The following is a 71,593-nucleotide window of genomic DNA, read 5'->3' as shown; positions in this document are numbered from 1 at the left end:
CCACATCAGCAGCAGGGAGGGAGCAGCAAGAGTAAGCTAGCTAGTGAACACAATGAACCTCAAGATCACCTGCAGTGACGCTCCTCCTCCAGCAAGGCCCCACCTCCCGAAGGCCCCACAGCTCTCCTGCTTTGCCACCAGCTGGGGACCAACAATTCAAAACACATGAGGTTATGGGAGACATTTTACATTCAAACCACCACAACCCTCATTTTTGTATTGTGAAACAGGAGTGTCTATGCTGTGCCAAGACAGCAGGTCGATGAGTTATAGCAAAGCAGGGAAAACTCTGCTTTGGGTTTCAGGTAGCGTCTAATGACATTCTCACCTTTTGGGTTGGTGGATATTATGGATCGGCTAAGTTGATATTATTAACTATTAGCAGTCCAGCCTTCAGTGCCAGACTCAGGCTGCTGAGGCATCCAGCTCTGTGGACTATTGGGTTCTCAGCCTCTCCAGTGTGCAGACAGCCATCATTGGATGACCCAGTCCTGCTCATGAAAACTGTTCTAGTGGATTCCTAATTATGATATGTATGCGTGTGTGCATGTAAGCATGTATGTATGCATATCATAGATATCCTGTCAGTTCTATTTCTCTAGGACCCCTGCCTAATTTATGTAAAAAATTTTCATTGTGCCTATGATCTTCAATCCTCTGGATTGGTGGCTAAATAAACAAAAGACACCAAAAGAATTAAATGTCAAAGTTAACTACAGTTTTTGGCTTCCTCAGTCAAAGACATTCCTGTTAGTTCCTCTAAATCTGAGAAGTTTATGGAAAACAATGAATAAATAAAATAAAAATAAAATAATAAAATAAAATAAAAAAGGGACAGAGGACTGTATGAACCTAAATAAAGGTATTATGTACAATGGACTTTAAAAAAAATGGTATGTGGGCTGGAAAGATGGCTTAGCAGTTAAGTGCTTGCCTGTGAAGCCTAAGGACCCTGGTTAGAGGCTCAGTTCCCCAGGACCCATGTTAGCCAGATGCACAAGGGGGTGCACGCGTCTGGAGTTCATTTGCAGTGGCTGAAGACCCTGGCATACCCATTCTCTCTCTCTCTCTCCCTCTCTCTATCTGCCTCTTTCTCTCTCTGTCTGTCGTTCTCAAATAAATAAATAAAAATAAACAAAACTTTTTTAAATGGTATGTGAAAATTCTGACATGGGGTTGGAGAGATGGCTTGGTGGTTAGGGTGCTTTCCTTCAAAGCCTGAGGACCCAGGTTCAATTCCCCAGTACCCATGTAAGCCAGATGCACATGGTGGCACATGCATCTCGGCTTTGTTTGCAGTGGCCAGGGGCCCTGGATTGTTTATTCTCTCTCTCCCTCCTCCTCTTCCTCCCTCCCTCCCTCCCTCTCTCTCTCTCTCTCTCTCTCTCTCTCTCTCAGCTCTCATGAAGAACTAAATGAATGACAACCAGATGGTTCCATCGGTGGAGAAGGTGCCATACTGAAGACTATCCAGCCTTGGTGAGAAGAACATTTTGGTATTGCCTGCCACCTCCTGTGTCCCAGCATTTTAGGAGATATACCCTTTGATTAGTATTTCCCGCCTCAAATGTGTGCCAAATTTTGAGAGCACATTCCTGCTGACTTCAGAAAAGCTGAGTGACATACACCTTTGACCATCAGTCATTAAGTACCTGCCTACTTGAGGACAGTGGAGCTCAAAGCTAAAGTTCTTCTGTTCTTTTAATAACTCTCACTCTCTTCTTGGCATATTTTCCTAAATGGTAGAAATAATGCTGACCTTGGTTTTAGAGAAACTACAGATGAATGATATTGTCTTCACATTAAGCATGGCTTTTAAAATATTTATTTGAACGTGTGTTGAGGGGTGGGGGGGCTCACTAGGGTCTCTTATTGCTGCAAGTGAACACTGGATACAGCAACATCCTTAGAATCCGATTTATCACAAGTCTGGTCTCTTGCTTCTACTTGTCACAAACAATATTTGGTATCTGGGGAAGGGGAGAGGAGACAAATTTGTTAGAAAGAAATTTAAAATGATATGACATTGCTATCTGATTCCTTCTGTTATGTGACTATCCATTTACTTTCCACACTAGAAGCTGGAAAAATTGCCAAGATAATAGGACAAATCAAATTACTATCCCAAAACAAGAATTATAATGAGTTAAATATTGAAAAGAAATCTTTCCTAGAAATAGAACTAGCTATCCCACCTGAATTTGTATCAATGAAATCTAATTGGTCACAAGAAAAACTGAAATTGGAAGATTATAAATTATATCAAATAAAATATACTACAAATATATCTATAAACAAATACATATATATAAAATATACATATATATGTATTTTATATTATTTAGGTTATATCATATTAATTATATTAATAATTAGTGCATTATTAATATAATAGTATATATTATATATTAAGATATTTATATTTTATATGTATTTACATATATGTACTATAAATATATATTTATATTATATATTATATAATATTATATATATTTATATTATATTATATTATATATATTTGTGTGTGTGTGTATATATATATATGTATATATATATATATATATACATATATATATATACACAAATATATATAGTACAAATAACTGTAGACACAGGGGAGACACACAGTCAGTCTGGATAGGGTTTGGTTGGTCAGGATGGAAGCTTCCTTCATTTGCTGCCATCACTTCTTTGGGTTATGCTGTGTTGGTCATTTAACTTTAGTTGTAATATGACTCCATGTCACATGTCAATGTAATGTCAGATACAGAAGGTGGAAAATCCTTGATGACTTTACCAACTGTTTCTTTTTTTTTTAAATTATTTATTTATTTATTTGAGAGCAACAGACACAGAGAGAAAGACAGATAGAGAGAGGGAGAGAGAATGGGCGTGCCCGGGCTTCCAGCCTCTGCAAACAAACTCCAGTCATGTGCGCCCCCTTGTGCATCTGGCTAATGTGGGACCTGGGGAACCGAGCCTCGAACCGGGGTCCTTAGGCTTCACAGGCAAGCTCTTAACCGCTAAGCCATCTCTCCAGCCCTACCAACTGTTTCTTTCACCTGAAGACTGCTCTTCTGCTGGCTCAGTCTCATCATTGTCAGATGACCACTTGGCCTCCCATGAACAACATGGGATGCTTGGCCACTGGGGGAACTGTGAACAAAAGTTCCCAGCAAAAGCCACATCCATGTTAAAGATTTTACAAGGCTGATTGACTGACTAGAACTTTGTGACTATAGGGAGCAGGAACATTTCAGATCAGAACCAAATTACCTTTGGCTATCTTTAGTTCCCTTCAAAGCCATTCATTGGCAACCTCTGAATCTTACCTAACGTCCTTCAACCATCAGAATATATTGACATCACACCAGCCCCAGATCTAAGAATGTCATCAGGTAACATCTAGAACTTGTAGTAGCCCTTTCCCTGCTCTGATAGTCCCACCAGTATATTTGGTGAATACCTTTTCTGTCTTCTGTGGCTATAAAAATGTCATGTGATGACTTCCAGATCAGAATATATTATTTGGGTCAACCTGAGCATTCCTGGACCATAGTCATCCATGCTTGGTTTAGAATAAACAACCCATTGTTTCCTTGAAAATAAATAAATAATGTGGTAAATAAAAATTTGGCATAGGGCTGGAGAGATAGCTCAGCGTTTAAGGTGCTTGTCTGCAAAGTCTAACGGACCCAGGCTCGATAGCCCACTACCCATGTAGAACCAAATGCACAAGGTGGCGCATATCCCTAGAGTTTGTTTGCAGTGGCTAGGGGCTCTAACGTGCCATTCTTCCTCTCTCTGACTCTCTCTATGTGTGCAAACAAATAAATAAGTAAAGTATATAGAAGAGTTGGCATAATTTCAATAAAGCAAAACATTAAAAAGATAACAAGAGGATACAGTAAATACTTATACTAATAGATTTATAAATTTAGATGCAAATAAAAGCATTCTTAGAGAACTTTGAATTATAAAATGCAATGCAAAAAAAAAAAAACATAGAAATTCTGCATAGTCTTAGAAATCTTAAATAAAACTGAAGCAGTAGTACTAAATCTTATCACTCAGAGGAAAAAAAATGGATAGAAGAGACAGACAGTGTTAGAGACAAGTTCTACCATGCTTTCAAGAAGAGATTATCTCAGTTGTGTCCAAAATAACTAAAAGGAAAACAACACTCTAGTCTCCTTGATTCATTCCCTGGGGCTGGTACAACTCTAATACACAAGCCAGACTGAGTCATACAATTAACAAAAACTACAGGCCTATTTTGCTTAGGCATGCTTATGCAGAAATAGTAAATAAAATATAATCAAACAAATGTTAAGAGTTTTTTTTTAAGACAATGCATCACTGACTAAATTAGGTAGTTTAGTAGAAAATAGCAAGATGTGTTTGCAGAGATGGCTTAGACGCTAAGTGTGCTTCCTATGCCAGCATGAAGGCCCAGGAGGACCTGAGACAGCCAGAGTTGCAATCTCCAGATCCCTCATAAACACCTGGTTGTGTGTGGCCATGTGTGCCTGTAACCCAGTCCTGGCACAAGCTCTGGAATTAGTATATAGACTCAACTTAGTACATAGGCTCTAAACAAAGACTGGGGGCTGAAGAGATGACTCAGTGGTTAAGATGCTTGCCTGCAAAGCCGAATGACCCGGGTTTGATTTCTCCGCACCCACCTAAAGCTGGCTTCACAAAGTGGCACATACATCTGGAATTCATTTGCAATGGCTGGAGGCCCTGACATGCCCATTCTTCCTCTCTCTCTCTTTCTTTTCTCTTCTCTTCCCTTCCCTTCCCTTCCCTTCCCTTCCCTTCCCTTCCCTTCCCTTCCCTTCCCTTCCCTTCCCTTCCCTTCCCTTCCCTTCCCTTCCCTTCCCTTCCCTTCCCTTCCCTTCCCTTCCCTTCCCTTCCCTTCCCTTCCCTTCCCTTCCCTTCCCTTCCCTTCTCTTCTCTATCTGTCTATCTTTGTCTCTGCTTGCAAATAAATGTGTTTTTTTTTTTTTGAGGTAAGCTTAACAGACTGGCCTTTTATTTTTCATGAGACAGCGAGAGAATATTGGAGACTACAATTAAACTCCAGACGCCTGTGCCCCCTTGTGCGCATGTGCGACCTTGCATGCTTGGGACACTGCATCTGGCTTGCCTGAGATCTGGAGAGTTGAACATGGCTCCCCAGGCTTCGCAGGCAAGTGCTTTAGCCATTTCTCCAGCCCAAATAAATACATAATTAAAAAAAAAAATACTGGGTGGAAGGTAGATGGGACCAGACACCAACATTTTACTCCAGTCACTTTAGGTGAATGTCCCCTGCTACAGACGAAGATATGGAGCACCCCCCCACACACACATGCATAAATACATACAACCAAAAAGAAAAAAAACAAACAAACAACGTCATCTCTTATAAAAAGGAAAGAGCAAAATGTCATTTACCCATTAAATGCTTTCAAAAATAAAAATAATAGGATCATTCTAATCATTAGAATGTGTTCTATTAAACTCACCAGCCACTCATAATTTAATTTAGAAAAATCTCACAATAAAATGGAGTTAGAAAAGAACTAATCCAGACTGACAAAAAGCATCTACAAAAATATCTATCATATACAGCAACCTTCTTCTCTGTTCTTCCTTCTCCCCTTGCTGTGGTGTTGAGGACCAACCTTTAGGTCTCACGCATGCCTACTACTGAACCACTTACCTGCCAAACGCTATCCTAAATGGGAAAACAGTGGCAGTGATACCTTCCTTAAAGTAATAATAAAGAGAATATTATCAACACTTCTATCCATCTTTGCCACAGTTACATAAGAAGAAAAAGGAAAGTTTAATACAGGAGAAAAAGCTGTCATTGTTTGTAAACATTGTGATTGTTGACAAACATACATAGAAAACTCAAAAGGAGCTATAAATTAGCAGAAGTACTAAGTAAGAGCGAACTAGCTCATCTAAGATCAACATATAAAAGTCAATTTCACTTCATATGCCAGTAATAAAGAAATCATAATTGAAAAGACACGGTTTATAATGGTGCTGAGAACAAATCTAACAAGTGACATGGTACACCATATACAGTTTACTGTAACTGGCATTGGAAGACATTGGCAAGGTCTAAATAAAGAAGGAGGGGTGAAGAGATGGCTCAGTGGTTAAGGTGCTTGCTTTCAAAGCCTGACAGCCTGGGTTTGATTCCCCAGTAGCCACATAAGTTCACAGCAGCAAGAGGCCCTGGCACTTCCATTCTCTTTCTCCCCCCCCTCTCTCTCCTTGCAAATAAATAAAAAGTACAAAAAGGAGATGTATACTAAGCTTAAAACTTGGAAGAACTCGGAAAAGGTGTCTGCTTACCCAAAGAGACGTCTTGATTCATGCAATTCCACTCAAACTCTCATCAAGGAAATTTCTGCTTTTGATTAAGATAGACTGATTTGTTCAGACTAAGCTTCCTGCAAAAGACATCTGGGCAAAATCTGGCATATATATTTTTTTTCTTTTTAATTTTTTTATTGAAAACTTCTATACTTACAGACAATAAACCCCTCCCTCCACTCCCTCATTTTTCCCTTCACAACTCTGCTCTCCGTCATATTCCCTCCCTCTCTACGTTAGTCTCTTTTATTTTGATGTCATCATCTTTTTCTCCTATTATGAGGGTCTTGTGAAGGTATTGCTAGGCACTGCGAGGTCATGAATATTGAGGCCAATTTCTGTCTGGACAGTTGTATTGTAAGGAGTGGTACCCTTCCTTTGGCTCTTTCATTCTTTCCGCCACCTCTTCTACAATGGACCCTGAGCCTTGGAGGCTGTGAGATGTTTCAGTGCTGAGCACTCCTCTATCACTTCTTCTCAGCAGTATGTTGTCTTTCGGGTCATCCCAGTGGTCACCGCCATCTGAAAAGAGAAGCATCTCTAACCAAAAGTGAGAGTAGCATTGACATATGAATATGAACATTAAGTATAGTGCTTTCAGGGCAGTTTGGTGAGAATAATATATGTATTTAGCCAGACAAGAGCAGGCTTTAAAAAAATTATTTATTTGAGAGAAAGAGGAAGAGATATAGGGAGAGAGAGAGAGAGAGAGAGAGAGAGAGAGGGAGAGAATAGGCACGCCAGGGCCTCCAGCCACTGCAAACGAACTCCAGATGCGTGCACCCCCTTGTGCATCTGGCTTTGCAGGCAAATGCCTTAACTGCTAAGCCATCCCTCCAGCCCTTGCTCATCATTTTTTGTCAGTATGTGTGTACTTCATGTGTAGCCCAAGACCCAGTTTATACCTTCTTTGGGGTCCAGAGAAGCCAAAAGGGTTTCCACCCCTTACCTAGAAGATTCCTGGAGAGTCACTGGGCTTCCGCTCACACTGGAAGCTGGAAGAAGCCGGAGGATGGGATCAGTGAAGAGAGGAGGCGGAGGCAGCAACAAGAAGATAGATGCCTTGTTCGCACTAAGAGGAGATGGCAGGCATGAAGTCCTGCTGTGTGCGGGGGACTTTTTATTTACATCTGGAGCACCGTCCACTCTGGAAGCATCTTCTCTCCTCCTTAATCCTTCCTGGAATACCGTCCCTCACTCTCCCTGCAGCTCTTGGTTAATTCTGGATCCTTGCGAGTTGACAATCAAGATCAGCTCTCACACAAGAGGCCAAATTTTACAAACACATTGAAATGTATGCCCATTAAAATAAAATTCAAGTGGGAATAAAATTTTTCTTACTGCTAGGGCAGTGTGCTTTCTGATATGGAAAGACTTCAAACCAAGAGGAAAATCCTCTTTAAAAACACAACAAAAACAAAACACCTAGTAATATCAGACTTGAATATTTTGTTAGTCTTTTTAAACAACCTGTTTTTGCTATGTTAAGGTCTTGTTTTTTGTTCTCTTTCATTGATAATTGTTTTTTTTCTTCAGTGTTTTCCTTTCTACCTTGAGGGCAGTTTGGTTCTTTTTCTACCTTTAAATTTAGGGTTTTTTTTTTTTTTTTCACTTTTAAGATTGGGTCTCACTATGTTGTTAAAGCTGGCCTGAATCTAACTGTGCTTCCCAGGTTGTTCATGAACTCCTGATCATGCTGCATCAGACTCTCGAGTTCTGGGATTATAGGTGTGGGCTACCATGTCCAACTTCTTTTCTCATCTTCAAAATTCCATTTAGCTAATCAAATTTTCATCTTTCTCTTTTTTTCTGATGTAAGTATTTGAAGGTATTATTTGTCCATAATCACTTTTGATATATCTCATAGGTATGTAAGCATAAAGCATCTTTAGATTATCTAAGGGCTGGAGAGATTGCTTAGTGGTTAAGGTGCTTGCCTGTAAAGCCTAAGGACCCATGTTTGACTCTCCAGGTCCCATGTAAGCTAGACACACAGGTTGTGCATGTGTCATGAGTTCAGTTGCAGTGGCTGGAGGCCCTGGCATGCCAATTCTCTGTCTCATAAAAGATAATTTAAGGGGCCAGAGAGATGGCTTAGAGGTTAAGCGCTTACCCGTGAAGCCTAAGGACCCCAGTTCTAAGCTCAATTCCCCAGGAGCCACTTAAGTCAGATGCACAAGTTGGTGCATGCATCTGGAGTTCATTTGCAGTGGCTGGAGGCCCTAACATGCCCATTCTCTCTCTCTCTCTCTCTCTCTCTCTCTCTCTCTCTCTGCCTCTTTTGCTCTCTCACTCTCAAACAAATAAAGATTAAAAATTTTAAAAAAAGATAATTAAAATTTTTTTAATTAAAAAAGAATTATTATCCAAGTGTTTAAGTTTGTATGATCTCTTCTTTAACCCAGGAGCTTTTAAAAGCTCATATTATTTATTTGCATGTGTATGTGTATATATGGTGTGTATATGTACTTGCTCATAGGTATGTGGTCACTTGTGTGTTTATGAATACTTGTACATGTGTGTGTGTATGCATGTGAAGGCCACAGTTAGACATTGGCTATCTTCCTCGGTTGCTCTCTGCTTTTGTGCCTCTTTGAGACAAGGTTTATCACTGAACTGATTTGGTTAGACTAGCTAGCCAGTGAGCCCTAGCGATTCTCTATCTCTTGCCCAGACTCGGGATTCTAGGAGTGTGCCATGGTGACAGGCATTTTGTGTATGTTCTGGAGATTTGAACTCAGGTCCTCATGCTTGCATGGAAATCACCCACTGAGCCATCTCCTCAGCCCAGTTCATCAGTTTTAGAATTACGTGTTTCTTCTATCCTAGAGTCTTCATATCCAGTCTCTGTTTAACTGGTTCTTTGCTGCATCCTGTGTAATCTTCCCTCCTTCCACTTTTACATGTATATAAGAACTCCTTATTTTATTTTTATTTTCCTTGTATTTCTTCAGTAATTTTTTTTGTCTATTTTTATTTATTTATTTGAGAGTGACAGAGAGAGAAAGAGGTAGTTAGAGAGAGAAAGAGAATGGGCACGCCAGGGCCTCCAGCTACTGCAGACGAACTCCAGACACGTGCGCCCCCTTGTGCATCTGGCTAACATGGGTCCTGGGGAATGGAGCCTCAAACTGGGGTCCTTAGGCTTCACAGGCAAGCACTTAACTGCTAAACCATCTCTTTAGCCCTTCAGTAATGTTTTTAATGACATTAAACGTATCATTTTAGCAGCTTCTCTGGTTTACCTATTATTGGAGGCCTTTTTTTTTTTTTTTTTTGAAGTAGGGTCTCACCCTCGTCCAGGTTGACCTGGAATTCACTATGTAATCTCAGGGTGGCCTTGAACTCACAGTAATCCTCCTACCTCTGCCTCCTGAGTGCTGGGATTAAAGGCATGTGCCACCACGCCTGGCTTATTGGAAGCCTTTTTGATATTAGCTGTCTTCCTACTTACTTTCCTTGCTGTTTTCCCATGTGTACCATTTCCCCGGTTGCTTGTGTTTCTTGTGGGGTGCTCCTCCACAATGGAGGGTCGCCCGCCCCTCCCCCACCCAGCCGAGCGTGTTTGATGCGTTCAAGGTGAAAAGTGCTACTGTACGTGATTCTTTGCATCTTAATATATCAGGACAGTTTGGCCTTTTAAAATTACTGGCTTTGAGTTACTACTGTATATAGAAGTTGTGCAAATCCAGGCTTCTCATCTGCACACAATGTGTTTGTGGTCCTGATTTCGTATGTGTGCTTTTCCCTTCATTCAGTCCTGTGGGTGGGGGGTGGTGGAAAAGCTTTCTTTCTCCTTCCTCTGGGCTTATGGGAAGAGCTCTCCTATCCTTTTTCTCAGGAACAGGGTACCTCTGGAGACTCCTGGTTTTGTGCAGAAAAACTGAGTGGCTCTTTAACCCTCCACGGTCTCTCATGTCCTCTCAACTTGTAGTGATGGTATACCAGATGGCCCCGCCGGGTCTGCGTCTGCTCTGACCCACCCGCAGCTTGCACTTGCCGCTGTGCTGTGGCCATGTGGGACATGAACATTTGCTTTGTGTTTTCTGAACTCCTTTATATAGTTTAAAGAATTTCAATTATATGTATCTGTAGGTGGAAGGGACCCAACTGCAATAACTAGCCTGCCGTATCACTGCCCGTTAGATAGACACAGACTCTGGACAGAATTCTGGGCTCATCGACACAAGGGACAGACGTAAGAAGAGAACTCCTAAAAGAGTACAAGGAGTACGTGGTATGAGAGGAATGCAACAGCTGGTTTAGAAAGGTCCTTCTAATGTGAGGCTAGCTATTCCCAGTGTTTGGCCTCTCCTTCATACTCAGGAAGCCTTTCTAAAAGAATATTTCACTGTGGAAGAAGGAGCAGAAAGAGTGTAAGAGCCACAGGGTGGGAAGGAGTATCCTGAGGCACTGAGCCTCTGCACAGTGACTGACTGATGCATTTATCACCCCAGTAATCCCACTGAGCATGGCCTTCAGTGCAATAGGGGAGAAGAAGAGGGGTGTAAGAGGATAACATGAGGGGAATGGGACCAACACACAATTTGTTTATACATTAAAGTGCATAATTAATAATTTTTTTAAAATTTATTTATTTGAGAGCGACAGACACAGAGAGAAAGACAGATAGAGGGAGAGAGAGGGAATGGGCGTGCCAGGGCTTCCAGCCTCTGCAAACGAATTCCAGATGCGTGCGCCCCTTGTGCATCTGGCTAACGTGGGACCTGGGGAACTGAGCCTCGAACCGGGGTCCTTAGGCTTCTCAGGCAAGTGCTTAACCGCTAAGCCATCTCTCCAGCCCAATAATTTTTTTAAAAAAGGAAAATCCAGAGATACAAAATCAGGAAGAAGGATGGGCTGAATATACAAAGGGAACAGCAGCCACTGGTGGAGAGCTGTTCAGGAGTAATGTGGAAAGTTCTTGCTGTTCTTGTGCACTTGGGAAGGATTTTTCCCTGCATTCTTTCCTGACTATCAATATCGGCCCCCATGGGAAAGGAGGCATAATTTGATAGGCAGGGGTTGGGTTCCCTTTCTTGCTGTGTGGTCCACCTATTGGGTTATTTGGGGTCCACCAATATGATAGATAAAATGTATTAGTCACTTTGCTTTCAGCTCTTTTGCCTTTTTATTCAATCCAGAACCCCAATCTGTGAGATGGTGCCACCTGAGTTAAGTCTTCCCACTTCAGCGATCCCAATCTAGATAATCCCTCACAAACACGTCCAGAGGTTCATTTCCTAGGTGATTCTAGATCCTGTGTCAAGTTGACAACCAGAGACTAATCAGGTATGAGAGCTAGCCCACATTCCTTTGATCTTCCTCTCCTCCCCACATTATTGTTAGTCATTAACTTCTGAGTCATGCCTTCCCACATCACAGCTTGCAAACCCACCCACTTCAGAGTTCTTTGTGGGCTCTGGTTGGAAAGGCTTTGGGCTCCCATTTGCAAGAATCCTGATTCCAGCGCTGCAGCTTGTGGCGCTGTTGAGAACGTCTCACGGCTTAGACTGTATCTAAGACTGTGGGTTGTGCAGAGCTAAAGGACCTGTGTTTCTATGCATGCATGTGCTTGCAAAACAGGAATGTGAGGTCTTGGTATTGTTTCTTCCCTGCTTATCCCCAGGATCCATGGCAAGTTAGGAATACAATCAGGTATCTCACCCCTGACTCTTGGGGTTTCGCCTTTGCTTCAGGCTGCCTATGCATATTTGGGTGGGCTTTGGAGAAGCTGCCCATCTCTGCACAGTGTTCCTGTCAGCCAAACCACAGATATCACTCAAAACCACTTGTTCCTCCCTCCAATCCTACAGTGGCTGGCCATTTACTAGTAGGGACTTAATTTCTTCCTGCCCTACGTTTAGACATGGGGTTTCACCATGTTGCCTCTGTTGGCTTCAAACCCCTGGCTTCACGAGCTCCTCCAGCCTCAGCCTCCTGAGTAGCTGGGACTACAGGTGTGTACCACCAGGTCCATTTTTCTGTGTATTTTAGACACCCACCAGTGCTGCTGGCAGAGCCCAGACACAGGCTGTTGAATTGTTGACCCGGCTCACATAATTTACAACATTGTATTTTATAGCACTTATCAGTAGGAACAATGGCCAGCATCATCTTTCTTGGCATTACGTTTTATTGAAGACAGACTTAACAGTCTTTAAATATCTTGAATAGAATGTTTTTCATATACAGTTCTTTAACCATACATATATTTCTTTAAAGCACGGAACTATAAATTAAAATGTACATATTGCCATAAATCTAGAGCTATTTTATAAAAATAGAACTCAAATATTAACTTCATATATTTTGGCAATTTAGCAGTATTGTAAGGTGGCCACACTTATGCATCACTGTTTCAAGACAACGGTCTCATCTCCCATCTCTCTGGGGCCATGTGGAACATTCCCAGGGTCCCCATAGAGAAGCCCATGGCCATGGCTCAGTGTTGCCTTTGCATAAAGACAGGGTGCACTTATCTGCTCTTAGAGGGGGGAGACCAGCTCCCAGCCCCCCTCCAGAAGGAAGGAGGCTTTCCCTCCAGCAAAGGATCTGTCGCTCACGGTTCTTGAAGCCCTCATAGTGCACATTTTGACAACTGAAAAAACACAGTGAATTCCCTTTTCTGATGCTCAGAGAATGGCAGGTATGAGCTTGGTTCTCTAAGATCAGTGGTAAATAGTTTAAAAGAAAAACACACACACACACAAAGAGTGCCTGCTGGATGGTGTTACCCACAGAGGCACAACACTGCCCACCTGTCATGAAAGGCCCCCAACCTCACTGCATTGCCCAAGCACTCAGTTCCTTCCACTGTCAAATGAAGGCAATTTTGCTTACTGTGTTTTCTGTCTGAATATCTGGATGTGACTGTCTTACCTCAAGGAAGTCTACTCTGGCAGGTGACCTGAAAAATGCACTTGGGGGTGCAGGTCACCGTAATTTAAACAAACTTAGACTTCACAAGTACACGAGTATATGGAGGGACAGTGAGTGTTGGCAGGACCACACGGCTCAGCGGTGGTTCGCGAAATGCTGGGATCAGATGTTTTAATTCTGCAAACAAAGTCCCTGATCCTAGCCAAGCAAAAACGGGCAATGATTGGAGCTGGCCTCTGCCTTTGTGACTTATCTAGGCACATAACATGTAATGGGGTGACTTGGGCTTTCAAGGGGCAAAAAAAAAAAAAAAACCCATTACCTGCACCTGTTGGTGCTGCTGGGAAGTCGACACAAAGGTTAAGCCTATGAGGACTCCAAGGGAAGTACTTACTGGGGATCCCCTGCTCGCCCAGGATGCCTCAGAACTGGCCTGGTCTAGTTTTCAGTTGCAAAGGCCAGAGGGTACCTTGAGAGGAGCCTTTGTGTGTGATGCCTCTGTGCCCAGCCTGTGGTTTGAGCCCCGAGGACGGGGGAGTGACGGATAGTTGGGGTGGGGCGTGGCGTCAGGGTGGGCTCAAGAGCTGGCACCTAGTGGCAGGAGTCAAGATTAGAAGCCCTGCTCGGACCCCTGGCCTTGGCATCTGTTGCCAACGGCGTGCCCTCAGTAGGTTGCGGTACAGAGCAGAGGTCTCTCATGTCAACGAGACTCGCTGCCACGGCATCGGCGAACCCCGCGGAAGAGGTCTCCGGGCAGCTGTGAAAGCTGGAGATGCAGAACAGGATGGTCTCGGGCTGGGGGTTGTAGCAGGCGCCGTACCCGTTGGGGACCACAGGACCATAACAGCAGAACATCTCCATGGTTGTGGGCACCTGCACGAGAGGACCGGTCAGCGGCGGCTCGTTCTGAAACGCAAGCCGCGAACCTGCCAGAAAGTAGGGCGTTCCAACATCCCAGTGCCCCTCTGGGTATTTGTCCTCCTGTCTGTTTTCCACCCTGGGAGTCTGACTGAATTTAACCAGATCAACTGATTGCTTCAGCATGAATGGACATGGACAGAGTCACGGAAACAGGCGCTTCGAAGTGAAGATTCTGCAAGGAGCGGGACCCTGGCCTGCTCCCCCGGGGCACAGTCTGCTCTCCCAGGGTGACCTGGTGCCGGGGGGCTCGGCCTGAGCCTCTCCTTCATCTGGGGGCCATTTGAAGCACTGTGGCAATCAGGATAATTTACTAAATGGCACCCTGGTGGCACCCAACTGTTAGATGGCTTCCCACAGAGAGTCATTTATGGACCTGAGGAAATCTGGCCCATCTTCTCTGTTGATTTTTTTCCCCCCCCTAGATCCTTAATTACCATCAGTACTGCTAGCTGGTTAGATTTTCTCCCCACAGCCCGGCCATGCACAATTACCCAGCACCAGGCATTTCAAAGGCTGCCGTCACCTGGACCTGAGAGGCACCTCGGCTGTTTTGAGTTCAGGGGGCTAAGATTTTGTGAACCAGACCCCAAACCAACAAATATATTTCTAAGAGGGTTCCAGTGATAAACGCGGCTTTCCAGTTAACCCACATCCCAAACTCCTTTCATTAGCCAGTTCTAGGGGGTAAACTGGGAGGGTTGTCAGGCCACGGAAGGGGCTGGTTTTAACGGCACAGGTTTCTGAGGCTGTGTTCCGGGCCCTGTTGAAGTAACAGTGACCATTTTAATGGGGCAGAACAGGCCATTAGTCTTGCTAATAGAGTCGCTGCATTGTCAGATAAATTTGCCGTGCAATAGCCGGAGGCCATAAAGCCATTCCAGAGCACTTTCTCCCGCGGATGGTTTCCTGAAGAATTTATGCTGTTGTGTTCTGTTCTCATTTTTCCATATCTGCAAGCTCACGGCTGTAATGACAAAATTAAACTACTGAGTGGACGTCTATCCTCCAACGCAGCAGTCCCCTTTCACTGCCCACGTCTGGCCGTTCGCAGACAAGGTGGTGTTCCAGTAAGTTGATGAGGCAGGTATTCCCTTCCTCACCAGTAGCTAGCGGGCTCTTAACACAGTGCACCCACCTACAGCTGCAGGTAGGAGATGCTGAGCTGACAATTAATCTGCCATGATGCCAAAATGGTTGGGCCAGGCCATCATGGGCCCCCAGCCAGGCCTGTTGGGATGCAGAGCCTACAGTCCCCAAGGTGCAACTTCATCCTGCAGGCAGCAGATTGCAGGGCAGTATTATACCATACAGTGGATAGAGCCTGGGGATGTGTTTGTTCCCAGCCTGTCCACCTGGGCTATGGGAGTCTGCGATCACTCCCATTTAGAAGTTGGGAAACCATCAGTGTCCTGCGTATTTAGGTCATCCTGCCAAAGGGGACACAGTTCTTAAGAAGTTCTTAAGAACCATCGGGTGATGGGGTGGAGAGAAGGTAGCTGATGGAGAGAGAGAGATGGAGTTGGATAAGAAGAGTCACTTCAAAGGTCGATGGCACAGTAGGAAAGCTATAGTTGACAGCAGTGACTAGCATGTTTCAAAATAGGATTCCGAATGCTCCCAACACATGATGCCTGGCTGAGAGAAAGAGCTATGTCGAGCACACTGATCTGAACATTTTCCCACCACGTGCAGGTACTTCCTTACCCCCCCCCCCGAACCCACAAGTATTTACAATTACTTTGTATCAATTGAAAAGATAGGTGTGTTTTAGGAAGAGAAAGATGGGGAGGTAATATGATGAAGAATGGAATTTCAAAGGGGAAAGGGGGGGAGGTATTACCATGGGATATTTTTTATAATTATGGAGAATGTCAATAAAAATTGTGAAAATAAAAAAATATATAAATAAATAAATAAGAGAAAGAAGGGGGCCAGAGAACTGAGTCAGTCAGTAAAGTTCTTGATATACAAACATAAAGACCTATAGATCTGGATTCCTAACACCCACACCCACACAAAAAGAAGCTGAGCATGGTGGCATGCACCTGTAGTCCCAGTGCTAGGGCAAAGGCAGACTGGTGTCACGGGGGTATGTGGCCATGCCCAACTGTTTGGTGGGTGTTGGGGAATCAAGCGAGGACCATGACCTCAGCCTCTCACTGAGCTCCCACGTATACTACGAGGCCTCCTGGGCCTCGGCCACATACGCACACAGAGGCCGTACCTGGCTGGTGGAGAGGATGAAGTGGTTGCTCATCAGGTACGTTTCATCCGTGAACATCTCAGGAAGCTCCTTGCACAGGTCGCGGGCCAGCTCCCGCAGTGCTAACAGGTGGTTGTCGATGGCCATCCCTGTGATGGCCTGGGAGTCAGGGACAACAAGCAGACAATGAGACCTGGACTTCTCTGACCCTCCTCTCTATTCCCCAGGGCAAGTGGTGACTCCACCGGCCACAGCCCACGCCCACTGTGCTCTGTCTAGACAACGCATGTGAGTGGCCCGCGTAGGACTTGTCTCTTTACCAGACAGCCTCTGCTCCTGGACTCGTGCACATTACTACATGCACAGAATGCGTCCCGAGCAGACTAGGATCTACCTTGCCCTTGAGTTCCAGAATCATCTATACATTCCAACCCACATGGTTCTCTAGTGGAAAGACAGGCAGGTCTCGCCATCCCAGTTCCAACTTGCTCCAAGCAGGGAAAGAATGCAGGGAAAGGGCTGCTCATGTGCTGGGTCCAGGAACTGTCAGGCCCTGTCCCAGTAGGGGCAAGGATGCCAATGCTGTCAGGGACAGACTTTCTCCACAACTAACTCTTCACCTTCCAGCAGGGTTCCAGGGGTGCAGTTCGCCCCTGAGTCTTGGCCACACTGTGGAATCAGGGTCAGTTCAATTAAACTAGACACATTGAGTCAGGAATTAGACATCTGCAGAGACCCCCGCATTAGTGTTTTGAAGGTGGAAGAGCTAGTTAAATAAGGTGGAGGGCTTTTTTTCTCTCTCTCTCTCTTTTGTTTATTTTTATCTATTTATTTGAGAGCGATATACAGAGAGAGATAGAGGGAGAGAGAGAGAGAGAGAGAGAGACAGGGAGAGAGAATGGGTGCTCCAGGGCCTCCAGCCACTGCAAACAAACTCCAGACGCGTGCGCCCCCTTGTGCATCTGGCTAACGTGGGTCCTGGGGAATCGAGCCTCGAACCGGGGTCCTTAGGCTTCACAGGCAAGCGCTTAACTACTAAGCCATCTCTCTAGCCCTTATTTTTATTTTTTTTTGTTTGCTTTCTCTCTTTTTGATAGCGTCATAGAGGGAGGGCCCCAAATGGGAGTGTGGGTGAGAGTCGGGTGGGCAGAGGTGTGGCTGGAAGTGGGACCAGGGTGCTTGTTCTCCGTCTCTCCCACTTGAGGCTGAGTGTACATAGACACAGTATTTTCACAGTATTTTTATTCTGTGTTTATTTGGGGAAATTCAATGTGGTTGGGGGGGGGAGGTGGAGACTTGGGTGGGGGTCTTCTTAGCCTGCAGTACTAATCTTTAGGTTGGTATCACAGAACTCAAGATTTCTGCTATATAAGATAGTCATTTAGCTGTTTCAGCCTTGCACACAGGAGGGACACCCTCTTGCCAATGCACTTTGCTTGGGTTTACAAGGCACGTTTCCGGATTTGACAGCTGTTCTCTTTCAGTCGAGAACAAATGCATAAAGATGACGCAGAGGCCCCAGTCTCCCTGAACATACCTAATTATAGTCAGAGAAAAGACAAGTTACAAAACTTCCACTCACTTTATTCATCATTAATTTGTGTACAGTGGTGCTAAAGATGGCAACCCAGGACCACAGCTTGCTTTCAATGTGCCGTGTTGGGACAGGGAGGAAACCCACCCATGTAGGACATGCCCTTCCCTTCTCTGGAGACCTCTGGAGGTCCACGGAGGTGGCTGCTTGGTACAGCAGTCGGTCTACTCCCTGTTCTTACCATCTTTCATCCAAATGTAGCTGGACGGGCTGAGTGAGCAGCAGTTAAGATTAAAGTCGTGAGTAGAAATGAGTACCAGGGCTCCTGGCTCAGTCCCTTACCCGGGCCTTGGGCAGCTACTGTATGCCTGATGCTGCCCAACACGGAAAGCAGAGTAGCCAGAGGCTGAGCCCTGTGCAGCTCGTGGCTGTAGTTGAGGCAGACAGCCACTGCCATTGAGCAACATGTGCTCACAAACTGAGATAAGGGCTGGGAAGGAGAAGTTCAGGTGATAAGTGTAGTGAGCGGGACTGGCCCCTTTACTTTCTCTATCCCATATATATTTCCTAGCTCCCTGGTGGTTGTCTTGCTTCTCATCCCTTTCTGGTGTTGTCATCAAATTAACACAGAACAGATCCCCGTGACAGCACTCAAAAGGACATTTCTCTAAAATTTTCTTTTATAAATAAGTTTAAATTGGTTATCAAATTATAGTGATGAATTTTCCCTAAGTTGACAGTTTAAAACCCAATAAGCCAATAAGGCTTTTGTCACCTTGCCAGCACCGATTCCAGCTCGGCAGAGGCAAGTCGTGAGAGCTATCCCATTTGGTATTGACTGTCACTGTTCCGAACCTACATGCAGAGTGTCAAGTCTGCACCTTCCAGTTTCGCCTGTGATCTTCATGTAGGAAATGAACTTTAGATTTTTCTGTCCTTTCACTTCCCCAATCCACTGCCACTCTTTGTCCTGTGAAAACTATGTTGTTTGAGCAACATACAGTGCCTACATGATGTCTTATGTACCACACACAGCTGGCTCATGCAGTACACTATGTCCAGATTCCCTTCTTCCTTCCTTTCTTTTCTCCCTTCTTCCTTCCTTTCTTCCTGTGGAACTGGGGTTGAACCTGGAGCCTTTCACATGGTAGGCAAGTGATTTACCACTGAGCTATATATCCCTTGTGTTGGATTTCCTTTCTTACTAAATTTTTGTTTTCCCTTAAATTGACAATCTTTAAATCATTAAACCGTGTTTCTGGCATATATCCATTTCTAACTGTTTCTTAAATTTGCACCAGAATTTCATTTCTCCTTTACTTTTTGCTCCTTTGTAGACTAACTGCTCCCTAAAGCTGCTGAATAGCTATTGATTTATGGAGTTTTACATCATACTGCAGAGTCTTTGGACACCTTTTTTTGTGTTGAATTTTTTATTTATTTTCATTTTATTTTTTTAACTTTCCTCGTTTTGTTACATTTCTTCATCTTGGAAACATACAGCCTTCAGCAGTTTTATAAAAAAAGATTTGTTTTATGAGTAAAGATTTCAAGGCCTTGTCTGTCTAAATTATCTGTATTGTAGCTTCAGGTTTGGCAGTAGTTTAGCTGGGTATGGAATGTGGGTTGAAGATCATTTTCTCTTACACCCTGCAGGCACTGTTTCCCTGTTCTTCACCTTCCAATGATGCTGTGGGGAAATTATTCATCATTATTTCTGATCTCTGTGCTCTTTTCCCTCTGAGAGATTTTAGGATGTTCTCTTTGTCTTTAGTATCATGAAATTTCCTTGGTATGAGTATTTTCCATGCAAAGTACTTGGTAAATTCAATCAGTATAGAAATAATTTCTTTGGTTTTTTGCAAATTCATTTTTCAGTGTTGGGGACCGAACACAGGGCTTTATGTCTTCTAGGCAGACTGTCTATCATGGAGACACTTCCTCAGCTGCTGGGATTTTTCTTGAATTATTTTGTTGATGATTCCTCTATTCTTCAATATATTTTTCTGAGTGAATAGCTATTATTTGGGACATTGTTTTCCTGAATTAAGCCACCTTTCTTTTCTGTTTTTTTGTTTTGTTTTGATTTTGGTTTTTTGAGGTAGGGTCTCACTCTAGCCCAGGCTGACCTGGAATTCACTATGTAGTCTCAGGGTGGCCTTGAACTCACGGCGATTCTCTCACCTCTGCCTCCCAAGTGCTGGGATTAAAGATGTGCACCACCATGCCCGGCTCACCTTTCTTTTTTATATTTCATCTCTGTCTTGTTAGTCTTTATGGTCTCTCTTACTTCCTTATACTTCCATTGAATTTTTCTACTATATTTTCCCCAGAGTTTATCTTAATTTAAAAAAAATCTTTGGTATTCCTTATTCTTTTGTTCTTGTTGTCATTTTTTTTTGTTTTGTTTTGTTTTGTTTTTGAGGTAAGGTCTTGCTCTAGTCCAGGCTGACCTGGAATTCACTATGTACTGCAGGGTTGCCTTGAACTCACAGTGATCCTCCTACCTCTGCCTCCTGAGTGCTGGGATTAAAGGCATGTGCCAACCTGCCCAACTCCTAATCTCTGTAGACTAATAAGTTTATAAACTTTACACCTTGAAACTTGATAGCCAAGGAGCTGTATGAAGAGGTAATGATTAGGTTTCTGAGGTCCCTTCCTCACTGAAGGTTTTATGAAAGAGCTTCACACGGCTTGCAGCCATCTTGCCCTTCCACCTTCTGCATATCAGCAGAACACACTCTCCTGCAGATGCAGGAGCAAGTTCTATATTGCAAACAGAAGCTAGTAATCTCATCTCTGCTCCTTTGATGTTGGCCTCTCAGTGTCCAGAACTGGGAGACATAAATCTCTGGTCTTTATAAATTACCTAGTCTGAAGTATTTTGTGATAGCAACCCAAGCGTATTAATACACTGACCAACTCTCTTTCTTCCAGCTGCATATTCCCTAGATTTTGGTGGTCCCTCAATGCCTGAGCCTTCCTGACTTGCTTTAGTATGGCTCACTGGCACTGTGCTGTCCCCTAAGCCAGTGACCACCTGTTTTACTTTCCAGCTCTAACACTTCACTTCCTTCTTTCCCCTTCTCTGTAGTGAATCTTGGCTTAAAAGTATACCTTGACTGTGGCTTTGGAGAAATTTCACAGTGAGGGACAGCAAGCACTTGTGATCATCACACCACGTTGAATCAGAAGCCCATGTCTTTCTCAACCAGCCCAACCACTGCCCCTACACCAGCTTTTTGGTATTGCATAGCTTCTTCTTGGCAAGCCATTCTCCCAATGCCACCAGTCCTTCTCTGAGCCCACACCAGGGTAAGCTCTGTAACAGGAAATTCAGCATCTTGTGCTCAAACTACGCACACCCAGCTGTTCTTGAGACTCTTTATCTTTGCAAATGCTGCTCCCTTCTGGACCCCTTCTTTCCTTTCTTCATGTGCAAGGCTCATATTGAGGACTCCTGCTGGCTTCGCTTTTCGAAGCAGAGGGAAGAGCTTGCTCTTCCATGTTCTCTGCAGCTTCCCGAGGGCCCCTTTCACATGGGCTGGGCACAACTTTGAAGTGCTTCTCCCCCAAGTACATGCTGTATTTCTTAAGGGCAGTGCTTAATGTTGGCATCTTTTGTTTCTTAGCATGTAGCACTTTTCCTGGAATGAAGCTGGAGGGGTATCTGCTATAGTTTGGATCTCAGATGTCTCGAAAAGGTTCATGGGCTCAAAAACTTGGCATCATTGGGAGGTTGTAGAACCTTGAAGAGGTGGAACCTAGAACAAGGCGTTTGTTATTTGGGCTGTGCCCCTGGAGAAGGTTGTGGAACCCTATTCCTTCTTCCTCTCTTTTTTACTTCCCCGCAGTGAGGGGAATGGTTTGCTTTTACCTCGACAAGCTGCCTTGCCCCAGGTCTAAACAGCCATGGGTCTGGCTGGAGTTGAACTAAAGCCTTGGAAGCCAGCTTTTCTGTCCCTGTATTGGTTACCTCAGTAATGAATAGCTGATGAATGCTGTACATTTGGAGATACTATATGCCATAGGCTGGCCTTCAACGACAATCTCCTGCCTCAGGCTCCAAAGTGCTGGGAGTACGAGGAAGAGCATGAACTACCGTGCCTGGCTAACACAGCCAGCAAACACAGCCATTATGATGAATTAGGCATCTAGGAAGAGGAAAGTCAACATTCACTAGCTCTAAAACCCAGAATTACGTTGTACTTTCTTTCAAGCATATAAAGTTTGGTCAACCCTTCTAATAGATGATATGATCCTTTAAAAGCCATAACTCATATTTGAGTGATTTTCTATTAACATATTGATCACTACTTCAAGCATATACCTCTTCTCTGTTGTTTGTGTGTAACTACTGCCTTGGCAGTACCTGAAAATTAATCACTCCTTTACACCACAGGAGCATTCACACTCCCTTCACAATTTTGATTCCACTCTTCATTTTCAGCAAAGACCTTCTCCTCACAGGTAGCATAAATGAAGGCACAGAAAACAAGAGGCAAAACCAGCCTGAGGAAGAATAAACATGGACTCCTCCACAGTGCTCCAGGAGCCAAGTCACTGCCCTTTGTCAGGCTGGAGCCCCAGGCCCTCAAGTTTGACTTTGCGGTACACCATCGAGTCTATACATATTGTGTGCCATTATCATCATCATGAGAGTTACGTCAAAGGATTTCACTGTACTCTTGTGAAATCTGTGAAGGAGGCAGGAATGGTATGCTACCTATGTTCTGAGCGGAAGAAGACCAGGCTTGATGGCATAGCCCTGTCATCTTAGATACTTGAGGAACTAAGGCTAGAGGATCACAAACTCAAGGCCAGCCTCGGCAGTGTAATGAGACTGTCTCAAAAGGAAAGGTAAGAAGAAAACTAGAGATATATACCTCAGCGCCATGGCACTTGCCTAACATGTGTACAACCCCAAGGTTCAATCCCCAATCACCACAAAAATAAATTTTAAGAACTAAATTCGGGCAGGAGAGATGGCTTGCCTAAGAAGCCTAAGGACCCAGGTTCGATTCCCTAGTGCCCATGTAATCTGGATGCACAGGGTGGCACGTGTATCTGGATTTTGTCTGCAGTGGCTAGAGACCCTGTTGTACCTACTCTGTCTGCCTCTCTCTCTTTCTTAAATAAATAAATAAAATTTTAAATATTAAGGTTAAAAATAAATCAAAATCTGAGACGGAGGTGTCCTTGCTGAGCCGCTGGGTGGCTGGTGGGGGCTGTGGAGGCGTCATCCACCACTCACCATGACTGTGAACTCGGTCTGGGCTTGGATGGCGGCCTGCAGGAGCCGCAGCTTCTCAGAAGCCTGTAGACAGAGCAGAGGGTCAGTATGCAGGCCTTGGCAAGGTTGCTCGAGCAGAAATGAAGCCGAAGTATCAAGTGTCATGGAGCCAAAGTGGATGAGAAATGGCCCTCATAGGTCTCCTTGTGGCTCCTCGGGGCAGAGCAGGACTTACCAGCACGGTAGCCTTGCGGTCAGTCACGGCTTGCACAAAAGCCAGAGCGGCCGAAGTGGCTGATCTGATGTTGTCCACGCGGCCTTCCTGGAATCGGCGGATGGATGCGCTCTCGTAGGTGGGTACCAGTCTCTGGTACAGCCTGTGGGGGAGAAAGGATGAGTGGCAAGCGGACATTTATTCTCAGGGTATCGTAAATGCGGGAAGAGAAAAAAAAAAAAAGCCTCAGCAGGGCTTTATTTTTATACTCCTGACTTGACTTGGAATAGTATTTCATTTTAATGTTAATAGAATCCTAGAGAATTCCCAAAGATGAATGTGGGGGACTGGCGGGGGAGTCTTTGATACAAAGAACCATGTGCATTTTTATATGAAGGGGCTATTGCACAGATATAAAATGAAGAGGTGATGGGTTGCTAGTATAAACTGGGAAACCTGGAATTTTCTGTGAGAGCTATGAATGTTGATTAATCGCCTGGAGTAGGATTAATTGTACAATTCATCATGTTCACCCTAGAATGAAGCCTGCTTTCTATAAACTGATTCAACCATGACCTCTGGACAAGCCAGCGAGGGGGTCTCAGTGGTGGCAAGTGTGATGGCTGTGGGGCTTCCAGCCCCAGGAAGTCATGGCTAGGCCTCTCCTGCCTTCACAATGTATGCTTGTGAAGCCACTCATGTGGCCCATGGGGGAAGGTGCATCCTACATCCCTATGGATTGTTCTAGAATCCTGGCCATTCTAGCACAGCTCATGCTGGGACCCCAAGTCTCGCACCCCAGCCCAGTATGCATCACTCCTCTACACTCTTCCCACCAACCAGTAATATTCCTGGAGTTGAGGTGGGGAAGAAAGACAGTTAAGGGGCGGTGACAGCTCAGAGTCATATAGCAGGCTAAGGTCCTACGTCTCACTCCCCTGCCCCACACTAGGTGACAAGGGAGCCTGAACGGGCTGCTTCAGGTCAAGGAGTGTCTCTAGACAGACCTCCACTGGGTGACACGCGGGTTGGGGGGCGAGAAACGGAAGGCAGAGGCACAGCCGAGAAAAGGCCATCAGGAGGACAATCTGCTTGCAGAAGGCCCCCGAGTTCCAGGTGGTAAAATGCTGGAGCCTGGTTTGCATATTTCAAAGTTCACTTTCATGAAGACAGAATTCTAAGAGGCATATTGGGAAATACAGCCTTACATCCTGAGCTGCAGTTGGCCCAGTCAGAGATGACGGTGGTTGGCAGAGGATGTTGGTGGAGGCGGGGGTCGGGGGAAGAAGGCAGAAGGTGGGGTGGAGAGATATTTGGAAAACAGACTTGGGGAGTATGTGGGTGACAGAATGGATGAATCCAGAATGACTCCCACAGAGATGGCTTAGCCATTAAGGCATTTGTCTGCGAAGCCAAAGGACCTAGATTCAACTCCCCAGGATCCACCTAAGCCAAATGCACAAGGGGGTGCATGCATCTGGAGTTCCTTTGCAGTGGTTGGAGGCCACGAAACACCCATTCTCTATCTGCCTCTTTCTCCTTCTCTCTCTCAAATATATAAATAAATCAACTATTTAAAATAATAATAATAAAAAGAATGAGTCCCAAATATTTAAACAGACCAACTTGGCGGGGGGGCACTGCTTACATGCCCTGATCAAGGCTGGGAAGAGGAGTGAGGACAGAGTCACACTACAGTGGCTTACATGGCTGGATAAAAGCAGGTGGAGAATAACAGTTGCAACCTCATAATCTCCCTCACCTACCTTGCTCTCAGTAGCTCTGCCCTGCAGCTCCTTTGAACCCCAGATCCCTGAGCCGCACCTTAGATCAGTTCCGTGACTGAGACATCTTTCATCTTCTGAAGTTTGATTCACATTTTAAACCCAGTTCAGGTGGCCCCAGTCCATGCGACTTGCTTCGGTCATGCTATAGCCCTCTGGATTCCCAGAAAGCCATGCCCCCCTCCAGAGCACTTCTCTAACCAGAGCACAGGCATGTTTGCCTTTGCTCACCTGTAGAAGGCCAGCTGGAGGGCCACCTGGATGAAGGCATCAGGGCTGTATTTCTGCTTCTTAATGAACGCTTTCCCATAGTTCTCAAACTTATAAACAACGAAATCGAGATTTTTTACTATTCTGCAGAAGAAAAAGAAAGAGACGTTGCATGCGAAACAGGATGTGCGCATCTCATCTCAGAGCCCAGCCAGGTTCTTTGAGCCTGAACCCTGTCCCAGGGATCCAGAAGGTGAGGACACAGTGTCTGTCCTCCAAAACTGCACTGGCACGTCAGAGATGAGCCTTCCCCTGCGCAGGTGGCAGGAGGCATGTCGAAGCACAACCTCTGAGCCCCGTGGGGCACGGGCCCTTCTGAGGGAGGCGTGCCTGCCTGCAGTGCTGAGGACCGGAGGCAAGGGAAGGAGAGACATTGCATAGGATGAGCCCTGCCCACAGACCCACCGGCTGCCCTCAAAGCAGGCCTGAATGTGGCTGAATGACGAGGAACAGGAGTTCTCTGTCCCTTTGGACCCTCAGCTGGTCTCACAGAGCTCATTTCTGAGTTGGCCATCACCCAAACTCATCCTACGGTGCAATGGGGAACAAGCGCCTGGAGCCCGGCTGCTCGCCATGGTCACCCAGTAGGGGCTGGGACTTCCTACCCTTTACCAGTGACTGAAAGTCCATTTCATCCAGCACTGCGGCTGGGCCTCCCATGGCATGCCTGGGGTTTTGTCATAGGAAAGTTGCCTGTTTCCACATGGAAACTCCTGGGCCACTGTCCTATGGGCCAGCCGCCTCCTTCATTACAAGTCTAGGGCCGGGGCTGACTGTCACTGCAGCAACACTGTCAAGGCGCATACCATTCCCCGCCCCCAGCCAGGTGTCAGGGCAAAGCCCTGGGGTCAACCTGCCCCCACTCACACCGCTGCTGAGACTTGGTGTGCCCGCCTGTCCCTTTTTGAATCACTCCTACTTCACTGGGTCCAGCTCTTAGAAGCCAGCCAGGTGCTAGGGACCTAAAAAGATTCTCACCTTTTTGGCTATTGCCATGGTAATTTAGAACCACCCACCCTCCCACCATCCAGGTTCTGCTTATCTAGCCCTCCATGGCTGCTCAGGACTCCATGGCTCCTTGAGATCCCCCACTTACTCCTTACCCTACGGTCTGAAAGGCTGGGCAACTTGGGGACACATGGGGCTGGCTCAGAGTCTGTCTTCCCTGGGACTTGCTGACCCCCGCCCCCTCTGGCTCCTTCCTCTGGCCATCCACTTACCCTGGAAGCCTCTAAGGCTGAGATGTTGTATCATTACCATAAAAACAAACAAAGAAAAAAAAAACCCTCCAAGTGCGGTGGCACATGCTTTTAATCCCAGCACTTGGGAGGCAGAGGGGTTGCCATGAGTTCGAGGCCACCCTGAGACAGCACAAAGCACGGCCTTGTCAAAAACAAAACAAAACAAAACAACCCTGAAACCTCTCCACACTCCACTGAAACTTGGCAGCAGTTACCAATTGAATGGTCATCTCCATCCCTGGACAGTCTGACTACATTCTGTGCTGATCACCTGTGCTGTTCCCACAGTCTCCTCACTGGCTCCGAACCCATGCACCAAATCCACGGGGGACTCCTTGCCACAAGGCAGGGCAAGCAGAAGACCCTCTTTACAGCCCGGCCCCTACTTTTTTTGTGTCCCCATTCTGGCTATCCTCTCATTCTGGACCCCAGATCTTTAAGAACCTGTAGAGACTTAAACTACCTTTCTACTGATGCTCTAGCTACATTGCAAGCAGCTAATGGCTCTTCAAAGCCCTTTCTCACTGTCCAGGTAGAGTTCTGCCCTCAAGTCTCTCTAGGTTCATGTCCACATGCCTCTCTCCAGCTTGGGCACATCTTGCCTCGCGCATGGTGTAGTCTTGGGTCTGCGTCCTGCACCGCAGTACGAAGGACACACGCCGCTTGGCACATTCACTTCTGTGTTTGCAGAGCCTCACCGCGGGTCTGGCCCACCCTGGCACTGATGCGTTTGATGAGTGATTGAGTGCCTGTGTTTGTGCTCTGGAAAGGCATGTGGCTCTCCTGTTCCTCCTGCCTGCCTCGGGTCAGGTCCGTTATGGCCTGATCCAGCCCCTCCCTTGGGGAAAAGGCCCCTTGTCAAGTTGCAGCGTAAACTCAAGCAAATTGAAATAGCTTGGATTCAAATGACCTATTCAAAGCAGTTGTTTATTGCTGCCTCTGAGCAGAGGGTGATTTCCCAGCCTTGACTCTGCTCAGTCAGGTGAAACCCGCAGGATTAAAAAAAAAAAAGAAAAGAGCCCCGCGTTTGCATTTTATGGAAATGATGGATACTTCTGGCAAGGTTATTTCCTGAGAGCTGTAAACTCCTCTGGAGTTTGACTCCATTTCCATGAAAGGTGCAGGTGGGTGGACCTCAGGAGTCTTCCGGAAACTTCTAGCATGCCTGCGGAGGGAGGGAAGGGCTTATAGATGGACCCTGATGAAACTATGGCTCCCTCTCACCGTTGAAGTTTTTCTGCCGAGGAAGCTAGGTGGCCTTGAATTTCTGGCGAGCATTTCCACCTCAGCCTCCGGGGGGCGGGCAGCTCACTGACTGAGTCAGCTCGGACCAGCTTCTTGCTGCTCTTCATCCTGCAGACACAAAGGGGGGTGACCTCCTGAGACCCTGAGATCTAGAGGACAACATCGCTTTCCCCCTGTGCAGTCACCTTGGCTGCTGGTGTGTACGGTCTTGGAGTTTCAGGGGGTCTGATCCACACCCTGAACCACTGAGGAGATAGATGAGTACTTCAAAGCTTAGAGAGACCACCTAAATCAGCGAGTGGCAGAACTTGGATCCTCTCCACTTCCACCTGACTCCAAAGTACATCATTTAGTTTCATGTGTCATGATGTCAAGCCACGGTCCACCAATGCTTATAGAAGACTTGGAGAGAAACGTAGCAGCAAGCTAGCTTGTCCTGTCTCCAAAGGTTTGCTTGGGGGTCTCAGTGACTCCAAAGACTTTTGTGGAAGAGACTGAGAATCTACATACAAGAAGACACTAGAAGGGAGTGAGGGAAACTGTGAACGCTGGCAGGAATGCAGTGTGTTTAAGGACAGAGAAGCAACCCTGTAGCCCCATGAGTACAGGTTGGGGAGAACCCAGGCCAGGTCGGAGGGGTCCCTGTGTGGAGGAACTGTCATTCAACCACTGCTGACTCAGAGCAAAATAACAGGCTTGATCTGCACCCCACCCCCATCAAAATGGATGTTCCTTGGTATTCTTCGCTCCATCTCTTCCCAACTGCCATATGCCTCTCGCCCATTCTGCTCCTTCCATCTGAGGCCCATAAAGCTCATTTTGCTATATTCAAGCTTCCCTCCCCCACCCTGCCCCAAACCCCTGTTCCTCTTTACACACTGACGTTCTCCCCGCTCGGCCTGACGGCGCTCTGTGGTCTTCCTCCGCTCTGCCCCACACTCACAGGTGTTTCAGCAGGTGCTCCGTGCACTGCACCAAGACGATGCCATCGAATGGAGAGTGCTCACACACCACGCCACAGGTGCCATCTCGGCCCACCACGAACTGCAATAGGGAAGAGACGACTCTAGAGGCAGTGCTTCAAACCAGGCCCTGGGCCTAGGTTAGGGGCTGCCTGGCCTTTCAGGGGGAACTTCTCCTCCGGGGCCACCAAGGTTTATTAGCTCCTGAAAAGAATGCTGCAGGTGTCTGCCATTGCTCTCAACCTTCCCACGGGGCTCCAGGAAGTGACCAGCTGTATCAGTCCACGGGTTCCAAGTGAACTCAAACCAAGTCTATGATCTCTGTCCCCGATCTGAGCAAGCTCTCAGAACTGTTCGCCCCTCGGCTGCACACACAGCACACCCCCATCCCGCACTACTTTTCATGACTGTACCTGACAGGCTGTCACTGTCTTGGCCATTTTATGCCCAGCATCCAAACCGAGTGTCCACCCCAGAGCAGATGCTGGGTAATTATACCAAGCAAGTGAGTGAAATGTACCAATCTGATTTGGACGGGAAGCAGATTTCTAAGTCCCTTAGTGGGAAAGGTGTATGGAGAATGCTTTGTTAGCTGCTGTCATCCAAGGGCTGCCGTCATGTTGCTGGAGGATGGGGTGCAGGGGCTGGGAAAACTTAGATCAGACCCTCTGAATCCCTGGACTTGAGGTTACGCTCACTGAAACCAGCCCAGTAAAGCAGCTCACAGGACTGAGGGGAGAATTAGAAGAGAAAGTACGTGAAGGAGCCACAGGCAGTTTGAAATGATTTTACAAACACTGCGTTGAGCTAACCTGGGAATGGAACATACTCAGGGCACAAAAGAAGAAATAATGAAGAAGACAAAGGTTGGCTCCTTGAGGGTCACCTATGTGAGGTAGGCTACCTGGTAGCTCTTCTCACTCAGGAGATGCCAGCACATCTGTGGTAAATGAGCAAACAAGCAAACAAACGAATAGGCTCTTAAGTTTTCTTTACTGAAATCCCTTCTTGGGGACCACAGCACACACAATCTGAGCAGCCTCTCGTTTCTTCCCCAGGCTCTGCTCTCTACCTCAGACATGGGAATCTATTTTTATATCTGATGAGTTAATTTTTATTTATCTCAGAAAGAGAATGAGTATGGGCATGCCAGGGCCTCCTGCCTCTGCAAACCAACTCCAGACATACAGGGCACTTTGTGCATCTGGCTTTATGTGGGTACTGGGGAATCGAACCCAGGTCATTAGGCTTTGCAAGCAAGTACCTTTAACCATTAAGCCATCTCCCATGCCCCAGATGCTGAGTTTTTTTTTTTTTTCTTTTTTAGGCAGGGTCTCACTCTAGCCCAAGCTAGCCTGGAATTCACTACATAGTCTCAGGCTGGTCTCGAACTCATGGTGATTCTCCTACCTTTGCCTCCTGAGTGCTGGGATTAAGGCGTGCACCACCACGCCCAACTGAAATCACTTTTTATAAAATACTTTTCATGTAGATGGAGCAGAGATTGTTATTTTATTTTATTTATTTGCAAGGAGAGAGAAAGAATGGGCACACCAGGGCCTCCTGTCACTGCAAATGAACTCCAGGTGCATGCACCATTTTGTGCATCTGGCTTTACGTGGCTACTGGGGAATTGAACCTATCAGCCTTTAGCCTTTGTAATCAAGAGCCTTAACCACTGAGCCATCTCTCAAGTCCAATGCTGGAATGTTAATATTAGTCAACCACCCAACACACTTCTCACAGTGTCTCTAAAAATGCACTCCCTGTTGGCTCTTCTCTCTCTCCCCCAGCCATCTCTTCCTTTCTGCACGGAGACCCACTCTCCATCCTGTCAAATTCAGGTCCTTGGAGCCTCATCAGGATCACTGGCTTATCTAGTGCCTGCCCTGTCTACAAGATGGATGTGGAGGCCAGCACAGACAGGAAGAAGGCTTAAGCTCACTTCCACATTAGCACCTTTCTGCCCCTATCATTCAAAGGAAGAAAGGAAAATGAGTCTTAAAAAAAAAAAAAAAAAAAACTGCTCCCAAGGCTTACTATGTTCCGTGTGCTGAACATTCATTATATTATTTCATTTCCACAGCTGCTCTGTGAAAGATTAAAAGCCATTAGCACCACTGCAGAGGCTAAACAGCCAGCACAGCTGCAGGAAAACCCATCAGAAATTACAGAATCAATATGCAAACCAATAAAAAGGATAACCCGTGGAACACAGGGATGGAGGGGGGAAAATGAGATGCTGCTGGGACACGCTCACAGAGGGGCACTATGCCACACAAAACGGAGAGGCAGTTTGCTGGCTCCTTTATATGGTCCTTTATATGGAGGGGTGGTGGTGGTGCTGAAAATAAACAAGATGTTAGGGGAAGAAAGGGTGGAAGTCAGAGATGAATTGGCCACCTCGCCCTTGTGTGTGTGGTTATTTTTCTCCAGGCCAGTGTAAGAGATTGTCATGTTTCTAGGCTGAGGCCACGTGAAAGCAAAGTTAGGAATCATTTGATTTCTTGTGTCAGGACTTATCTTCAGGGGTGATACTGGACTGCCCTGCTTCTCGGGGATTATGGAAGGTGTGTTCAAATGGACAGACTGAGTGACGGGTGTTCAGAAAAACTGGCATCATTGGTCCAGACCTGAATCATGATGAATGTGTTGAGGATTTGCTGGTTGGGCCTGTGTATGTGGAATATACCTAGGTGACCTTGTGTCCTGCACCAGGGCAGGACAGCGAAGGACTCTCTCAATTGGCTTCTGCCACTTGCTCTGGAGAAATAGCACTAGCCAGTCCCGTGGTGACACCAACGTCACAGGCTAGGTGACAGAGGACAGAAAAGGCACCTGCTCACATGCTTGTGGCCAGCTAGTGGCACGGCCGTGTTAAGTTCCAGGCCACGGGAGGAGAGGGGCCTTACCTGCAAGGACTTGTCGTACCAGCGGTTTGCCCCGTTCTTGCTGCACCCTCCACCATGAAGGAGCTGGAGTGCCCTGTGGGTGTCACTGAGGTCACCAGAGCCTGGGGCGTCCAGGCACACCAGGCAGATGCAGCGCTCAATCATGTCCAGCGAGTCCCGGTTGGTGGAATCTACAGGACAGGCAAGCATGCCCTCAGGCCTGGAGGGCACCCGGAGCATCCCACGTCCTGCAGGCAACTTGCTTGCCCTGAGTGGACAGGACAGTCATCTGAGCTGTCCTGAACCTCTGTTCTGCCCCAGGTCTCCTGCAGGAGTCCTGCCTTCCGGCTGAGGCCAGTTCTGCCCCAGTGTGGGGCCACTGACCCTGCCTTCCAGGATGAAGAGAGACACTTGGACCCTCAGACCAGCTATGCCAGAGGCCAGACTCCCATTCCCCTGCTCAGCAGTGCCCTCCACCCTTGAGACCCCTGAGCCGTATCTGTGTATGTTATCAGCTATGACTTCCCAGCATGTGTTGCTGAAAAATTTAAACTAGGCTATTTCCCATGAAAACATGAAGGAAAGATATTGCTTGCCCTCCAGTACCCCCCAGATGTTGGTTCAGAGTCAGAGTTGTGGGCAGAAGGGCCGGGCTGCCGCTGACCACAGGATGAGCTGGTGGGGGTTCCTTTGCACATGACATTCACTCATCAGGACAAGCGGATCTTGGAGCTCAGACCTGGCCTCAGCTTGCACAAAAACCCAGTTTCCAGAGCCAGGCGTGGTGGTGCATGCCTTTAATCCCAGCACTTGGGAGATAGGAGGATCGCTGTGAGTTTGAGGCCATCCTGAAACTACATAGTGAATTCCAAGTCAGCCTGGGCTAGAGTGAGACCCTACCTTGAAAAAAAGAGAAAACACCCAGTCTCTAGGACCTCCTACTAGATGCGGGGGAGTCATGCAGTCCTCAGTCCCCAGAGAATCCTCCCTCCTGTGCCACGGGACACCTTGTCTAGAGACAAGGATGGCTCCTCAGAAGGGAATGTCAGACCCACAGGATCTGACTTCCTATGGGGACAATGGATGTGTGTTTCTTCCTGACACGTAGAACTGGGCCAGTTGGGTGGGCTCACTGATGCCCCCGCCAGGCACAGGGAAATTTGTGAACATGCCTGCTGTTGTGGCTGCTCCATTCCCCCTTCTTGGTTATGGTATTTCTCTACCATCCCATGGTCTGGGTGTAGATGACCCAGTTTTAGCTTTAAAGTTCACTAAAATTGAAAAAGCTGACCTTCAACTAAAGCAAGATTTTGGGCCTAAAATTCTAAGGAGCTGCTCACTCCCAGACCCAAGGGAGATTCTGAGCTTGGTGTTGGATGTAGAGATAGGACGAGGGGCAGGGGCTCCAGCTCCCTGGGCAGGGGCGAGAGCGCCCCCTGTGTGAGAAGATGGGAGCATGGCATTAGACACCAGTACGCATGGCGACTGAGGTTTTTAGCTTCATGCCACTGCTTTCCTGCTTCCAGGACTGTTAGCTTGGCCCACGGACTACCAGTTAAAGCTATGCATTCTAGCCTCTCTGACAACTAGGTTGGAGCAAGAGCTCAGTGCTGCAAGCGTGATCTGCCGGCAGGAAGCTAAGAGCCTGCTTCGTGACAGCTTCGGGAAACCTCCTTAAAGGGAACTAGCACGTGCTTGTTGCTTCTCTTCCCCACCTTCTTCCATGCTGCTGCTTGGGACCCAAAGCAAGTGCTGTTCCTCTCGCTTCCATTTTTTCCTTCTTTTGAGATGTACAGTGTGGTGGGTTAACCCCTAATTCCTTCCCAGGTCTAGTATCTTCTGGAAATACAGCCACCTATGCTGCTCCCTGTGGTCCCCGTGGGATGTCTCCTGGTTCATGAGAGATGTCTGTGGATGTGCTATTCCCGTTTTTTTTTTTTTTTTTAAAAAAACCTGGAGGGAGTAATTGTATCTCACAGCAGGACTTCCAGCTCTGGAAAGTCAGCCTGCCCCCATCCATTCCCTTCTGCCTAGGAGGAGCTCTAGGGAAGCTCAGACTTCCAGGACTCTCAGGACCCATATGGGGCCATGATGACTCACGGCCTTCCGTATGGCTCTTGGCTTTCCTGCCTCAGTCTGACTTCAGGTCATAACCCTAAAGGTAAGTGAGAGTTAGATGGTGCCATGGGGGAGAGTACCCCTTTTCTTTTTTCTTTTGGCTTTTCAAGGTAGGGTCTCACTAGCCCAGGCTGACCTGGAATTCACTATGTAGTCTCAGGGTAGCCTCGAACTCATGGCGATCCTTCTACCTCTGCCTCCTAAGTGCTGGAATTAAAGGCATGTGCCATGATGCTCAGCTAAAGGGTGCCCCCCTTTTTTAAGCAACCTGGGCATGGTGCAGGCACCTCATCACCCTTATCAATTTTCAATAGTTCTGACTCTGCCCATGAGGGAGAAAACAAACTCCTAAGCCACGTCCGAGGCTCTATGGTTCACCCCTCTGCTCCCTGAATCTAGCACAGACCTAATGGGCTACCTCCTGCCACTGTCTGGATGCCTATGCATAGCTCCTGTCCTCACCATTCTGTAGGTTATTCCAGGGCTGCAACCGGCTCCTACTCCACCAATCAGAGCCCTGCTGATAAACCCTCCCCAGGCTCCCTAGCCATCTAACAGTTCCCTGGACCATCTGCAGCCTGCTCCATGAAGACATGGAAGCTCAACTCTGGTCCATCAAGCTGGCCTCAGTCAGCTCCTAAGGCTGTGGCTGCGTCACTCTTCCCTGTTCCCACTTCCTCCAATTCACAGTGTGTGACCCTGCCCCTATCCCCAGCCCAGGAAAGTGCCACTGTCTAGCAGGTGAAACGCCCTTCGAAGAGACTCTGGTCTGATTCTTTTCCCTGATATGGGCTCATTGAGCATGAGGGTTCTACTTTAAGTTGGCAAAAGAAAGCATCCACAGCTGGTAATGAACTTCAGGGTCCTTCCCTGGGTCTGGCCCCGGGTGAGGCTAAAGTTTGTGTTCCCAGCTTAAGGGGAACCTGAAATAGCTCAGCAGACCCTTGGGAGGACAGGAAGCTGTCAGCTTTTGGGCATCAAGCTTTGTAGGTACATGGGGGGTGTGAATGAGGTATGGTAGTTTGAATGGATGTCTTCCAATAGATTTGGTTTTATTAAAGCTTTTTGGATTTTCAGCTGCCTGGTCACTGTGGGCAGATGCTAGCATCCAGCCATAAGGTGTGTTTAGGACTTCCAGCCTAAAGATATGCAAAGTGCTTCCGCTCTGCCTGGGGTTCCTGGAATGCGCTTGCTTATTGTTGTTGGTGGTATTTCTCTCTGAGCAGACCTATGAAAGGGGAGGAGCCAGCTTCTCCTGCCATTACGGAACATCCCCTGGGTCTATGAGCTTCAGTAAAACCACTGCCTCTCATAAACTGTGCCTGGCTTGGAAGTTCATCCCAGCAACGCGAAGCTGACTATGACATAAGATAAGGCTCAGAATAGAGTAGGGATTCCCTCCCCGCTGCAAGGTTCTCCCCACGCTGCCTCTCTTCTCCTTGGGCTGCATCCCCACGGTGCTCAACCTTGTACCCTGCAGAGGGCGAAAGGTTCCCTTGGACTTCCAGACATGGGGATGGGTGCTTGCCCAGACTTGGGTCACATTCAGATAGAGAGGAAGATAGAGACAGGTAGGAAGGAGACACCAGATGGGACCCTCAGGAGGGCTGGAAGCAGACCCCAGCCTTCTAGATGGAGCTTGTGGGTAAAGGCTACAGGATTCAGCGAGGTTGGAGGAACACAATGATGTGAGGTTATTAGCCAGCTCTTGCTGTTCCAGGAACCCATCTAAGCAAGCATAGTGATGAATATTATGATCATGCCTCATTTGCTGGCAAGGAACAAAGAAACTAAATGGCCTGACCATGGGACACCTCCAAGGTCTCCCTTAACAATGGTGGCCGAGGGCTGGGGAAATGGCTCAGTGGATAAAGCACTTGCTGCCCCTGAGCCTGGATCCCCAAAACCTATGTTAAAAACGTGGAAACTGTGGTGGGCTTCTGTGATCCCAGCATGCCTATGGCAAGATGGGAGGTGAAAATAGGAGGATTTCCCAGAAGCCTGTGGGCCGGCTAGTCTGGGGAATAGAACTGTAATCAGTGACAGACCCTGCCTCCAATGTGGTAGGCAGCATGGAACAATACCCAAAGTCTCCTTCTGACCTTCATACACACACTTGTGTGCCTGCACTCACACACCTGAACACACATGCACACACACATCCTACACACATACAACAAAAACTAGGGGTTGGTAATAGCCACTTAGTAACCAGAGTAATCTGGGTTTGATCACAGACAAAACAACACAATCCTATGTTGGAAACAGAATACAAGGGCCAAAAGACACCAGATTCAGGGATGAGGACTTCAGCCTGAAACAACAGAAGAATCTGGGACCAAGCCGGTGTAGCCAGGAAGATGGAGGTAATAGTGAAGGCTTGGTGTATACCTCTTCTATCTGGGCAGGACAAGGCTGGCAGCAAGAAGCCTCAGTAGCCTGGCCTCCTCCAGGGAGGAGAGAAGGATTTCTGAGGAGGCCTCACCATCAGGTTCAGGGCCCAGCAGCTCTGGTGCCACCCAACAAAAACCAGGTCCCGGATCATTAGACAGGGTGAAATGGGAGCAGGAGAGCAGAGCCAGGGAGCCAAGTGGCCTTGCAAATGAAGTCCCCCGCGTGCAAGTGCTGATCGGTCAGATGCTGACAAGTTTATCACGCAAGGCAGAAAATGAACTACACCCAAACTCATCTACCATGACTCTGGCCCAAATGTAATGGAAACATGGGGTGGAGGGCTGGAGGCTCACGGCAGAAGCCATTTGTCTTGTGGCTTCCTCATGGAGCTCACTGGAGCTCTCGTAATGTGGTGAATCAATCCTCCTCAAGGAGCACCTGCTTAATAGTGAGAAGTAGGAGTCGGGTAATGAGCAGAGCTTGCCTGACACCCATACCTGGAGGCTGACGGCTTCAGTGGTGTGGAAACTCCATAGGCCCGGAGGCCTTGAGAGAGCCAAGGCTACAGTTAGAGGTTGGAAGCTGACAGACTGGCAGAGGTGAGCAAAGAAACACACCTAGTTCCTCTGCCTTTGAAGGGTGCTGTTCTCTCACCTGCACACCTGTACACGCACTTGTCCAGCCCTCTCTGGGACACCTCCCTCTTCTGATCTGTTACCAGAGACTAGGTACAAGTCAGATTTCTACTGTGTAGGCTCCACGCGGCAGCACATACTCTAAAGAGACAGAGCTTCTAGAGACACAGTGCTTTTAAGCCTTTGTCATGCCATTCCTCCCTAGGTCAAGAGATTTCATCGCCTTTTGGGAGGTAAATTTCCCACCACACCGCATCTCATGTATTTCCCTATTCCATGGCTCAGAGGAGGTGATCTTAATGTGTTGACTGGAGTTACCAAAATATCCTTTAAAAAAAATCTCAAAAGGGGACTGAAGAGATGACATAGTGGTTAAGGCGATTGCCTGCAAAGCCAAAAGACCCAGGTTCGATTCCCAGTGACCACATAAGCCAGATGCACAAGGTGGTGCATGTGACTGGAGTTTGTTTGCAGCAGCTGGTGTGCCCATTTTCTCTCTCTCTGAAACTTCTCTCTCTTTCAAACAAATAAAAAATAAAATAAAATCTCAAGCGCTAACTGGAGAGATGGTTTAACGATTAAGAGCACTTCCTGCGCAAGCATGAGGTCCTGAGGAGGTCTGAGAGACCACTGGAGTCAGATCATCAGGACCCCCACACAAACAGCTAGGCATGGCCACGCACGTCTGTTATCCTAGTCCTGTGGGGGGCACACACCGGAGAACCACCAGGGCTCACAGGGTGTGGGCCGCAGCGGTGGGGGAGGGGCAGCAAGCTGAAGGATCAGTAAGAGACTGGACCAAGAAAGAATGGGTGAAAGAGGGATGGAGCAGGACGCCCCACATTCCCCTCCGGCCCCCCAAAGTGAAGGTGAGCACACCCTGCAGAGAGTGCACAGAGCACCACATGAGTACATGTATGTGCACACCACACACCAGCCTGCGCCGCCCCACCACACACGCGTGTACATGCACACACGCCACCCCGCACCCCACCACACATGCGTGCGCACACACACAGGGGCATGCACACACGCGTGTGTGCACACACACACAAATCTCAAGGAGAGGTTTGCACTTTCAGGACTTGGCTTTTCTCTTTTGTTTCTACCAAAAGCCCTGGACACTGTATTTGAAACAAGCATAAGAAGACTCTAGAAGATGGAACGAGGAAAGCAGACCAGACAGGGGCCCTAGGATCTCAAAGATGACATAGTTACAGACCCTTTTTGGGTGTGCTGGGCTGAAATGCACCCTCTGCAAAACCATACATTCAAAATCTAGCCTCCATGATGACTATATTTTGAGACATCTATTAAAGTGGTAATTAAGGGGCTAGAGATATGGCTTAGGGGTTAAGGCGCATGCCAGAGAAGCCTAAGAACTCAGGTTCAACTCTCCAGTTCCCATGTAAGCCAGATGCACAGATGGCACATATGTCTGGAGTTCGTTTGCAGTGGCTTGAGGCCGTGACGGGCCTATTCTCTCTCTCTCTCTCCATATATATATATATATATATATATATATATTATATATATTATATATCATATATTATATATATGTATATATAATATATATAGAATATAGAATATATATAAATATATATATTTATCCCTCTCTATTTCTCCTTCTCTCTCAAATAAATAATTTTTAAAAATAATGATAATAAAGTGGTCATTAAGGTTAAGTGAAGTACTATGGTGGGGCTCTGATTCTACAGGACTCCTAAACACACAAAAAAAGAGACACCAAGGGGGTGTCCACAGAGAGAGGGTCTCCAAGCACAACCACCCTTGCTGACACCTTGATCTTGGACTAGCAGACTGTAACTTAGAAAGATATTTTTGTCAGCCGGGCATGGTGGCCCATGCCTTTAATCCCTCAGGAGGCAGAGGTAGGAGGATCGCTGTGAGTTCAAGGCCACCCTGAGACTACGTAGTGAATTCCAGGTCAGCCTGGGCCAGAGTGAGACCCTACCTTGAAAAAAAACAAACAAACAAAACAAAACAGAGAACAAAACAAAAATGAGATATTTTTGTCATTTCAGCCACCCAGGGTGTGGTGTTTGTGTTATCGCGTCCCAAGTAAACTGACACACAGGGATTTTCCCCACCATATCTAAGCTCTAAAGCAGACAAAAACAAAAAATCCTGCAACATGTAAAAACAAAAACAAATGAAGATGCACGATAAAACCGCTACACACCTGTGATCTCTACCCAAAGGACCAGAAAAGGAGCATCCTAGCAAGCCAAAAAAAAAACAACTCTTAGGTAATAGCCATTTTACAAAAGTTAGCCAAATACGACAGAAGTTACCAGCGGCCCTACACACATGCATAACCCGACCTCATCCGCAGCCGGCTGTTAGCCAGGCCAACTGGGAAAGCCTTGCCTGCTGTCACTGTGTGTGCTGAGGCGCATCTGGTCTTACAGGGCTGCGGGGCTTCCGTTTCCACCTCGTGGTGACCAGTCCTCCTGACCCTCTCCCTCGCAGCATCCACAATGACCATGCAGAGAGCCTGCACCCCCATGCCGCAGTCATAAGGATGCCCTGGATTTCTACCTTCACCTGAGTGGAATGAGAGAACCTCAGCCCCCCCTTCACCTGCTGCGCAAACGCTCCGTTTAGATAACATCCAGAAGCCTCACAACACAGAAGACCCAACTTTTACCAGGAAATCACTCATCGCGTCAAGAACTAGGAAAGTTTTCACTTGACTGAGATGAAAGAATAAACTATGGGATAAATATTTTTAGATCAATAATTATAAAAGTGCAGCCATAAGAAATTTTGACTACCTGTGAGAGAGATGAACAAAGTAGAAAGTATAGAAAAAAATAGAATAAAATGTGAAGAACATCCAGAAAATTTAGAAGTTAAAAATATAATAGCAATATAAAAGGCTCAGAGTGGGGCTGAGGAGATGGCTCAGCAATTAAAGGCATTTGCTTGCAAAGACTATAGACATGGGTTTGCTTCCCTAGTGCCATAAACAGTTGGACACAAAGGTTGGGGGGTCGTGTGTCTGGAGTTTGTTTATGGGGTAGAAAGGCGAATCAGTGAACTTGAAGATGGAATAGCAGAAACTGGCCAACTTGAACAACAGAGAGAAAATAGACTGAAAAAAAAAGTGATCAGAGCCTAAGGCGTCCGTGACATAAAAGATGTAACATGCATGCCATCAAATTCCCAGAAGCAAGAGAAAATGAGAGCAGAACAGAAAGTCCATACAGAAACAATGGCTAAAATCTCCCCCCAAATTGGCAAAAGACAAATATAAAGATCTGAGAAGCTAACAACCCCAGATGGCATAAGTTAAAAGGAATATATATCAATACATGTCATAGTTAAATTTTTGAAAACAAAAGACAAGAGACATTTTCAAAGCAGTAAGAAAGAAGTGACTATCTGGAGAAGAAAAACAATTAGAAGGATGGCAGATTCCATATGAAAAACTATGGAGGCTGGAAGGAAGTGACACATTTCCAAGTTCCCAGATCAAAGAACTGTTAACACAGAATTCTGTATCCAGACAAAATGTTGTTAAGAAATGAAAGAGAAATCAAAACTTAAAAACAACAACAACAACAAAAAAAAAACCTAGGGCTGGTGTGTTAGAGAACTTGCCTAGCATGTATGAGGCTCTGTTTGATCCCTGGGAGAGAGAGAGATTGGGGGAGGAAAAGGGAGGATACAGAAGAGAGAGATTATATATAGCATGCCTATCCTAAAAACTGACTAAAGGGGGCTGGAGACATGGCTTAGAGGTTAAGGTACTTGCCTGTGAAGCCTAAGGACTCAGGTTTTTTTTTTGTTTTTTTTTTTTTTAGTTTTTGTTTATTTTTATTTGTTTATTTGAGAGTGACAGACAGAAAGAGGCAGATATAATAGAGAGAATGGGCGCGCCTAGGCCTCCAGCCACTGCAAACGAACTCCAGACATGTGTACCCCCTTGAACATCTGGCTAATGTGGGTCCTGGGGAATTGAGCTTCGAACTGGGGTCCTTAGGCTTCACAGGCAAGCACTTAACCGCTAAGCTATCTCTCCAGCCCAGGACTCAGGTTTGATTCCCCAGGACCCACGTTAGCCAGATGCCCAAGGTAGCACATGCATCTGAAGTTCATTTGCAGTGGCTAGAGGCCCTGACACACCCATTCTTTCTCTCTCTCTCTTTTTCTGTCTCTCTCTCAGGTAAGTAAATAAAATAAAAATTAATAAATAAAGGAAGTTCCCTTATAAAAGGAGATGAGGGCTGGAGAGATGGCTTAACAGTTAAGGCACTTGCCTGCAAAGCCAAAGGACCCAGGTTCAATTCCCCAAGACCCAGATAAGTCAGATGGACAAGGTGGCGCATGTGTCATGCACAAGGTGGCGCATGAGCCTGGAGTTCGTCTGCAGTGGCTGGAGGCCCTGGTGCACCCATTCTCCATCTCTATCTGCCTCTTTCTCTCTCCATATCTCTCTCAAATAAATAAATAAAAATTTATAAAAAGTTATGAAATAAGAGTCATTGGAATGCTATAAGGGAAGAAATAACATTGAAACAAGTAAAAATATGAGCACAAAAATTTGTTTTCATTTGAGTTTTCAAATTATACTTTGGTATTGAAACAAAAATAACTGGTATGGTTCTAAATATTTATGAAGAAATTGCTTAAGATGATTATATTGTAAATAGGGGAGACTAAAATGATAGAAATGGTAGTAAGTCTTCTGATCTACACCAGAATTGGCTTATTCAATACCAATACGCTCTGATCAGTTGCACATACTTAAGGTAATATTTACATGAATTGCTGGAAAAAGCTATACAAACAGACAACACTAAAACACTATACATACTTAAAATAGAATTCTTTTTTAATATTTTTAAATGTGTTTATTTATTTGAGAGAGATGGAGAGAAAGAAGCAGATAGAGAGAGAGAGAGAGAATGGGCATGCCAGGGCCTCTACCTTTTGCAAGTGACCTCCAAACACATGTGCCACCTTGTGCATCTGACTTATGTGGGTACTGTTGAATTGAACCTGGGTCCTTTGTCTTTGCAGGCAAGCACCTTAACCACTAAGCCATTTCTCCAGCCCTAAAGTAGAATTCTTATTTTCTGAGGGGGGGGGGAAGCCCCACAGACTGGCTTTTTTTTTTTTTTCGAGGTAGGGTCTCACGCTAGTCCAGGCTAACCTGGAATTCACTATGTAGTCTCAGGGTGGCCTTGAACTAACTGTAATCCTCCTACCTCTGCATCCCAAATGCTGGGATTAAAGGTGTCCGCCACCATGCCCGGCTTCAGACTGGCTTTTTTTAATGCAAGAGAGTGAGAGCGCGAGAGAGAATTGGCATGCCAGGGCCTCTAGCCACTGCAGGTGCATGCATCCCCTTGGGCGCAAGTGTGACCTTGAGCACTTGCATCACCTTGTGTGTCTGGCTTATGTGGGATCTAGAGAGTTGAACATGAGTCCTTAGACTTTTCAGGTAAGAGCCTTAACGGCTCAGCCATCTCTCCAGCCCTAACATAGAATTCTTAAACATAACCATGCAATCCACAGGGAAACAAGAATAGGGAAACCAGAAAAAAAATTAATAATGAAAACTAAAATAAAGTAGAAGTTATACCTAAGCATAATAATAATAATAATTATAATTATAAATAATCTAAATATTCCAATTAAAAATAGGTATTGAAAGGTTGGGGAAATGGCTTAGCAGTTAAGGCATTTGCCTGTGAAGCCTAAGGACCCCGGTTCAATTCCCAAGGACCCATGCAAGCCAGATGCACAAGGTGGCGCATGCTTCTTGAGTTCATTTGCAGCAGCTGAATGCCTTGGTACACCCATTCATGTACAAACAAATAAATTAAAAAATGTGTAAATAAAATGTGAGAGATGGGTTAATGGTTAAGGTGCTTGCCCAGGAAACCTAAGGACCCATGTTCAACTCCCCAGGTACCATGTAAGCCAGACACAAAAGGTGACACAAGATGTACAAGGTCTCACATGTGCACATGGTGGCACATGTGTCTGGAGTTTGATTGCAGTGACTGGAGACCCTAGTGAGCCAATTCTCTCTCTCCATGATATATATATATTAAATATATATATATATATATATAATATTATATATATCCATATATAAATGAAAGAAAAATTAAACACTCTTAAGAAAACTAAATAAAGGGGGAGGGGCAGAGTGATGACTGAGCAGTTAAGGCACATTCCTGCAAGGCCTAAGGACCCAGGTTCAATTCCCTATGACCCACATAAGACAGATGCACAAGGTGGCACAGGCGTCTCCAGTTCCTTTGCAGTAGCTGGAGGCCCTGGTGCACCCATTCTATTTGCCTCTTTCTCTTTCCCTTTCTTTATGTTCTCACTCCCTCTCAAATAAATAAATAAATAAATATTTTTTTAAAAAAAAAGAAACTAAATACAGGATACAGTTACCAAGCTGACACAGCAGTTCTAATGCATATGCAGCAAACACACCAGAAAATATGTGAAGCAAACACAGAGCTGCAAGGAGGGATGCATGCATGCACTGTTGTACTTGGAGACGTCAGTCCTTCCCTGCCAGACACCCACAGGACAACTAGACACAAATTCAGTGAGGACACAGAAGAATCTGGCACCACTCACCAACTGGATAGATTTGACATTTATTATAAATTTGCCCAATCACAGACGAATAGATATCCTTTTCAAACAACCATTAAACATCTGCCAAGATAGACTATATTCAGGGCCATGAAACAACCCTCACCAAACTAAGTAGCATTGGAATAATACTAAGATGTGTTTGTTCTCTGACTATGATGGAAGCAAAGCAGAAGGAAATGACAGGAAAATCCCAAATGTTTGGAAATTAAAAACCACATTTGTAAATGTTCCATGGCTCAAAAGTGGTGGCTCTTAAGGAAAATTGTAATGATATTCAACAACAAATGAAAACATACCAATATCAAAAGTATCATAAGGGCTGGTGAGATGGCTTAAGGTTAAGCACTTGCCTGTAAAGCTTAAGGACCCCGGTTCAAGTATCGATTCCCCAGGACCCACATAAACCAGATGCACAAGGTGGCGCATGCATCGGGAGTTCTTTTGCACTAGCTGGAGGCCCTTGGGCACCCATTCTCTCTCTTCCTCTTTCTCTCTCTCTGTCGGTCACTCTCAAATAAGTAAAAATAAAGAAAAAAGTTATCATAAGCTGGAGAGATGGCTTAGCATTTAAGGTACTTGCTTGCAAAGCCAAAGGACCCAGGTTCAATTCCCCAGGACCCATGTAAGCCAGATACACAAGGTGGCGCATGTATCTGGAGTTCATTTGTAGTGGCTAGAGACCCTAACATGCTCTCTCTCTCTCTCTCTCCCTCTCTACCTTCTTTCTTCTTTCTCTCAAATAATTTTTTAAATTTAATTATTTATTTTCAATCAGAGAGAGAGAGAATGGGCACACCAGGACCTCTAGCCACTACAAACAAACTCCAGATGCATGTGCCACTTGTGCATCTGGATTATATGGGTAATGAGGAATCAAGCCTGGGCCCGTTGGCTTCTCAGGCAAATGCCTTAACCACTAAGCCATTTTTCCAGCCCAAAATAAAATATTTTTAAAAATGTTATCAGATACAGCTAAAGCAATGAGAGGGAAATTTAAAGGGCTAAATGCTTAGCAAATCAAAGGGAGAGGGGGAGAGGAAAAGAGGGAGGGAAGAGAGAAATAGGCAGACAGAGACAGAGAGAAAGAGAGAGACAGAGAATCACCAATATCACAAGTGGGGTAGATGATATCACTCAGACCTCACAGATGTAAAAAACAAAAAACAAAATACAATTTAAAAAGTACCATGAACAATGACATACAAACATCTTACAACTTAGGTGAAATGAGCCAATCCTTGAAACATATAAACCTTCCCAATGCACTGAGTATGAAATGTCGACTTGAATAGTCTTATAACTAACTATTAAGAAAACTCCAACCACATGGAGATATTATTAAATAAGAAATCATGATGGTACTAAATGCTGGTGAGGATGAAGAGAAATGAGTTCATGCAGACACTACTGATGGGAATGTGAGATGGTTCAATCACTCTTAAAACATTTTACCACTTGCTTTAAAAAAAATACTAACCATGGGGGTTGGAGAGGTGGCTTAGAGGTTAAGGCACTTGCCCAAGAAGACTAAGGACCCAGGTTCGATTCCCCAGGACCCAAGTAAGCCAATGCACAAGGTGGTGCGTTTGTCTGGAGTTCGTTTGCAGTGGCTAGAGGCCCTGGTGCACCCATATTCTCTCTCTTTCTCTCTCTGCCACTTTCTTTCTCTCTCAAATTAATAAATAAGTTTAATTTAATTTAGAAAAACTAAACATGGAACTGTCTCGCATCCTACCAATTTCATTCCTGGGGAATTTTTTTTCCTGGAATGTAACATATTCCCACAGAAACCTGTACACAAATGCTCATAATAGCTTTATTTATAACAGTCCCAAACTGCAAACAATCCAGATGTCTTTTGATGGGTAAAAGATTAAAGAAACTGTGGTATGTGACACCGTGGAATGCTAAAATGAAATGAACTACTAACTCATGCAACTGCTTGAATGACCCTTCAGAGAATTGTGCCAAGTGAAAATATCCAATGCCTACAATCATGCCAACTATATGATTTAATTAAACATAGTCTTCAGATTACAGAAAGAAAGAACAGTTCTATGGTTTATAGGAGCTACAGAGGGGTTGATGTGTGAGGAAAGTGGGCATGGTTTAAAAGGCTAATAGGTGATTCTTGAGGTGGCATCTTGACCACAAGCATCAACAACCTAGATTGATGTGGCACTAAAGTTTCACAAGATGTCACCATCAGGGGAAAACAGGGCCAGGTGGGCTCTCCGCATTGTTTTTCCCAACTGCATGTGCATGAACAGTGATCCTAAAACAAGTTTAACTTAATTGAACAAAAAGTACTCAAGAATCAAGAAGTCGGACTGAGGAGGTTGCTCAGTAGTTAAAGGCACTTGGTTGCAAAACTCACCAAGCATGGGTTCAATTCCCCAGTACCTATGTAAAGCCACATGCACAAAGTGAATGGTACATGTGTCTGGAGTTCATTTGTAGCATCAAGAGGCCCTGGCATGTCCATGTTTCTCTCTCTTCCTCTCTCTGTGTCCCTGTCTGTTATAAACAATTATAAAATTTATAAAATAAAAATATTTAAAAAAATTTTAATATATTTTTTATTTATTTACTTGAGAGAGAGGGAAAGACACAGAGAGAGAGAGAGAGGGAGAGAATGGGCATGCCAGGGCCTCCAGCCACTGCAAATGAACTCCAGATGTATGCTCCACTTTGTGCATCTGGCTTACATGGGTCCTAGGGAATTGAACTGAGGTCCTTTGGCTTTGCAGGCAAGCACCTTAACCACTAAGCTATCTCTCTAGCCCCTATAAAATAAAAATATTTTTTTAAAAGAATCAAGAAACTCTCTTTCTGCTGGTTCTAATCACCTTTCCTCAAAAGGCAGACAAAGTAAGGAGCTTTTACGGCTCCAGTACTGAGGAGAACGATGGCAGTGGGGAAGGGTAGAGAGGCAAACATTCACTTCTTAGCTGCCCCATACCCCGAATATTGTGCTCTGACTAAAATGGGAGATGAAGGCCACAGAGATAGAGAGTCAGAGGAAAATCTAAAGACGAAGGTGGGAAGTGTGTATACCAACATTAGCAAGGGTTAGGGACTGCGTGCAAGAAACGGAGGCTATATACAGACTCTGACTACATGAGCAATACCCACTCAGCAAGTACCAATTTTTCAAGTTCATGAGACTTTCTCAGGCAAGCTGTGGGCTTTGGGCAAAATGTCCCCAGAGAATTTCCCTAAATCTAATAAAAACCACCATTTAGCGAACACCCTTGGTACATCAGGCATCAGGCCATCTGTTTTCTTGTGGCTATGCCCCCATTCTACCCGCCGGGCAGGCAGCTTTTTCTACATCCATAGACTAGCAAGCCCAGGCTCCTGCAGACCAGCAGGAACAAGGTCATGGGCAGGTCTCCTGCCCTGACCCCTTCACTTTTCCCTATCTGGATGTCCACAAGGGTCTCTGTGCTCTACCATAGAGGGAGACATGGCCCCAGCTCCTCTCTCCCAAGAGAGAGAAAATCACATTCCACCGGGAAAGCTCGGGAGGTATTTCTGGGCCAATTAGATCAGAGGGACTGTTATTGCTAATGTGTAATTGGTTTTGAAACCAACAGACTTGCCCAGCTCTGGATGACAATATTGAAATAGCAAAATCTGCCCCCCACCATCCTGAGGGATTCTTGTAAGCCATGACCGACCGTGGCCCTCTACAGCTGAGCTACCTTCTGTCGGCACCCTCCTTGGAAGCAGCGGCTCAGCTCTAATTGGCTGCTGGGGATAAATATTTACGGGACTGTGTAAACGGAGAGCAGCTGCCTATGAGGTCTGTTCGCAGGATCTCCACGCAGAGCCCAGGAAAGCCAGCAGGCTCAAGGGGGCCTCTCCAAGCTGGCTATACGTTTCCTACAAATTGACAAGCACTGTAGTCTTCCAGACTCAGAGCCGAATATCTAATTAAATTTCCAGTCCACGATAATGGTGTTAGCTCCTCCTGGGTTCAGGAGGCCATAGTTTCACAGCTTGGTGGGGAGGGAAGTCCTAAGAGGATGTACCGACATCTTCTGAGGCTCCCAAGCTCATCTTCGGACTCCGTCCGTTCTGTCCCCTGGCCATGCAGACCTCAAGCTGGGGAGCTGCGTGCTCAAGGCTCCACAACCCCAACCTCTAAAGTTAGGGAACTGTACAACTCATGGGAGATGCAGCCCCTCTGTTCAGGGGGAGGGGGAAAATCTCTACCTCATAGGCAAATTAAAGCCTCTGACAAGGGTCGTAAATGTCCAGGACAGTACCATGAACAAAGGTGGGATTCAAAGAGTGACAGACACTGCTCCGTGGGTAACTGGGTCCCAACCTCAGCTGCAGGCAGTCAGGAGGCTGTTTTTAAAAAAATAGAATCCTTGGGCTAGAGAGATGGCTTAGCGGTTAAGGCGCTTGCCTGGGAAGCTCTCCAGAGCCCATGTCAGCCAGATGCACAAGGTGATGCATGAGTAAGGTCGTGCATGCACACAAGGTGGTGCATACACCTGGAGTTTGGCTGCAGTGGCTGGGGCCATGGTGTGCCAGCTTTCTCTCCCTCTCTCTCTCTTTCTGTCTCTTACACACACAAACTAGAATCCTTGGCCATGCAGTCCCACTGGAAAAATCACTGGGGTCCAGGAATCGGTCTTGCTGCTTAGAGAATACTGATGATTCTCATTTCTTCAGACAACCCGGCCTGAGTCATACTGACCTCAGCCCACCTGGAATGGGCCTCAGGGCCCACTTTCTCCTGGGCTATGTCGGGCCTGGAGTGTGGCTCCATATTCCCTCACGATACTCTCTGAAATGCTGCTTCAGTTTTGGCCCATGTGCCCTGGCACCACGGCCCCCAGGAGGGCGTTGGCATTGGCCCATGGTTGCTGGGGTGCCAACAGTGCCCAATGCACACACCCCAGCACAGTGTCTGAGTGAGATCTATGGGGGAAGCTCTGAGATGAGGGTGAGGAAAGGCACAGACTTTGTGACAGGCAGCTGGCTCCCCTGAGTGGGCTCTGCCTCCTAGTGGTCCTTGGACCCCCTGGGGCTCAAACCCTCAATGCTACCTTGCACATCCTCTTCCCAATCTTCCTCCACTAAGATCTGGGCTCTTGGGTCACCTTCTCCCTCCCTGTCACTATCTTATTGTGGTAGTTACCTTCATATTGCTGTGACAAAGCACCCAACCAAAAGCAGCTGATGATAGGAAAGTGCATTTTGATTTACAGTCTTGAGGGGAAGCTTCACGATGGCAAAGGAAAGCATGGCATGAACAGAGGCTGGACGTCACCTCTGCCACAGCAGGTGAAAACAGCAGCAAGAGGGCTGGAGAGATGGCTTAGCAGTTAAGGCGCTTGCCTGCGAGGCAAAAGGACCCAAGTTTGATTCCCCCGATCCCACATAAGCCAGATGCACAAGGTGGTGCATATGTCTGGAGTTCGTTTGCTGTGGCTGAAGGCCGTGGAACACCCATTCTCTCTCTCTGTGTATCTGCCTCTTTTTCTCTCTCTCTCAAATACATAAAGTATTTTTAAAATATTTTAAAACAAAGAAAACAGCAGCAAGAGAGTGGGTGAGATGAGTTCTAGCAAAGGGGAGTTGGCTGGCTATAACATCCCCTAAGCCCACTCCTAACAACACACCTCCTCCAGCAAGGTTCCACCTCTACCTCCAAATTTTCCAACCAGCTGGGGACCATGCATGCAAAACACACAAGTTTTTGAGACCACCAAATTCAAATCCACACCCATCATCGTCATCATCCTCATCTAGAAACCCCCCCCCCCGCTTTTTTTCTCTTTGTTTCTGATCCTTTTAATGCCCGAGGGCCTGAGCAATCACCCACACTTGCTGGTTCTAGTCACTGACCACATCATCAACAATCCCATTCTGCTACTGGCCATTCCTATCCACATACAACCATTGGCAATTCTGCTCCTTCAGCCCAAGCCTCTTTTTTTTTTAAAATTGTTTTTTGTTCGTTTTTATTTATTTATTTGAGAGTGACAGAGAGAGAGGCAGATAAAGAGAGAGAATGGGCATGCCAGGGCTTCCAGCCACTGCAAACGAACTCCAGACATGTGTGCCCCTTGTGCATCTGGCTAACGTGGGTCCTGGGGAATCGAGCCTCGAACTGGGGTTCTTAGGCTTCACAGGCAAGTGCTTAACCGCTAAGCCATCTCTCCAGCTCCAGCCCAAGCTTTTTAAGCTCACTGACAGTGTCAGAGTTGAGAAGCCAAACATCTTTCCTCTGTCCTATTCTTTCTCAAGCTCTCAATGGTGTTCCATGCAGCCATCGATTCTCTCCCTGCTTCCCATCTTTAATCTGATTCAGCTCCTGCTCTTCCCGCACTTCATGGGCTGCATGCACCTCACTCCCCTTTGCATCTCTCTCTACTTGACTCCAGGGACCTCGCTCTCTTAATACTAAATGATCTCATCTAGGTCCTTGACTTCAACTGTCACATAGGTCCTGATGGCCCTGAAATTTATATCTGTTGGACCTCTCCCTGCAGCTCCAGACACATAGATCTAATGTGACATCTCCACTTAGATGACTCAAGGCACCTCAGGTCAACAGGATCTGAGATGGGACTGGATCTCTCCATTTTCAACCCCACTCTCCATCTTAGCAAATAGCACCCGCGTCCTTCAGTAGCCCAATAATCTCCCTCACTTCCACTCTCCTTTCTGATGATGCTTCTGATCGGAGACGTAGTGAGACCCACACCCATCTTTTCATCTATGCTCTCACCTTTTTCAGCATGATTCACTTTGAGACTGAAATCGTTTCCAAAGTGGCCTCCCTGTTTCCCCTCCATGGGCAGTGGATGTTCCACAGCCCCAGCTCCAGTCTAGGAGGAATTGGTTTCCTGCTGTGTGCAGGACACTGTCAGTGGTGCTAATTGAATTAATTGATTTTTCTCGAGGGGAGGCGTGCATTCCCTTTCTGCCCAACTTCCCTCAGAAACAGCACTTCCATTCACAAAGCCAGATCAAGGGCCATTAACAAATTAATTCCGATTAGTGCAGTCCAAGCACTCAGACCTTAAGGCAACCCCATTTAGCTGTCTTGGGTTTGGCCTGCTAATAAAGTGGAAACCATCTGGGAAGCAGAGGTGATTATTCTAATGCCTGTCTCCATCCCTGTAGGGAAGAAGAGTAGATGTGATTTCACCAAAGTCTCCTGAGGGAATTAACTACTTTCAAATGATAAGTTATTAATTCCTCAACATGGCGGTTATGTCCCTGAGAATAGACTTGGTGCAATTCTCCCTGCACCCTATACAACCCTCTATTGAGGACAAGCATGCACAGGAGGGGCCCAAACATTGAACGAAAGAACAATTAATTGATAACTGGGAAATAAAATTAAGGTCTGTATCCTTGGTATCCTTTCCACAAGTATGATTGCAGGGATACCATGGTTAACACAGCAGACTTGGAAGTTAAACCCAGTAGGCCCCTGTCCCTTTAGATTCTGCAGATTGTGAGAACTGGCATTGACCAAACAAGTCTAGGGCTCCTTCACAGAACTCCTAAGTCACAATAAGGAAAAGGGTCAAGAGGACAGTGTGCTGATGTGATGGGAAGGACTGAGGCCTTAAAACCAAAGCTGAGCTTTGCATGAGGTAAAGCTATAAGGCTCTGGAGGGAGAGAGAGAGACAGAGAGAGGGAGGGAGGGAGAGAGAGAGAGAGCAGAAAATGCAAATGATTGTCACGAAGGAGTCAGACCCAGTACATCTGATCAACACAGCCATTGTTGCCCACCAGCTGCTCTCTTTGTAGTCCCTAGGGCAGAGGAACATGTCCCTGTGCAGTGATCAGCTTTGCCCACACTTGTCTGCCCGTGTAGATGCCCTTCCTCCATCCCTCTTTCTGCTTTTACTCAGGGCACAGGACTTTGCTCCATACCTGTGTTTCTCACCAAAGGACTCTATTCCCTCCCTGAAGTCCTGGGCTCTGTCTGTGTGGCACATACTGTCCCCATTGTTTCATAAGGCTAAACACGCCATTCCCGTGTACTTGGACCTCCTGCCTGTGACCTCTCTTGTCCTGGCCTGCACTGGGGACAGAGGCATTGTCCCACTGGTACCTCACCTCAGGCACACTGCAAGTAACTGCATATCCTGGCCCCTTGCAATGCCCAGTGGTGAAGGAAGACTCTTAGAAGTTTAGCTTCTTATCCCAGGACATGGACAAGAAAGGAAAGCATTCGACCCAGTTCCAATGAAAACTGGCTTTGGTCAAGCAGTTTCCAGAGGATTACAAACCTTTAAAACTATTTCTGAGTTTTCTAATGTGAATGCTTGGAAACTTTCATAAAGACAGCCAGAGAGATGGGGGTTATCTTGAAAATGAAAAGTCTCAAGCCAGGCAGGGTGGCGCATGACTTTAATCCCAGCACTTGGGAGGCAGAGGTAGGAGGATCACCATGGATTTGAGGCCAGCCTGAGAAGACATAGCAAATTCCAGGTCAGCCTGAGCTACAGTGAGACCCTGCCTCGAAAAAAAAAAAAAAGAAAGAAAGAAAGAAAGAAAATGAAAAGTCTCAAGACCGAGAAACCAGGAGGAGGCCAAGCTACTCTCCTGGAGGTGGGCTCTATGCCAAAGCCTCGCCTGCCTGCCCTCCCAGACACTAAGGTCTTCAAATGAACCCAGCACAGCCCATCAGCAGAACACAGCTGCTGACGTAGCCAGCCGTCTTCCCACCGCAAACCATCCCTCCCCAGTATCCCCAAACAACCCCAATCCAAATGGCCCCTAATCTCACCCAGAAAGCTACAGTATCATCCACCAGCACACCAGGGTGCAACTGGTACCTTTCTGCTTCCGGGGCCTCCCACCAGACCATCTCGAGTCGGAGGGAGTCCTGAGCTCCCCAAACTATGGTTCATGGGGATGAGGCCATGATGCCCAACCCTGGATGAGGAAGATCCGATGGGCGTGAAGATGGGATGGACATATGCCAGGTACTGCAGCTAACCTTGCATGAGCACCGTCCTGGCCTCGGCCCACTCGCTCCTCCCGTCTGATGTCAGCAGGCCGATTGGAGGCAAGCGTTCATCCTCGTTGGACGCCATTTTGACTATCTTTCTCAACTGAGTGAATAGGTCACCCTCACTGAGACGGCGGAAATTAATGACAACATCCAAGACAAAGAACTGTGGGGGAAACAGGTCAAACGCGTCACTTGTGGCAGCCAGCCAAGGCGCCGGGCCTTCACTGAACCTTCGTGAGTGAGCTCAGGATCGGGGTGTGGGGGAGGGGCGGGATGCTCAGGTCCAAGGTTCCCAAGGGTGGGGGGGGGTCTGGTAGTTTTGCATCATTTCATTTTGAGGAGCTACCATGCTGTTGGGTGCGCTGAACTAACTCCAAGTTCTCCACAGCAAAGGCCAGATTGAATTCAGCCCAAAGCAGGCTCTCTTTTGTGCGCATGCAAAACCATTATGTGTGCAGGGAATCAAGTATAAACTGGTATGGCCTCTGTTGGAGGGCAGTGTCAATCAGAACCAAGACTGTTCTTGTCTCTGACTCAGCAACTGCACATTGACATGCATAGTTAGCCCAGGGCTTAGGGAAACACACCCATGTGCCCTGGAAGGCATGAAAGAGTTGTGTGCATATCAGCCCTTTTTAATCAGCCAACAGCAAAAAAAGAGACTCACTGTTCTTTAGGAGTAGACTGGGTAAGTAAAATGTAGTCTACTCTAAAACTCATCAAAGAAAAAAAAAATCCAGTGTATAACGAACTAGGACAAACTAGCTCCAGATAGAACTATGGGGCCAGGTGTCAAAATTGCAAGCCAACAAATAACTTGCAGAGGAGGGTTAAAATGGGGAAGCCACATGTACACGTATACATGTATGCGTGCGTGTGTGTGCTTTGCATGTAAGCCATGTGCTGCTGTCGTTCTCTAGTTCTGTAAGCTACACCCTTGGGCTTGGAAAAGGGTCTCTCTCTCTCTCTCTCTCGTCCCCTCTCTCTCTCTCTCGTCCCCTCTCTCTCTCTCTCTCTCTCTCTCTCTCTCTCTTGGCACAGGCTGCAACAATCCTTCTTGGCTGATGGACATGACATGACTTGGCTCCCCCCACACCCCCACCCTCACCAGCGTCTGTGCAGCTTGGTTCAGAGCAGGGCCATCGAGCCAGCTTCTGCAAAGTGGGGACTGCACTGTGTGTGGGGCTGGGAAATGTCGGGCTGGACTTTGAAGGGAGATAGAGGCTTTCATTGAGTTGCTGGCTGGCCAGGGTATCAGATGGTCTGAGAAGCCTCCTGCTGGCTTTTAAGCCTGGAAACAGTAGTCACAGCTATCCTCAGATGACGGACTTTACTGAGCGTCCCAATTTATGACAGTGTGATAAGAGCTCAAGAGGTAAACACGACACAGGCCCAGGGGCCAGAGGGAGGCTTGGATGGTCGTCAAACGAACGCTTAACAACAACAGAAAGAGGGTGCTTTTGTCAAGCATTAATAGAGAATATATAGTGTGGTGTGCTCTGCAGGAAGGTGTTAGGAGCCTTCATGCTTGGCCTGTTCCCTCACCATGGATTTCTTACTGGTCCTGTGGAACCCTGAAGATCTGAGCTGTGGGGTTCAGAACCTGGCCTTGGGCTATTGGTAAGTCCCGGGTCCTTCCCACTCTTGTACACACCACTTCTCAGAGTCTCACTCCCTCATCTGTCAAATGGAGACTCAAGGCCACCTCTGCAGGGTCATCATGAGTATTAAATAAAAGACATGACTGTAGGTTTGGGGCCCAAAGTCTGGCACATGGGAGGGCTTGTCTGCCAGCCCTTCACTCTGTTCATCTAGTCTCTAGGAAGGTCATGGACTATAAGGAAATAAATAGATGGGCAGGTGACAGAGCCAAGGACACCCTGGACCTCACTGATGACCCTCACTCAGTTCATCAGTCCATTCTTTAGCGCAGCCTGGCTCCTTGGAGTTGAGGTAAAAGCCCCGTGGCTGTATTCCTTACTGAATATTCCTACCACTCTTAAAAGATAGCCAGTGGAGAGAAATGGACGGGTTGCTGATGGGAGACCTTGGCGGCTACTACATCCCCAGCTCACTGTATGACTCAGGGGACTGTCCTGAGTACCTGTGAAGAGGCAGGAATAGATGGACACACCTGGCCACTGCATGCCTTCCCCTTCCCCAGGTCTGAGAGGTTGCAAAGCCGACAAGGGGCCACTTACCTGGTTGCAGCAGACCACAATGACATGCTCAGGCTCCGGCATGATGCTGCCCTTCTGGGCCACCAGTGTGTCCTGAGTGTGGCCAGGGAGCCGGTAGGAGGAGAAGAGCCTGCAGTACTGCTTCATGCAGAGGGGTTGCCCCGAGAGCTGGCCCTTAGCGGAGTCAGTGGGGATGGAGTGGCTGTGGGGGTAGGCGGTGGGGGAGGGGAGAACATAAGAAAGGCAGGAAATTGAGATAGGATGGAGAAGAGAAGGAGTCAGACTTAGTCCTTTGGTGACCTTTTTTTTTTTTTGAGGTGCTTGGGGTCACACCCAGAGCCTTGTGTATGCAAGGCAGGTTGAGCTGCACCTCAACCCTCTATTGTATTGACTAGGCTAAATGGGGGCACCAAATCCAGAACTAAACAATGGCAGAGTCGGTCTCCATTTTTAATTTTCAATTAAATGTAACTTAATTTCTAATTACATTAAATTTAATTTTTAGTAAAAAACAATATATGGGCTGGAGAGATGGCTTAGCAGTTAAGTGCTTGCCTATGAAGCCTAAGGATCCCGGTTTGAGGCTCGGTTCCCCAGGACCCACGTTAGCCAGATGCACAAGGGGGCGCATGTGTCTTCAGTTCGTTTGTAGTGGCTGGAGGCCCTGGCACTCCCATTCTCTTTCTCTTCCTCTCTCTGCCTCTTTCTCTCTCTGTCTGTCACTCTCAACTAAATAAATAAAAATGAACAAAACAATTAAAAAATACGTAAAAAAAAAAGAAAAAGCAATATATACTGGGCAGCTCACATCCATGGCCCATGAAGATGCTCAACATTCCCTCAAAAGCCCCACTGTTCCTCCTTCACCCCAGTCTCGGGAACCGCATATGCAATTCTCACCACCTACTCCTCTAGACCTTTGTTCATGTTCATCTTTTCTGGGCATACCCATCCTCCAGTTCACGCCAATGCTCCATTTAGAACATCCCTCCTTCAAGAGCCTGCTCTTTCTCATATTCTGTTTGCGTCCTCTAAGTTCGAGGTAGGGCGTTGTTTTATCATCGGGTCTCTGAATGATTTGTGTCTATCATCCCGTCCGTCTTGGCATCCATCAATCTGTGCATCATGAACCCATCCATCTGTCCACCCACCATCTACGTACCACCATCGTGCGTCCACCCACTTACACCACCATTCATCTATCATCCGCTCACCCATCTGTCCATTATGCATCTTCCCATCCCCATTCATCTATCTATCTACCACCTACTCATCCATCCACCTGTCCATTCACTCTATCCTTCCATCCATCCATCACCATGACACGCCTACTCATCCATTCTTCCATATATCTGTTTGCTATCTTTCCGTTCATCTGTCTGCCAGCTGTATATACATTCACGCATCCTTCCATTCACCCATCCATCGTGCACACGTACAAACATGTAACCACCCATCCACACACCTACCGTCCATGCACTTATCCACTTGCTCTCCATCTATTCAGCGTGCACTTATCCAGCCCACTCATTGATGCATATGCATCCTTTCACCCTTTCAGCCACCAAAGTTTGCTGAGCATGTCTTCTATGCTAGGCACCATTCGGGGGCCTGGAGAGTAGTGGCGAACAGACATTATTTTCATACTGTCCTTGAGCGTGTGTCCAGGGATGCGTTGCCCAGGAGTAGACTATGAGCTATGAACTGGAGAGTTTTCAGGTAATAAGATTAAATGGCTGGCAGGGCAGGAGGTCTAGGCAAAGGGGACATCTCCTGGAGGCCTACTTGACTGAGCTGAGCCCAAAGGCTAAGATGCTGCTACAGCAATGAGCAGGGAGCCATATCCCATGACACTGTCACTCCACGTGATGGCATTGAACTACGGACTAACCTGTGACAAGGTGAAGGCTAGAATGCAGAAGCATCTAAAGCAATGTGAGGAGACTTGCATGTCTGTACTTACAGCACTGTAAAACGTGTGGTCTTGTATTTTGTGCCTTTGCAATATTTTTGTCATAATGTGTGATGTGTTTTTTTAAAAAAAAAATGGCCAAGTTTAAAAAATAAAGGTCTTTCACCAGAGATCATCTGAGAAGCACCTGTGAGCAATGGAAGGCAGGAAGGAAGCTGGCAGGAGGGGAGGGTGCAGCTACGTGAAGAGAAGGCCAGGGAAGCAGGCAAGGTCAGGACCCCTGGGCTGCGGTGGTGTTGGCACTTGGCACCTCATTCTTGTTGCAGTAGAAACCCTACGAAGGAGGCTTTAACATGCAGGTGCATGATCTGGATTATGTTTGCTTTTTTCCTTTCCGATGCCCGGGGGCAGGGGGTGGGGGGAAAGGGGCTGAACCCCGTGCCTCGCCCATGCTAAGCACACACTCTACCACGGAGCTGCACTCCCAGCTTTGCTTTTTTTTAAGTGGAACTAAGAACCAAACCCAGGGCGTCACCCGTGCTAGGCAGGTGCTCAACTGGCGAACGGGATCCTCACCATATCCTGCCCTGTTTTGCTTTTTTAATGACCCTGGTTATGTAAGGAAAGAACCAACGTGGAGTCCAGGAAATACAAGGAAGAATTCTGTAGCTGGGCTGGGAAAGTGATGTGAGGCTTCGGAACTTGCCCTGGAGGGGGGATGGTAACTACATGTGAGCGCCGTGTGTGGTCTGAGGGGCAGGGTGCAGGAGAGAGAGGGACCTCAGGCTACCGCTGAGTCCCTAGACCTACCAGCTAGGGATGTGCTAGCTGGTAAGAAGGTAGGACAGGCGAGGGAACCGATGGGCCTGGGCAGGGAACTGCAAGGTAATACCCAATGGAGTTGTCTGGGACTCCGAGGAGGATTAGAACTGGATTTTGCGTTTCTCTTGCCCAACGCCTGAGAACCTTTTGAGAGCAGGTACAAAGTCTAATTTCTCTTCATCTTCCCAATATCAATACGCTGAAAACAACAGAAGGAAGGAAGGATGGAGAGGGGCAAAGAAGGAACAAAGGAATGAAGAAAAAGTAGGGAAGGAAAGGACCCAAACAGGCATTCTGACAGACTTATATTTGCAAGCATGGGACATGGGAATTTTTATATAGGTATGCATGAATGTGTGTGTGTGTGTGTGTGTGTAGTTTGCTCACACACACACGCATATGCACATCTGTGCAAGAGCCGGGGGTCAAACCTGCCCGCGGTGGATGCTCCACAGTCCCCAGGCTCCATGGAGAGGGCTGATGCCCTTCCTCCTCCTTTCTATAGCCAGGGTGCTGTAAGGGACAGGCTCTCTGAAGACAGATGCTCTGGGAGCACAGGAGTGAGTTCTAGGAGACCTGACATGCTCTGAAGAGGGTGGGGGCAGCTCTGGAGACTGGCAGGAGAGAACAGTCCACAGGACTGTTGGCCTGGCATGGGAAAGGAGCGTGTTGAAGGATGTGTGGTCCGGACAGGTAGTGGATGGCCCGCCGTGTGCCCAGCTCAGCGCTGAAAGCACGCAGGCATCCTCTCAGTAGCGTCGGTCACAGTAGCCCCAGAGGGACGCTACTGCTGGTCTTCCCATTTGACAGACAGGGGCGGTAGTTCTCAGCCATCAGACTGGCCCCGGGTCAATGCTCTTGTCATTGTGAGCATCTGAATTCAGATTCCTGTGTGCTGACCCGAGGACCTAAGCTCAGCCTCTCTGACTCTCCCTCCAGAGAGACGGTGGGTCTGACCTGCCTGGAGCTTCTGCTCCAAGGCTGAGTAAAAATTTTGCTGGATCCACCGGGATCCAAGAGTGCGAGCTGCCCTTGTAGGCCTCCTTGCTCTGTCGCTTTTCCATTGTGTTACCGTGGGTGTGTTACTTAATCTCTCTGAGCTTCAACTTCCTTATCTGGGCAAAAACAAACAAACAAACAAACAACAACAACAACAACAAAAAACCCTGCTTTCGGTCCCTCATTTATCCTAACATTTGATGTCCTTATAGTGTCTTCCACTGGGGACCTAGGACCTCCAGGCCCCTTCACTCTTCTTGCTGAAGATTAGAAGCAAGTAGTGCCTGGGGTTGGTTGGTTGGGAGTGGGGGAGTTGTGATTACACAGCTCTGACCATCTGTGGGAGCACCCCATGACTACTGAGGAGGAGTGTGTAAACTGAAGCTCAGAGTGGGGAGGCCAACCCTCCCAAGTGGCCCTATTGCGCTCTCCACGGCTTACTCTAACACCATACCCCTCTCCACCTTCCAGGGGACCTCTAGACCCCCAGCCATCTAATTCACACTACTACAGGAGGAGAGACGTCTATATGAAAGGGCATTTTTGAGATTAGAGATAGGCAGTGCTTACTCTAGCTTAATGGCCAGGCTAGCTCAACTAAAGGCCATTGTGATGTGTGGCAGTGAGTAGGAGATTTTCACCCCCTTGGAAAGAGATCAGGTCCCTACCCTCCAAAACTCCCTGTCTAGGCTGGTGGGGAGACACATGTGCACCCAGCATGCCCACCCAGAGCCCTGCCCCTCCCAGGCTGGGCCCAGGCCTACCTGTCCAGCAGAGCCTTGTAGCTGAGCACCCCAGAGATGAGGCTGGCTGCAAATCTGTGGGGTGATAGAGCGACGTGAGTCTCAGCGGTTCCCCAGTGCAGCTCCCCTCCCTTCTTCCTTCCCTACCCCCCACTCCCCAACTTCCTCCTCTCTACCTTTCTCCTTCTCTGCTCTCCCTGCCCCTCCCTCCATGTCAAACTCACCCATCTATCTCCTGCCATATGCCAGGCCCCGTGTGCACTAATGGGATGTGGTTCCCACTGCCCCTCCCCCCCCACGCTGTCAGGTTACCACGAGCCTTAGATTACAAATGGTCTTTTGGGGGATGGCTCAGCTCTGGCAGGAGAGGAAGCCTGAAACACACGAAGGAAGAGGAGCCGGGAAATTACATGGAGTGAGTGCAGGGAAAGGGTTTGGGAGGTGAGGAGTTGGGGTTCCCCATGGGCCAGACCCAGTCTGGGGCTGAACCAGCCCTGGACACCTGGAGTTCTTAGGAATCCAGCCTCTTGGGAAAAAAAAAAAAAAGTCTGTCATTTGATTCCCCCTTGGTGGCTAATGAAAAGTAAAAAAACGAGCGTTGGGAGGGAAATCTCCAGAGACCAGTGCTGGGGACTGTGCCATCTTAACTGTCTGTGGATGACGAGACCTGGCTTAATTGCATAGGGGGGAAAACGGCCCTCACATGCAATTTGAAGAAGAGTTTTTTTTTTTTCAGAAATTCATCCATGCACAGTCTTCCTCCTGGTGGTGGGGCTGGGCCGAGCCGGGCAGGGGCAGGCTGCCTATGCACCCGGTCTACTCTGCCAGTCTTTCTAGCGCTGCTGAGCCATGCCAGAGGCTGGGGGGCCCCCTCTCTTCTCCTCAGGCCATGTTGCCCTTCCACCCCCTGTGAACCGCGCCCATCCGTATTCAGGTCTTGAGAGCAGAATTCTGACAGACTCCAGCAGGGAGACCCTTCCCCTGCACGCCCCCTCCGCCCCAGCACCGCTGTCATCCTCGGAGGACCCAGAGGCCTTTCCAGCGGCTCAGTGAGCTCTGAAATTGCAGCAGATGGCAGCGGTGCCGGCAGGGAGGGGCGCTCCCTCCCCCCACTGGAGCCCGTTTGGAGCGGGACTCGCGGAGGGCACAGAGGCACACTCAGGCACCTGGAGCCGTGTTTGCCAGCCAGGACCACGGCTGAGATGACACATGTGCCAGCTTAAAGGGTGCAGCCAGGTCAAACTGCTGTGGAAGTTCTCAGGGCCCATGACCCCCATCAGTGTGCCCCTCACATCAGTGTATTTTGAGGAAGATCGTGTGTTTCTTAAAGCCTAGGTACCTAACCTCCTTCCTGCCCCATTGGCCCAAGTCGTTGCTGTCTTAACGGTGTTTGACCCCAGCAAGCTCAGCCAATGCACAAGCTTTGGTTTCTCCCTCCTGGCACTGGGGCTAGGCCTCCTACCTTGGGCAGGTTCCCAAGCCGCAAGCCCAGGGGCGGCACCGTGGCCTCACCTTAGCTGGTCATTGGTGTCTTGGAAGTGCTGCCGAGCAAAGATCACAGCAGGGCTGGAGTTGACCGGCAGGGCCAGGCGGTTATTGAGATACATATCATTCAGCCAGTACTCAGACACCTGCCAGCAAGCGAAGGGAAGGGGCGTCGTTACCCCTGACACTGCACACATCCCCTCCCAGGCAGGGCGCCTCAGTCAGCAGAGGTCACCAGTCCTATACCGCCCTACCTGGAGGGAGCTCTGGGACCCTCAGTAATTATTCATTCATTCCATAATACACTCAGCTCTGGCTGTGTGCTGGCCTGCGTCCTTCCCAGTGCTCCAGGCACATCCTCCATCTTTTATTATTATTATTATTATTATTAAAAACATTTTATTTATTTATTTATATTTATTTACAAGGAGAGAGAGAAAGAGAATGGGTGAGAATGGGCATGCCAAGGCCCCTAGCCACTGCAAATGAACTCCAAATGCATGTGCCACTTTGTGCATCTGGCTTTATGTGTGTACTGGCGAATTGAACCCTGGGCCGATAGGCTTTTCAGACAAGTGCCTTAACCACAGAGAATTCACTACATCCCACATCCTCCATCTTTATCCCATACCATGTCCTGTTTTCTCTGCTCCTTCTCCACCCTGGATGTTTGGTCCCTTGCCTTTCCTTATGTGTCTGAGCACTGCCTGTCAGTCCCTGACGAGTCTATTTCTATCTTCTGGCCCTGTCCTCTACCCGTCTATGTTACCTATCACTCCACCCCGTCTATATTACCTATCGCTCCACCCCGTCTCTGTTACCTATCACTCCACCCCATCTATGTTACCTATCACTCCACCCCGTCTATGTTACCTATCACTCCACCCAGTCTCTGTTACCTATCACTCCACCCCATCTATGTTACCTATCGCTCCACCCCGTCTACGTTACCTATCACTCCACCCCATCTACGTTACCTATCACTCCACCCCATCTATGTTACCTATCACTCCACCCCGTCTATGTTACCTATCGCTCCACCCCATCTACGTTACCTATCACTCCACCCCATCTACGTTACCTATCACTCCACCCCATCTATGTTACCTATCTCTCCACCCCGTCTATGTTACCTATCACTCCACCCCATCTACGTTACCTATCACTCCACCCCGTCTATGTTACCTATCACTCCACCCCATCTATGTTACCTATCGCTCCACCCCGTCTACGTTACCTATCGCTCCACCCCATCTATGTTACCTATCACTCCACCCCGTCTACGTTACCTATCACTCCACCCCATCTACATTACCTATCACTCCATCCCATCTATGATACCTATCGCTCCACCCCGTCTACGTTACCTATCACTCCACCCCGTCTATGTTACCTATCACTCCACCCCATCTACGTTACCTATCACTCCACCCCATCTATGTTACCTATCGCTCCACCCCGTCTACGTTACCTATCGCTCCACCCCATCTATGTTACCTATCACTCCACCCCGTCTACGTTACCTATCACTCCACCCCATCTATGTTACCTATCACTCCACCCCATCTATGTTACCTATCACTCCACCCCATCTACGTTACCTATCGCTCCACCCCATCTACGTTACCTATCGCTCCACCCCGTCTACGTTACCTATCGCTCCACCCCGTCTACGTTACCTATCGCTCCACCCCGTCTATGTTACCTATCACTCCACCCTGTCTATGTTACCTATCACTCCACCCCGTCTACGTTACCTATCACTCCACCCCGTCTATGTTACCTATCACTCCACCCCGTCTATGTTACCTATTACTCCACCCCATCTATGTTACCTATCACTCTACCCCATATACATTACCTATCACACTCTCACATCCTTCCTCCCATCTCCACATTTGCCACTTGTCCATTGTTGGCTCCCATCCAGCAACCTTACCCAGTTGGCTGTCCTCTCCTGCCGCTCCAGAAGTTTCTGCTGTAGAATCTCACCAAGACCACCAGGAGCTCCAAACCTCTGCACAATGGCCCGACTCTTGTTGAACTGTTCCTCTGGTACCAGGTGCTGCATGCACTGCAGGTAAGTGGCCAGTGTTTGCTGCAATGGGGGCACAGGCAATTTGGGCAAGACCTAGAAAAGAGAGTCCATAGGCACTCACAGAGGCTGCCTTTAGTGTGGCCCATGCCTGTTCCTGAGTTAATGCCAGGATGTTTCTTATTCTGCCCTATATTTATTGTTATTTGTATTTGTGTGGATGTGTATGATGTATGGTGGGTATATGGGCATGTGCCACATATTCCACATCTGTGGAGGTCAGAGGGTTACCTTGGGATGTGGGTCTTCACTTTCTGCCTCCTCTTTGAGACAGGATTGCCTTGGGTTTTGCCACTGCAAACTGCAAACACTGGGGGTGTGTTAGGATTACAGACAAGTACTCAGCTTGGCATCTGGATTTATGTGGGTGCTAGGGAATCAAACTAGGTTCAGCAGGCCTGCAATGAAGAGCCATTAACTGCTGTGCCATCTGCCCAGCCCCCTGTCTCACCTTTTTCCCCTATCCTTGGACCTATCTGTTTACTGGGATTGGCTCAGCAGAATTGTGAATTAAGGACCATCCTGTTTGCTGTCCCTGTCCCTAACTGTACTAGGGTCCTAGGATGACACAAAGTGCAGGGGAAAAGGCCTTGATGTTAAAACCAGACAGATCCGGGCTCACACCTTGGTCCTGTTGCTGCTCACTTGTGTGACTCTGGTTAGGTCTGTCCCTCTGTCCATGCTCATTTCTTCCCTTGAGAAACGATCCTCTCACCGGATCAAAGAGATGACAGATTTGAATGTGCTTTCAATCCACAAAGGACGTCCGAGACAACAGATGATTGACGATACTGTTAGCTGCTGGTCACTCTTCATGTGCAAATTGTTTCTCAGCTCGGACTCCAAGGTCTAAATGATCTCTACACTAGAAGGTGCTACCCTTGTGGAGAGAGCTGAACAGATCAAAGATGGCTTTGGATGGGCTGGAGAGATGGCTTAGCAGTTAAGGTGCTTGCCTGCATAGCCTAAGGAGCCAGGTTCAATTCCCCAGTACCCATATAAGCCAGATGCACAAGGCAGTGCATGTGTGTGGAGCTTGTTTGCAGTGGCTAGAAGCCCTGGTGCATCCATTCTCTCTCTTTCTCTCTGTCCCTCTCTCTCTTTCTCTCTGTCTCTCTCTCTCTCTCTGCTTATTTCTCTCTCAAATCAATAATTTTTTTTAATATGATGGCTTTGGGTAGAAACAATTCAGCTGCCCTAGGGACTGGCCTTCTGCAAATGTTTCCTAGAGAAGTGCAGGTGGCTCGTCCTATCCCGAGTTTCTTGTCATGCTCCTACCGGGTATGAATGCCGGACAGGATGTTTACTCATTATGAGGGTTGGAATAGGGACAGTGGAAGTCTTCCCTGTCTGATCTCCCTAAGCCTCAGCACTGCACCCATAGGACAAAAATAAAACTTTCTCTTCCCTGAGAGATAAATTATCTGGTCTTGGTAGGCAGATCATAAAATGTTGTGACATTACAGGCCTTGTCCCTCCAAGGGAAATCCCAAGGGAAGTTTATTATCTCTGGGGCCCAAGTGTGGTAAGAGGCAGCAAGAACCCCTCCCTCAGCCCTGTCTTCCCATAGAAGTACTGCCCTTCCAGGTGGACAAGCCACAATCACCTAGGAGTCCTGGGTAAGTCTTCAATTTGTCACATAGCTAGGACAGGGATTTTTTTTTTTTTTTTTTGAGGTAGTGTCTCTGTGTCTCTCTCTAGCCCAGGCTGACCTGGAATTCACTAAATAGTCTCAGGGTGGCCTTGAACTCATGATGATACTCCTACCTCTGCCTCCTGGGATGCCTGCTGGGATTAAAGGCGTGTGCCACCACGCCCACCCAAGGCCAAGGATTTTTTTTTTTTTTTGGTCTTAATTAAAGGCATGTGCCACGATGCCCACCCAAGGACAAGGATTTTTTTTGGGGGGGTCTTATTTACAGTTGAGGAAACTAAGATCCACCTTGTGAAGAGATTAGTCCCAGGTCATATAACATCTTCCTCCAACTTTCTCTTATCCTCAACTCTGTCTGTCTCTTTCTCTGTCTCCTCCTCTCCTTTTTCTTCCTCTTCCTTTTCCTTTTCTTCCTCCTCCTCATCCTTCTTCTCTCTCTTTCCTTTCTCACTCTCTGGAATCCAGAGCTTTGCACATGCTAGGCCAGCACTCCCGTGAGCTGTACCCAATCCCCTCTTTTCCTTCTTTTCTCTTGGGCTACCCTCTCTCTCACTCTTCTCACTTCCTTCTCTTCTTCCCTCAGTCCTTTGCAATGGGAGAGCAAACTTTTCAATAGCATTGTGAAATTGTGTGCAGTTGTCAGACGTTGGTTTTTCTGCTTAGTAAGGTGATGAGTTGAATTTCCATGAGGTAGCCATGGGTTCGCTCTGCCCTCAGTGGGTTGTTGAAAACATCTGTCTACTCCTGCGGCTCCCCCCTCGGTCATGACCCAGTGAGTGCTGAGGGGTGAATGAGTCCCCACCTGTCTGATCCTGCCTCTAGAGTTCACCCCTCCAGCCAGAGGTGGGCGTCAGCACCAAACTGTAGGTGAAGGACAGGTCTGAGCAGCAGCCCAGGTTGCTCAGCCCACTCCCAGTAAGCCAGAGCTCCCCCTCCCCTCAGCCCCAGTCACTCTGGTCCCTCATCTTGTGTTTATGGGTGGGTGGAGGCAGAGCAGCGGGAGGCAAGGACCTGTGACATTCACAGCCTACTTGATAACCTGGCGAAGAGTACATGCAGGTCTAAGTGGAACCCCCACCGGCTTTCATGGGGGCCTCACCAAGTGCTCGGGCTCAGCCCAGGTGAAAGAAACAGTGACAGGTGAAGCTCCCCTCAAGACACTCCTGGGCCTCTGGCCCTATCACCAGGGACTTGGGCATTCTGGAGCCCATACCTACTTCCTGGGTGGTTCATGTGAGCCAGGTTGGCCTGGTCTTGGAGATAATGCTTTCCAGGAAGCCCCGGCCCAGTGCAGGGGAAAGAAAGAAGGAACCATACCACAGAACGGAGATAGCACAGAGGTGTGCATCAGCTGCATAGACTGGGCAGTGTGGTGAGAAAGTGCAAGGACAGAAGCCAGAAGGTTCTGACAAAGCCAGAAAGGGGAAGAGGGGTGTGGCAGAGGGACTGGCATGTGCAGCAGCCCGAAATCAGGTGTTGCTGAGTCTCTGGAAAGCTGGTCAGTGTAGTAGGGTGCTTACCCAGGGAGGGAGGCACTGCCTCGGCCCAGAGGAAAAGATGATGCCTAATGTTTGGGGGCCGAACCAGGGGCAGCAGCTGGGATGTGGTAGGGCTGCTTAGGAGAGGGCATCCAGCCTCAAAGACGTCAGAAGTAGAACTTGGGCACAGTGGGAGGTCTTGGGGTTGGAGGAGGGAGGAGATGGTGCCTGAGTGAACTCTTTCTGCCCTTGGGTTAAGGAAATTTGGCTGTCAGAATACCTCAGCACCCTGAGCGTACAGCAGGCACTTAGAAGCTGCATTCAGAAAAAACAAACAAACAAAAAGAAAAGCACTTGGGAGCCAAATGTGGTGGTACACGCCTTTCATCCTAGCCCTGGGAGGCAGAGGTAGGATTATTGATGTGAGTTCAAGGCCACACTGATACTGCATAGTGAATTTCATGTCAGCCTGGGCTAGAGTGGAAATCTATCTAAAATAAATAAATTAATTAATTAATTAATAAATAAATAAAATAAATAAAGAATAAAAAGCACTTGGGGCCTGGAGAGATGGCTTAGTGGTTAAGGTGCTTGCCTGTGAAGCCTAAGGACCAGGTTCAACTCCCCAGACCCACATAAGCTAGGTGCACAAGGTGGCGCACACATCTGGAATTCATTTGCAGTGGCTAAGGGCCAGGTGTGCCAATTCCCTCTACCTCTTGCTTTATCTCTCAAAAAAAAAAAAAAAAAAGCACTTGGGGGCTGGAGAGATGGCTTAGCAGTTAGGGTGCTTGCCTACACAGCCAAAGGACCCAGGTTTGATTCCCCGGGATCCACATAAGCCAGATGCACAAGCTGGCCCATGCATCTGGAGTCCATTTGCAGGGGCTGGAGGTCCTGGCATGCCATTCTCTCTCCTCCTCTATGCCTCTTTCTCTCTGTATCTCTCTCAAGTAAATCAATAAATAATTTAAAAATAATTTTAAAAAGAGAGAGAGAAAGCACTTGAACCCATAAGATGACTTATAGTAGGCTGTAAGCCTGGAATCCCTGCCTTCATTTTGTCTGTCTCCTTTACTTTGTGTCAAACTCTTGCTTGATCTTGTATAAGTATGAAAAAAACTCAAAAAGTAACTGTCTTTTAAAAAAAATTATTGAGGGCTGGAAAAATGGCTTAGCGGTTAAGGTGTTTGCCTGTGAAATCAAAGGACCCAGGTTCAATTCCCCTGGACCCATGTAAGCCAGATGCACAAGGGTCACATGTATCTGGAGTTTGTTTGCAGTGGCTGGAGGTCCTGCCATGCCTGTTCTCTCCCTCCCACTCTCTCTCTCTCTCCTTGCAAATCAATGAATAAAATAAAATAAATCATCGTACCTAACCCATCTCACCACCCTGCAAGGCTGTAGGCACAATACGAGTTAGAGCTACTGAGCTTTCACAATGCCCTGTTCTGGACTCTCCTTCACATCTCCAATCATGGTGACAAACCGGAAGTCACCTGACATCCCAGGGTCAGCAGATGCAGAGCGGAACCCTCCCCTCTCCCCCCTCCCCCCCCAGTGAGAGTAGACATCCATGATGACGAAGTTGCACCTTGGAGCAGGGGAATCATTGGAAAACCAGACTTCTCCCTTCCAGCAATTACAGTAATAACTTCCTCTGACCACCTTGCAGAACCACAGCTGAGATACTGATCAACTAGATCGCATCTTGACCAGGACTGCTTAATTATGCATACTTATCCCCTACACCAATTCCTCCTCTAGTCAAGCCTAAAGCTCATGGCGATGCCCTGAAGATGGATTTAGGGCCACCGGGTCCTTTTATCCACTCCTCTTCCTAATGTGCCAACCGATTGAATCTCCTTTCTCTGCCTTGATTGCTTATTTTACTGTCTATGTCTCTTTGGCATATTGGTGGTGAGTGACTGAGCCTAGCCTGTTAGAACGTCTGGAGCCAGACGCCAGTAACAAGGCTACTCCCTCAAACCTGTCGCTTGTCTAGGAGGCTGCAGGGCTCAGAATAGGCAAATGTGGGGACCAGTCCCACTCAGGACTGTTGTGGGAGCTCAGGGCATGTGACTGGAGAAAGCAGGAATGAGAAAGATGGCTCCAAAAGTTACTCACAGGCTCATCCTCACTGCCGGGAGTTTTTACAGACTTCTTACAGGGTCCCTTTTCCAGAACAGGCATCTTAATGATTTCTGCTCTGGTGTAGCACAAGCGTAGACCTGGGAACCGAGAAAGGGCAGTATTGCACGAGAGCCATCCATGCCTACCATGAACCCCTCACCTCCCACAGCCTTGCTCCCGCCCCGTGAGGAGGTCAGCATCTGTAGAGGGGCGTCACTGCAGGACCCTGTCCACAGTGACCTCTCTGAGTTCCAAGTCCCGCAGTGAGCCTCCAGCTTGGACCTGCTCTCCTGAGTCTGCTCTATAACCCAAGGTTAACTCTCAGCCCTAGGGCAGTGCGGGAGGACCTGGCCACACCCAATCCTCCAGGGCCAGAGCATGCATTTTCTTTCCACCTAGGACTCATTAAAATCTCTTTCTCCCACTAGACAGCAAAACTCTCAAGGGCAAGACCCTACCTGCTGGGGTCAGTGTCCTCTAGGGTACCTGGCCTGGGCTGAGAATGGACTAGAAGGCACGCTAGTTAACTGAGAAAAGGGATATGCGTGAGTGTGTGCATGAATGCCCTCAAGCCCTTCAAGGTCCTGTGCTCTACTGACACTCTGGTTTGCTTGGGTGCCTGGGCTGTGTCTAGAGCAAAGGGGACCTTAGAATTTCCTAGACATGTTGTCACTTGGGTAGTGTCTGGGCAGCAGGCATCCAGGGAAGGTGCCATGAGAAGGTGATGATATAGGAAGGTGGGTCAGGTCCCCTCAGCGCCTCCTGACAGTCAAGGAAAAGGCAGACTAATCTGGAAGATACATAGATGTGAGCTAGCCATGGGCACAGACCGGTTATTAAGGCTGCAGGGTATATATTTTCTACCTGCAGAGCTCCCTAGACCTAAGTTGGCATAGGTACACAGTCTGGTTTCCCATCAACCCACTCTCTGTTCTGTCCCAAGTGCCTAAAGCTGATATCTAGCTTGAGCCACTGTCAGTAGCAGCAGCAGCTCTACTCAGAGGCAAGCACAGCCCAGGCCCTGGCATCAGCTCACCCTGGGCACAGAGCATCCAGAAAGATGGATGAATCAGGCCCAAGGATGGAGGAGCCAGGGACAGCCTGGCCTGACTGGGTAGGGAATGCAGACCTTCCGCAGGCAGGATCCTGTGCACTCCCAAAGGTGTGGTGGTCCTTGGGGCTGGCTGTGCTTAGACACTGGTGTGACGGTGGTAGTGTTTAGGGTGATTCCTTTCAGAGGCCCATCAAAACAAGGTCAAGATGGTAAAGGCCCCACAGATGCCCTGTCTCGGTGGTGGGAAGGGGGAAGCACTGGCCCAGTGCGGCATTGTGGAGGGGAGCACAGGCCTTAGGCAGCTGACGTCTTGGTGGTTCCCCTGCCCAGCTCCTTCCTCAGCTCTTGGGGCCAGGCCTAGAGGGTCTAGGTATGTTTGCCCTTCTGTGCTTTGGTGCCCAACCACATCTGCTCCCATTACCCTGGCTGTGGAAGGCTCTACCCTGAAGACCCGACAGCAGGCTGGCCTGGCAGCTTGGCATCACAGCCTCCCTGAGCCACCTGAAGCCGGCTTCCCTCACCTTCCCAGTGAAGGTCTGGAGAGAGCTAGGTTTGTCTCTGTGCCAGGGATGATGCTCCCAGACCCTAAGGCTGAGCACAGAAAGCAGGGACTTCGAGGCTTGGCTTGGCAGATGCGTTTTAGGGGACATGAGAAGGACTTGAGGAGTGGGGAGCCCTGGTCGTCCATCTCTTCCCAGCCCAGGCACCCCCAACAGTGGAATTCCGCAGTCTCCTAAATGACCCCCCCCCACTCCGACCACTGTTGCTGTCTGGGAGGCTGTGCGCTCCGAAAGTCTTGGGGCCCTCTCATACTGGGCACTGTCCATCCGTGGACAGCTCCTCTGGAGGGACAGCTCCTGGGTTCGCGGCTCTCCGCCCCTGCTCTCCTCTGCCTTGCGCGCCGCCCGCCCGGCCCTTCTCACCTGCTCTCCTGGGTGCTTCTGCCTCGGCCGCTCCGCTCCGCGCCAAGCAGGACTGGGGACGACGACGACGTGAGCCCGAAGGGACCAAGGGAGGGGCGTTAGCCACGAAAGGATCGGGCACTCCGCAGCCTGGGTCCCTAGTGGAGCCTCCGACGACGTCGCCGGGTCCCAGCGGCCGCCCTCGACTGACTGGCTATGAGCAAGACAGCCGCACCTCTCCCCTCCTCTCCGCCCCCCCTTCCCCCTCCCTCCTCGTCTCCCCTTTTCTACCTCCCCGGGTCCCTCCCCAGCCTCTCTTTCTCTGTCCTCGGCTGCCCACTCCTTCCTCCGCCCCGCCCTGCGATTCCCACCTCCCGATCCTCCCGGAACCTGCCAGGACGGGCTTCCCGAACGAGTTCGTGCACTGGCAGCTGAATTTAGGCTTGGAAGGGCGCTGGACTTTGGCTTGCTCATCCTCCATCCCCCCACCTCAGCCCAGACTCCCCCCACACCCCCGGGTCCCAACGAACGCACAACTCCACTATCCCCCTGGTCACTGCATATGCAGAACCCCGGGAGTTCTGGGTCTTACTGCCCCTCCCCACCAGCTAGACCAGGCTCAAACCTTACTGCACCCCTTTGAAAAAGAGTCCTATTGAATGAGCTTGATGGTCGCTGTAGGACCTCCCTCTCGCTCTCTTCCCGTTGCCATCCCATTCCTGAAGAATGCACTTTGGAGAGACAGGAGGAGGTGGGGAGGGACTGCAGCCACGGTCCCATTCTGAGGACAGGCAGGGTCTGCTTCGCAAACTCACAACCCAGAAATCCACACACTCCTCCCATCCAAAGTACCACCGCCCATCGAAATACCCCTTCTCGAGTGCACAGGGACAGGCACACAGGCCCGGCACGTAGACAAAAACACGCACACACATCAGCCCTTCTACTCCCTCCCCTACATAAGGGGACCGTCACCAGCCTACCCCTTGCTGCTGGAATAGGACGAGTCTGTGGTCAGGCAGCAGCTTCCCGGGACTGAGTGTTCTGCCCAGGCACCCTGGGGGCTCCCACAAAGAAACTCAAGAGCCAGAAACTTCCCTGACAGCCCCAGGTGCCAACTTCCACTCAGGATGGGGTAGGCTGGGTGGTTGGCACCAGCTTCCTTCTTCGCATTCCCTAGCATACTTCCCTTCCCCACTCACACGTGCACGGCTAAGGCAAGGCAAGCCCACCTCAAACTCCCTTCCCCTACTCCTCAAAAGTAAAAGACCTTACGGAACACACATAGTTCCCAGGCTGCGCCCAGAGAAACGGGGCTCATCTGTTCCCTTCTCTGCCTGAATGGACCGAGGGGCCCGGTGGGGTGGGGATGCGGGTGGCTAGGGAAAGCCAACCCAGGTTCCACAGAGCTTTATGATTCTGGGCGTGTCTTCCAAGGGTGGGGCGCCTGGTGCAGCCTTAGCGGATCCTCAGGCTCCCCCGGGTGGCACCTTGGGGCGCTGCGCTGGGCTTGGAAAGGAGGGACATTCTTGGGTTGAAGGGGACACGATCTCTCTCGGGTGTTCGTGGCTGAAA

At 47.8% G+C, this 71,593-nt stretch overlaps 1 protein-coding gene across 1 annotated transcript; it reads right to left on the bottom strand.

The window, feature by feature from the left end:
• Positions 1 to 13,839: 13,839 nt before the first annotated feature.
• Chat (choline O-acetyltransferase) lies at positions 13,840 to 70,165 on the bottom strand. Its single transcript, XM_004657846.2, has 15 exons — positions 70,040 to 70,165; positions 68,057 to 68,160; positions 62,642 to 62,833; positions 60,730 to 60,848; positions 59,239 to 59,292; positions 54,763 to 54,943; positions 52,547 to 52,724; positions 31,780 to 31,949; positions 28,849 to 28,949; positions 27,885 to 28,013; positions 25,381 to 25,503; positions 23,387 to 23,528; positions 23,173 to 23,235; positions 16,406 to 16,543; positions 13,840 to 14,133 (listed from the first exon to the last, which is right to left on the bottom strand). Exons 2-15 carry the CDS (start codon positions 68,120 to 68,122, stop codon positions 13,852 to 13,854), a joined length of 1,938 nt encoding a protein of 645 aa, XP_004657903.2. The 5' UTR covers positions 68,123 to 68,160; positions 70,040 to 70,165; the 3' UTR covers positions 13,840 to 13,851.
• Positions 70,166 to 71,593: the final 1,428 nt, after the last annotated feature.

This window comes from Jaculus jaculus, chromosome 18 (assembly GCF_020740685.1).
Source record: "Jaculus jaculus isolate mJacJac1 chromosome 18, mJacJac1.mat.Y.cur, whole genome shotgun sequence".
In the NCBI taxonomy this organism is placed as follows: domain Eukaryota; kingdom Metazoa; phylum Chordata; class Mammalia; order Rodentia; family Dipodidae; genus Jaculus; species Jaculus jaculus.
The sequence above is the reverse complement of the archived record's forward strand: the minus strand, read 5'-3'. Positions and strand labels throughout refer to the sequence as shown.

Excerpts from the sequence above, each read along its gene's own strand:
- Chat (XM_004657846.2), bottom strand. The coding sequence starts at position 68,122 with ATGCCTGTTCTGGAAAAGGGACCCTGTAAGAAGTCTGTAAAAACTCCC. Across the intron at positions 28,014-28,848 it reads GAGCACCTGCTGAAACACCT|GATGAAGAGCAGCAAGAAGC; the intron begins GTGAGTGTGGGG and ends TTGTGTCTGCAG. Across the intron at positions 23,529-25,380 it reads CTCCAGCTGGCCTTCTACAG|GCTGTACCAGAGACTGGTAC; the intron begins GTGAGCAAAGGC and ends TCTCCCCCACAG.